The 72089-nt window shown below is 42.8% G+C and overlaps 3 protein-coding genes across 5 annotated transcripts; all 3 read right to left on the bottom strand.

The window, feature by feature from the left end:
• Positions 1-16818: 16818 nt before the first annotated feature.
• On the bottom strand, positions 16819-17634 carry LOC111971376 (urocortin-3-like). The gene has a single exon (XM_023998163.2). The coding sequence runs from the start codon at positions 17626-17628 to the stop codon at positions 17251-17253; it is 378 nt and encodes a 125-aa protein (XP_023853931.1). The 5' UTR covers positions 17629-17634; the 3' UTR covers positions 16819-17250.
• Positions 17635-29110: 11476 nt separating this feature from the next.
• Positions 29111-40408, bottom strand: LOC111968667 (cytochrome b-c1 complex subunit 1, mitochondrial). The gene is made up of 12 exons (XM_023994442.2): positions 40299-40408; positions 32873-33013; positions 32626-32712; positions 32360-32489; positions 31864-32062; positions 31620-31699; positions 31356-31471; positions 30908-31212; positions 30678-30763; positions 30484-30572; positions 29828-29903; positions 29111-29651 (listed from the first exon to the last, which is right to left on the bottom strand). Exons 1-12 carry the CDS (start codon positions 40359-40361, stop codon positions 29587-29589), a joined length of 1437 nt encoding a protein of 478 aa, XP_023850210.1. The 5' UTR covers positions 40362-40408; the 3' UTR covers positions 29111-29586.
• A 2681-nt stretch (positions 40409-43089) lies between these two features.
• Positions 43090-55109, bottom strand: LOC111968676 (tubulin monoglycylase TTLL3). 3 transcript variants are annotated; one of them, XM_023994455.1, is made up of 15 exons: positions 54828-55109; positions 53909-54121; positions 52231-52344; positions 51925-52028; positions 51668-51827; positions 51515-51564; positions 51299-51427; positions 51033-51147; positions 50700-50813; positions 50411-50603; positions 50154-50302; positions 49751-49994; positions 49367-49626; positions 43941-44116; positions 43090-43831 (listed from the first exon to the last, which is right to left on the bottom strand). In XM_023994455.1, exons 2-15 carry the CDS (start codon positions 54003-54005, stop codon positions 43208-43210), a joined length of 2529 nt encoding a protein of 842 aa, XP_023850223.1. In that variant the 5' UTR covers positions 54006-54121; positions 54828-55109; the 3' UTR covers positions 43090-43207. The 3 variants fall into 3 exon arrangements, with proteins under 3 accessions (XP_023850223.1, XP_023850232.1, XP_023850241.1); XM_023994464.3 differs by lacking the exon at positions 54828-55109 and adding an exon at positions 54583-54762; XM_023994473.2 differs by lacking the exon at positions 53909-54121.
• Positions 55110-72089: the final 16980 nt, after the last annotated feature.

Consider the following 72089-nt stretch of genomic DNA (forward strand, 5'->3'; position numbering starts at 1 on the left):
TTTTTGCTCTTTTGCACCCCAGTATCTCTACTTGCACATCATCATCTGCACATCTATCACTCCAGTGTCAATGCTAAATTGTAATTATTTTGCAAATATGGCCTATTTATTGCCTTACCTCCCATATCTTACTACATTTGCACACACTGTATATAGATTTTTCTATTGTGTTATTGACTGTACGTTTGTTTATCCCATGTGTAACTCTGTGTTGTTTGTGTCGCACAACTTTGCTTTATCTTGGCCAGGTCGCAGTTGTAAATGATAACTTGCTCTCAACTGGCCTAACTTGTTCTCAACTGGCCTACCTGGTTAAATAAAGGTGAATTYTTTTAAACAAAAAATAAACATTGACACTCCCACACACATTCACTACAGACGCACGAGCATACTGACAAAACATTACACACACACACACACACACACACTTTTATTTGCTGCCGCTACTCTGTTCTTTATTTGACTACTATTATTCATCCTGATGCCTAGTCACTTTACCCTGCCTTCATATACACATCTACCTCAGATACCTTGTACCTCTACACATTGACCTGGTATTAGTACTCCCTGTATAGATCTCCATTCTTGGGTATTTTATTTTATTCCTTGTGTCACTTTATTTTAAAACTTTGCATTGTTGGGAAGGGCTCGTAAGCAAGCATTTCACGGTAATGTCTACACCAGTTGTATTCGGTGAATGTGACAAATAAAATGTGATGATAATACACAGAAGTGAGGCCTCTTCACCCTTCTACCTGGGTGACCCGGTGTAATGGCACCACCTAGTGGACTCTGTGGGAAGAAGGCTCAGAGGTTATATATACTGTACAGTGTCTTTGGAAAGTATTCAGACCTTCACTTTTTTCACATTTTCTTAGGTTACAGCCATATTCTAATAATTGATTACATTGTTATCTTCCCTCAATAATCTACACACAATGTAGAAAATAGTAAAAATAAAGCACAGAGAGATCCTTGATGAAAACCTGCTCCAGAGCACTCAGGACCTCAGACTGGTGCGAAGGTTCACCTTCCAACAGGACAACAACCCTAAGCACACACTCAAGGCAATGCAGGAGTGGCTTCAGGACAAGTCTCTGAATGTCCTTGAGTGTCCCAGCCGGAGCCCAGACTTGAACATCTCTGGAGAGACCTGAAAAGCTGCGCAGCGACGCTCCCCATCCAACCTGACAGAGCTTGAGGATCTGCAGAGAATGGGAGAAATTCCCCAAATACAGGTCTGCCAAGCTTGTAGCGTCATACCCAAGAGGAATCAAGGCTGTAATCGCTGCTAAATGTGCTTCAACAAAGTACTGAGTAAAGGGTCTGAATTTTTTACATTTGCAAACATTTCTACAAACTTGTTTTTGCTTTGTTATTATGGGGTATTGTGTCAGATGCCTCAGGACATTCAAGGCCATCTTACATAAAATCTAGTACTGTACATAAAAACTATTTCATTTAGGCCTATTATTTACCCCCCCACCCCCAAAAAAGTGTAAAAAAACTAAACATTGAACTTCAATCAATTTCGAAATACTACTGTGTAGGCTAGGCTACACTGTGTAGGCTACTCACCATTAGCTAGCCAAGACTCAATAGCCAAAAATAAGTCCAATTGCCATTTTCAAGAGACTGTGCATAAAAGAGGATGTTAGCGTATTTGCCAAGTTAAATGATATCAGTGATTTTCACTGATTGCATTGATCTAATGGAAGGCCTTAAAGACAGTTTCAATACATGCAGAGACAAATACAGCGTTGTAGCGCTGATCATTATTTTAACACTTTTTGAAATCATGAAACATGCTTCTCCACTCAACTCGCACTCTCTTCCCACTCCGCTGAGACATGACCATCAGTCAGGTGAAATTGCAACAACTGACCTATTACCAGTGTCATCATATAGCAACTGACCTATTACCAGTGTCATCATATAGCAACTGACCTATTACCAGTGTCATCATATAACAACTGACCTATTACCAGTGTCATCATATAGCAACTGACCTATTACCAGTGTCATCATATAGCAACTGACCTATTACCGATGTCATCATATAACAACTGACCTATTACCAGTGTCATCATATAACAATGACCTATTACCAGTGTCATCATATAGCAACTGACCTATTACCAGTGTCATCATATAACAACTGACCTATTACCAGTGTCATCATATAAACTGACCTATTACCAGTGTCATCATATAGCAACGACCTATTACCAGTGTCACATATACAACTGACCTATTACCAGTGTCATCATATAACAACTGACCTATTACCAGTGTCATCAGAGTAGCCTAGCTTGAGACTCAAGATTTGATTCCATGACATTTATAATAAGAGGTAGGCCTACAAAGAGAAAATCAGACCTCTCTGCATGAAACAATATTTCCAGTCAATGTAAATTGCCTATCACACTTGATCTCCCGCGACAGACTGGCAATTGCACCTCACTTTCATTTTGACTCAAAGTGATCTCGACTAAGTAAAGGTTGGTGACCACTGTTCTAATCTATATAGGCTATGGCTGCCTATTGTGATTATTACTGTTATAGCAGGGCATTATGTTCTAGTCCCATAGTCTATTAACTATAGGCCTATGGTTTATTATGTGTAGGTCTATATAAGTCGCATGTTAACTGCAAGAGTCATTGATTTACAAGACTATTTGGTCTGTAATGTGAAATCACGTTAGATGGTTTGTTGTGTTCGATCGATTACATTAGTGTATAGGGTAGGTTTTTATGATAATTGAATGATGATTTGAGTGCCCAAATTTTTGCCACACCTACATTTTTGCTGGCCCTGCCATCAGCGGATTTCTGCCTACACCACTGGCATGTACTGCAGCATACAAGCCTATGAGGGAAACTGCCAGTTCTCTGCTTCCCTTTGGAAGTCTCTGACTCACCCATCCTTTCAGTCCTCCATTCTTTTAACCATCTGAGTCACATTGTTCCGTGGCTTAAATTTATGATGAAGAGGTGACTGACTCTTTCCTTCTCCTCCCTTACTGTCCATCACTCATAAACCACTCTTCTCTCTTATTAAACGTGTACTCGTTCTCAAGCACCCTCTTCCTTCTCTTTCATCCCTTMCACATTTCCACCTTTGTTCTCCTTACCTTGTTGAGTAGGTCTCGTAGCCCGTTAGCCATGATTCCCTTTTAACGTTGCGGTCAGCGCTGGTGACCTGGAAGGGCTTATGCCGACGAGACCTGACAAGGAGCTGCTGGGTCATGGAGGCACTGGCTGACACACTGGCTGTCTCACACCTGGTGGAGACACATGCAAGCACACAGAGTCAAAAACTATCAAATGTATTGGACAATTATGCTGATCTTGACTCTAAATGTGGTCCTCTGTAGCTCAGTTGGTAAAGCATGGCGCTTGCTACACCAGGATAGTGCACTCTTACAAAAAAACTGTTCCAAAAGGGTTCTTCTGCTGTCTCCTTAGGAGAAGGAGAACCCTTTTGGTTCCAGATAGCGCCGACAGAGATGGTCGCCTCGCTTCGCGTTCTTAGGAAACTATGCCCTATTTAGTTGATGTATTATTTCTTACATTGTTACCCCAGGAAATCTTAAGTCTTATTACATACAGCCGGGAAGAACAGTTGGATATAAGAGCAACGTCAACTTACCAACATTATGACCAGGAATACGACTTTCCCGAAGCGGATCCTCTGTTTGGACCACCACCCAGGACAATGGATCGGATCCCAGTAGGCGACCCAAAACAACTGCGCCGCAGAAGGGGCAGACGGAGCGGTCTTCTGGTCAGTCTCCGTAGACGGGCACATCGCTCACGAGTATACTACTCGCCAATGTCCAGTCTCTTGACAACAAGGTAGACGAAATTCGAGCAAGGGTTGCCTTCCAGAGAAACATCAGAGGCTGTAACATGGCTCTCTCTCTCTCTCTCTGTTTCACAGAAACATGGCTCTCTCGGGATATGTTGTCGGAATCGGTCCAGCTACCGGGCTTCTCCATGCATCGTGACGACAGAGATAAACACCTCTCTGCGAAGAGGAAGGGCGGGTGTGTATGCTTTATGATTAACAACTCATGGTGCGATCATAACAACACACAGGAACTCAAGTCCTTCTGCTCACCCGACCTAGAATTCCTCACAATCAAATGCCGGCCATTCTACCTACAAAGAGAATTCTCGTCAGCTGTGTACATCCCCCCTCAAGCAAACACCAAGAACTTCACTCGACTTTATGTAAACTGGAAACTATATACCCCGAGGCTGCATTTATTGTAGCTGGGGATTTTAACAAAGCAAATTTGAGATCAATGTTACCTCAATGTTATCAGCATATTGATTGTGCGACACGTAGGGAAAATACTCTCGACCACTGCTACTCTAACTTCCGCGATGCATACAAAGCCCTCCCCCGCTCTCCCTTCGGCAAATCCGACCACAACGCTCATGCCAGCTTATAGGCAGAAACTCAAACAGGATGTACCAGTGACGAGAACCATTCAACGCTGGACTGACCAATCGGAAGCCACGCTCCAAGATTGTTCTGATCATGCGGACTGGAATATGTTCCAGTCAGCTTCAGAGAATGATATTGATCTTTACGTTGACTCGGTGAGTGCGTTTATAAATAAGTGCATTGGAGATGTTGTAACCACTGTGACTATTAAAATCTACCCTAACCAGAAACCGTGGATGGATGTCGCCATTCGCAAAAAAAATGAAAGCGGGATCCTCCGCATTTAACCATGGGAAGAGGTCTGGCTATATGGCTGAATATAAACAGTGTACTTATACCCTCCGCAAGGCAATCAAACAAGCGAAATGCCGGTACAGGGACAAGGTGGAGTCGCAATTCAACGGCTCAGACACGAGAAGTATGTGGCAGGGTCTAAAGGAAATCCCGGACTACAAAAACAGCCACATCACGGATGCCGACGTCACGCTTCCAGACAAACTAAACACCTTCTTTGCACACTTTGAGGATAATACAGTGCCACTGTCGCGGCTCGCTAACAAAGTCTGCGCCCCCCCCCCCTCTCCTTCTCAGTGGCTGACGTGAGTAAAACATTTAAACATGTTAACCCTCGCAAGGCTGCTGGCCCAGACGGCATCCTTAGCCGCCTCATCAGAGCATGTGCAGACCAGCTGGCTGGTGTGTTTACGGACATATTTAAATCGCTCCCTATCGCAGTCTGTTGTCCTCAGATGCTTCAAGATGGCTACCATTGTTCCTGTACCCAAGAAGGCAAAGATAACTGAACTAAATGACTACCGCCCTGTAGCCCTCACTTCCGTCATCATGGTGCTTTGAGAGGCTAGTCAAAGATCATATCACCGCCACCTTACCGGCCACCCTAGACCCACTTCAGTTTGCATACCACCCCAACAGGTCCACAGATGATGCAATCGCCATCACACTGCACTATCCCATCTGGACAAAAATAATACCCATGTAAGAATACTGTTCATTGACTACAGCTCAGCATTCAACACCATAGTACCCTCCAGTACCCTCAGCCGTGGAGAAGATGGAGAGTTTTAAGTTCCTGGGCGTACACATCACAGACAAACTGAAATGGTCCACCCACATATACAGTGTGGTGAAGAAGGCGCAACAGCGCCTCTTCAACCTCAGGAGGCTGAAGAAATTTGGCTTGTCACACAGAACCCTGACAAACTTTTACAGATGCACAATCAAGAGCATCCTGTCAGGCTGTATCACAGCCTGGTATTGCAACTGCACCGCCCTCAACCGCAAGGCTCTCAAGAGGGTGGTGCGGCCTGCTCAACGCACCACCGGGGGCAAACTACCTGCCATCCATAACACATACAGCACCCGATGTCACAGGAAGGCCAAAAAKATCATCAAGGACAACAAACACCCGAGCCACTGCCTGTCACACCTCTATCATCCAGAAGGCGAGGTCAGTAGAGGAGCATCAAAGCTGGGACAGAGAGATTGAGAAACAGCTTCTATCTCAAGGCCATCAGACTGCTAAACAGCAATCACTAACTCAGAGAGGCTGCTGCCCACATTGAGACCCGATCACTGGACACTTTAATAAATGGATCACTAGTCACTTTAAACAATGCCACTCGAAATAATGCCACTTTAATAACGTCTACATATCTTACATTACTCATATCACATGTATATACTGTATTAAGACCCAATCACTGGACACTTTAATAAATGGATCACTAGTCACTTTAAACAATGCCACTTAAAATAATTCCACTTTAATAATTTTTACATATCTTACATTACTCATATCACATGTATATACTGTATTTTATATAATCTACTGCACCTTGCCTATGCCGCTCGGCCATCGCTCATCCATATATTTATATGTAAATATTCTCATTCACCCCTTTAGATTTGTGTGTATTAGGTAGTTGTTGGGAATTGTTAGATTATTTGTTAGATATTACTGCACTGTTGGAACTAGAAACACAAGCATTTCGCTACACTCACATTAATATCTGCTAACCATGTGTATGTGACCAATACAATTTGATTTGAGGTAGAACCCCTTTTGGTTCCAGTTAGAACCCTCTGTGGAAAGGGTTCTACATGGAACCTAAAAGGGTTTTTTCTACCTGGAACTAAAAAGGGTTCTTCAAAGGGTTCTCTAACAGCAACAGCTGAAGAACCCTTTAGGTTCTAGATAGCACCTTTTTTTTCTTAGAGCGTGGGTTTGATTCCCAGGACTTCCCATACTTAAAATGTATGCACGCATGACTAAGTCCCTTTGGATAAAAGTGTCTGCTTAATGGCATATATTTTATATTAAAATAAACTAACAGAGCTGCCGGTGGAGCACATCCCCCTCAGTGCTGCGGCATCAGGCACTTACTTGGAGAGAAAAGCAGAAGACAGACGACTAAGGGACTTCATGGCATAATTCATCCTTTGGATCCACTGCTACCAGAATCCACCGCTAACAGCACCTGGGGATGAACAGGGAACAATTCACCAATGTAGTCTTTACACTGCAGTTACAACAACATCACCAGCAGGGAAGGCGACCACCACACTGACTGAACACAGTACTGGGGATCTTTTTACAAATATTTAAAACATTTGTATGAGAGAAACATGACTGACAAAGACAAGCAAGCCATAATTACAGCTCCAAACAGCAATATTTCTGGATAGAAAAGGTAACCCTTGACAGCCCACTAACAGACAGAATACGTCTTGTCACATACAATACACACTTGAAATGTCATTGTCCTAATGTAGCCGACCACAGACAACACTTCATGATAATAGTCTCGTGACTATCTGTCTAAAAGGAATAMATTTTTACAAAAATAATGTATGGTAATTATTCACTATATACACACAAAAAAATGGTGCTAATGAAATCCACTTAACATTCATACATTCACAGCTATAATTGACAGAAAACAGAGATGACAGTTCTGTCACTAAATCTCCTGTCTACAGTCGTGGCCAAAAGTTTTGAGAATGACACAAATATTAATTTTCACAAAGTCTGCTGCCTCAGTTTGTATGATGGCAATTTGCATATACTGCAGAAATGATATGAAAGAGTGATCAGATGAATTGCAATTAATTGCAAAGTCCCTCTTTGCCAATGCAAATGAAACTGAATCCCCCAAAAACATTTCCACTGCATTTTAGCCCTGCCACAAAAGGACCAGCTGACATCATGTCAGTGATTCTCTCGTTAACACAGGTGTGAGTGTTGACGAGGACAAGGCTGGAGATCACTCTGTCATGCTGATTGAGTTCGAATAACAGATGGAAGCTTCAAAAGGAGGGTGGTGCTTGGAATCATTGTTCTTCCTCTGTCAACCAATGGTTACCTGCAAGGAAACACGTGCCATCATCATTGCTTTGCCACAAAAAATTGCTTCACAGGCAAGGATATTGCTGGAGTAAGATGTGCCACTAAATCAACCATTTATCGGATCATCAAGAACTTCAAGGAGAGCGGTTCAATTGTTGTGAAGAAGGCTTCAGGGCCCAAGAAAGTCTAGCAAGCACCAGGACCATCTCCTAAAGTTGATTCAGCTGCGGATCGGGCACCCCAGTACAAGACTTGCTCAGAATGGCAGCAGGCAGGTGTGAGTGCATCTGCATGCACAGTGAGGCGAAGACTTTTGGAGGATGGCCTGGTGTCAAGAAGGGCAGCAAACGAAGCCAAACTTCTCTCCAGAAAAACATCAGGGACAGCACTATATTCTGCAAAAGGGTATTAGGGATTGGACTGCTGAGGAACTGCGAAAAAAAGTATTTTCTCCTTGATGATCCCTATCCGATGTTTGGGGCATCCGGAAAAAAGCTTGTCCGGAGAAGACAAGGTGAGCGCTACCATCAGTTCCTGTGTCATGCCAACAGTAAAGCATCCTGAGACCATTCATGTGTGGGTTGCTTCTCAGCAAGGAGTGGGCTCACTCACAATTTTGCCTAGAACACAGCCATGAATAAAGAATGGTACCAACACATCTCGAGAAGCAACTTTCTCAACCATCCAGAACAGTTGTGGTGACGAACATGCCTTTTCCAGCATGATGGAGCACCTTGCCAAACTAAACTCAAAATATTTGGGTCCATGGCCAGGAAAACTCCCCAGACTTAATCCCATTGAGAACTTGTGGTCAATCCCAAGAGGCGGAGTGGACAAACAAAACCACAAATTCTGAACAAACTCCAAGCATTGATTTAGCAAAGAATGGGCTGACATCAAGTCAGATGTGGCCCATAAGTTAAATTTGAAAGCATACCCAGGGTGGATTACAGAAGGTCTTGAAAAAGAAGGCTCAACACTGCAAATATTGACTCTTTGCATCAACTTCATGTAATTGTCAATAAAAGCCTTTGACACTTATGAAATCCTTGTAATTATACTTCAGTATTCCATAGTAACATCTGACAAAAATATCTAAAGACACTGATGCAGGAAACTTTGTGGAAATTAATATTTGTGTCATTCTCAAAACATTTGGCCACGACTGTATATTGAGCTTTGGTTACCTTTTTTGCCACGCTTCTCCGTCTCTGTGAAACACAGGTCCAATTTCTGATAATTAAAAAATCGACGGATCCTTGATTTCACTGTCTCTTTTTTTGCTCCCTCTCTTTCCTACATCACTGGTTATTTTACTTTTGTTCTAATCTGTCGACTGTATACAGTCAGTTATATTCAGCAACTCTCTCAAGCTACCAAAAATAAAATGTAACAAATCCCAGTGCTGAATCAATAGATGGCAATAGTAGTGGGCCTACTGATGTCAGTCCAACCGTGGTGTTGTTATCTGACCGATGTCTCATACACATCACTTTAATAACACATCATAGAGTGGGGGTGCCCTGCCTTTTAACTTCTATCAGACGATCCACGTTGCACAACCAGGTTCGATTTAGTAATTAGATTAATGTGTTTAGATTCTATGACTTACATAATGTGGGTCAGAATTTAACTGTAGTAAATCAAACGAGACACATAGTATCAGACTATCAAAATCCAAAAGTGCTTGTATAGGCAGGATGCATCTGATTAGTAGCCGAGGTGTGACACAAAACAAAACCATCAATTCAACCACAGATTATATTCACACCCCTGATCATTGATCTGACCAGGCCTGAGCAAAAAATGTATCATCTTCAACTGAGAATAGCAGCACACTAGACACACCCACCTTGAACAAATACATTTCACAGAGCACAGTGTCAAAACCTCCTGCAGTCCTTTAGTTTGGTGAGAAATTACTCTTTCACAATTTATTCTCTGTTGCCAGTTATTTCACACACTGTTTGTGACCCTCTAGCTTTTCCAGGGAGAGGGGTGTTGCCTGTGCAGGAAGAGTAAATGTGTAGGCCTGGAGGTCCAGGGAGTAAGCTAGACTCTCAGCCCCAGGGAGAGGGCAGGCAGACAGGGCAGGGAGTGTAGGGCCTGGAGGTCTGGACTTAGTTTGTGGAACTCTAGAGTAAGGAGTGGAGCTGCAGAAAGGGTGAGGCAGCAGTGAGGGCCAGACATGGGTGGCTTGACTGGGGGAATAGATTACCTGGTCAGTGGGGGACTGTCTGGTCCTCCAGAGAGGACCAAGGAGGGTGAGGCAGGAGTGAGGCCCAGACAGTGGTGCCTCGAGTCACAGAGAGGTCACCCGGTCAGTGGGGGCCTGACTGGAGGTCAGGTAGGCCCCAAGGAGAAGGCTCATTTGAGAAGGTGTTATGAGTGACACTGTCCTTCCGGGCAGCCTGTGGAGGTTTGTGGCTCTGTGCTCCTTTTTTTTAATCTACTGGGCCTCTGGTGTGTGGAGGTAGCCTGGCAACTCATTAAATTATTCCGCTGCTTGGTCATTCGCTACTTACTTTAGTCTGAGACTGCCATCATTGAAGTCAGTTGTGGTGACGTGGGGCATGAGGGATGTTGTACAAAACAAAGTCATCAGCGATTGGATAATCTCTAACCAATTAGAGTTTCAAAGCCAATGACATTTTCAGAGTATAGATTTACCCATGTGTGTTCTGGCTCTGGCCCAACCCATCAGTTCCTGGACCAATCAGACGGCCTTGAATGTGTTCGCATTCAGTGAAGGGTCAGGGAGATACTCCGATCCAGACTCATTGCGGAGAAAAAAATGAAYGTCCTTGGGCATGGCATAGCGTTTGGCCGGAGCAAGGAGTCTGGGTAGCCAGGCAAGTGTGAAAGGGCTGGCTGAGGCCTACGGTAGGTGACGGACACCGTCCTTCTCGGGTGCAGAGCAGGGTTCCTTGGGTGGTCCCCCAGTGCTCCCTGGCCCTTTCCCTGGGGCAGGGAGCTGGCTGGAATAGTGACCCTGGCATCCTTGGCTGTGAGTCGCCCCCTCCCCTCCCTGGGTGGCCCCAGCACTCCCTGGCTCTCTCAATTTTTTTCATGTAAATTCAATTAAAATTCATTTTTTWAAATTGACAAAGTAAAAAAACACTCAAGTAATTGCCGTTGATTAGCGATATAGTCCCTGAACCAATAAAAGTTGGTTGTATCCATGAAAGTATTATGGGGTTTAAGCTATTGAAGTTAAGTAAGTATTTTTCCTATTTAAAGTCAATTAAAATGATTGTCGTTGATTGAAGTGGACAGGTCCTTGAACTTATTAAAGTTGGTTTGAGAGTTCTGTCATGTGATTTCAAAACTGTTGAAATTTCAGTTGACAGTGGGTTCAAATTGCACCTTTAAGATGGTCTCTAAACTGCTGTACAAGGAGAATCTGCCTTTGAAATTACTTTGAAGGTCACTTTTTGTAAACGGAACTGGACAATCGGTGTAGCTTCTTCGCTATCGTCAGCCGATTCAAAATGTAATTTATACCATCCTGGCATGTTCTGTTGAAGAGGTATTGATGAGCAAAGTCTGAATCTTTAATCAAATCAAATCAAATGTATTTATATAGCCCTTCGTACATCAGCTGATATCTCAAAGTGCTGTACAGAAACCCAGCCTAAAACCCCAAACAGCAAGCAATGCAGGTGTAGAAGCACAGTGGCTAGGAAAAACTCCCTAGAAAGGCCAAAACCTAGGAAGAAACCTAGAGAGGACCCTCTATAAAGGTAACTTTACCATAGTGATTTACTGGGCAAACCAGGTCCCATCTCCATTAGGCCTACTACTTAGAAATCTTCAATGAATGTCAGGGGCAAACGTAAATCCACCAATTTACAATGAAACAAACTTACTTGTTGGTATACCTTTGAGTCAAAAAGTCTCTCCTTATGGCTGTCTGCTGAGTGTCATCCACCAAGCCATCATTGGCAGCACCTTTTTAAATCACGTAATAAAACATAATTAGGCCCACTGTTCTGAACACTATAAATGCTGAAATTCACTAAATGTCTTCTTAGTATTTTTGACTGGAGTAACCATGAAAATAATCATGGTATTTTTGCATGGTTTATAAATTGCTTCAAYGCTTCATCCAACTTTATGTGAATAACGACATCATTGGAAAAATTATGAATGACCTTGCAACACCCGTGAGGCTGCTGTCGTTCGGGCACTGCAACATCTGGGCAACGAATGAATCCCGCGGCGATCGAAGCTATCAGATGTGATCTCAAGTATGACCTGTCAAAGCACAGAAATTGCTCAATTCACTACTGCTCTGATGCACCTCAGACCGCTTTGGGGTAGTATACAAATGGTAGACCACATGATAAGCTGTCAACTGCGGCTTCGGTTATGCAGGAAAGTGCCAAAGAATTTGGCCCCAGGGTTCAGTGATTCATCTGTATTTTCTTTTCAAATATACATTTCTATTTCTTAAAATAGCTGTTAACTAACTTATGTTGTCTATGTTGGTAGTGTAGTAGTAGTAGACTACACATGACAACAGAAGCCAAATGGGGGAGTGAGACCTTAAACAGTTGGCTCATTAAAGGCATTTATTTTATTCTTCAGAAATGTATGATATGGGCCTGGCCTATAGTAATCATACAGMTTGTGCTGACACTATTTCTATGGTAGGCTATTATATAAATAAATAAATATATATATATATACACATATATACACTACCGTTCAAAAGTTTGGGGTCACTTAGAAATATCCTTGTTTTTCATATAATTTGTTTTATTTTGTCCATTAAAATAACATCAAATTGATCAGAAATACAGTGTAGACATTGTTAATGTTGTAAATGACCATTGTAGCTGGAAATGGCWGATTTTTAATGGAATATCTACAGAGGCGTACAGAGGCCCATTATCAGCAACCATCACTTCTGTGTTCCAATGTCACGTTGTGTTAGCATATCCAAGTTTATAATTTTAAAAGGCTAATTGATCATTAGAAAACACTTTTCCAATTATGTTAGCACAGCTGAAAACTGTTTTTCTAATTAAAGAAGCAATAAAACTGGCCTTATTTAGACTAGTTGAGTATCTGGAGCATCAGTATTTGTGGGTTCGATTACAGGCTCAAAATGGCCAAAAACAAATACCTTTCTTCTGAAACTCATCAGTCTATTCTTGTTCTGAGAAATGAAGGCATGCAAGAAATTGCCAAGAAACTGAAGATCTCATACAACGTTGTGTACTACCCCCTTCACAGAACAGCACAAACTGTCTCTAACCAGAATAGAAAGAGGAGTGGGAGGCCCCGGTGCAAAACTGAGCAAGAGGACAAGTACATTAAAGTGTCTAGTTTGAGAAACAGACGCCTCACAAGTCCTCAACTGGCAGCTTCATTAAATAGTGAACAGGCCACTCCGGGATGCTGGCCTTCTAGGCCAGTGTCTGTGTTCTTTTGCCCATCTTAATCTTTTCTTTTTATTGGCCAGTCTGAGATATGGCTTTTTCTTCGCAACTCTGCTAAGAGTTGCAAAGGTTAGAGTCAGTTTGAGCTGTTCTGTGAAGGGAGTAGTACACAGCGTTGTACGAGATCTTAAGTTTCTTGGCAATTTCTCACATGGAATACCCACATCTGACTCACATCAGAAAAATAATAGACAATTTGATGTTATTTTAATGGACAAATGTGCTTTTCTTTCAACAACAAGGACATATCTAAGTGGCACCAAACTTTTGAACGGTTGTGTGTGTGTGTTGTTGGATTCGGGCTAAACTTTGAACCTCTTTGGGCTAGGGGGCAGTATGGTGACGTCTGGATGAAAAGCGTGCCCAAAGTAAACTGTCTGTTACTCAGGCCCAGAAGCTAGGATATGCATATGCATATAATAATATTTGGATAGAAAACACTCTAAAGTTTCTAAAACTGTTAAAATAATGTCTGTGAGTATAACAGAACTGATATGTCAGGCGAAACCCCGAGGACAAACCATCCCCCCMMAAAAAATTCAGCCTACCACTGTTTCCAATGGCTGTCATGTTTATTATGAGGCGAAATCCTCCCAGATTGCAGTTCCTAGGGCTTCCACTAGATGTCAACAGTCTTTAGAAAGAGTTTCAGGCTTGCTTCTGGGAAAATGAGCTAGAATTTGTAGTTTTTTAAGTGGCTCCCATTTTGGCTGTAGTGTTTTCATGCGTGTGGATGAGAGCTCGTTCTTTGTTGTTTATCTCCGGTAAAGACAATAACGATTCTCCGTCTTAAATTTTATCATTTATTTACGTATTAGGGTACCTGAGTTTTGATTATAAACATTGTTTGACATGTTTGAAGAAGTTTATTGGTAACGTTTGGGATTAATTTTGTATGCATTTTGAGGAGGGAAACCGGTGGATTATTGAATGAAGCGCGCCAGCTAAACTGAGTTTTTGAGGACTTTATTGAACAAAAGGACCATTTGTGATGTAGCTGGTACCTTTTGGAGTGCCAACAGAAGAAGATCTTCAAAGGTAAGGCTTTTATTATATCGCTATTTCTGACTTTCGTGGCGCACCTGCCTGGTTGAAAAATGTTTTTCACGCTTTTTCACGCTGTCCTCAGATAATTGCATGGTGTGCTTTCGCCGTAAAGCCTTTTTGAAATCTGACACAGCGACTGGATTAACAAGAAGTTAATATTTATTTTGATGTATGACACTTGTATTTTCATGAATGTTAAATATTTGAATTTCTGTCATTTGAATTTCGCGCTCTGCAATTTCACCGGATGTTGTCGAGGTGGGTCGCTAGCGGAACGCCTGCGCCAGAAAGGTTAAAGACATGATAGATCAGATGAATAGTATATAAAGGAGAGATCTGTAGAAAGACAGAGTGGCTGTGGAATGTGCTGTGTGGACGGGAGAACATCTGTGGATTAGGCGAAGGAGGGGTTGAGGTCAGGAGGTCAGGTCAGATCCCCTGAAGGGAGAAATAATGGTTATATTATTTGGAACCATAAGATGTAAGGATTGGAGAGAAGGAGGAGTGTCCAAAGTGGGGCATACAGTTGATGTTGGAAGTTTATATACACCTTAGCCAAATACATTTAAACTCTTTTTTCACAATTCCTGACATTTAATCCAAGTAAAAATTCCCTCTTTTTAGGTCAGTTAGGATCACCACCTTGTTTTAAGAATGTGAAATGTCAGAATAATAGTAGAGAGAATGATTTATTTCAGCTTTTATTTCTTTCATCACATTCCCAGTGGGTCAGAAGTTTACATACACTCAATTAGTATTTGGTGACATTGCCTTTAAATTGTTTAACTTGAGTGAAACTTTTCAGGTAGCCTTCCACAAGCTTCCCACAATAAGTTGGGTGAATTTTGGCCCATTCCTCATGACAGAGCTGGTGTAACTGAGTCAGGTTTGTAGGCCTCCTTGCTCGCACACTTTTTCAGTTCTGCCCACAAATTTTCTATAGGATTGACTTTGACTTTGTAGGATTGACCTTGACTTTGGTGTCCTTATTAAGCCATTTTGCCACAACTTTGGAAGTATGCTTGGGGTCATTGTCCATTTGGAAGACCCATTTGCGACCAAGCTTTAACTTCCTGACTGATGTCTCATCAGACCAGAGGACATTTCTCCAATAAGTACGATATTTGTCCCCATGTGCAGTTGCGGTTTTGGAGCAGTGGCTTCTGTTCTGGGATTGATTTGCACTTTTTGCACCAAAGTACGTTCATCTCTAGAAGACAGAACGCGTCTCCTTCCTGAGCGGTATGACGGCTGCATGGTCCCATGGTGTTTATACTTGCATACTATTGTTTGTACAGATGAACGTGGTACCTTCAGGCATTTGGAAATTGCTCCCAAGGATGAACCAGACTTGTGGAGCTCTACAAATATTTTTTCGGAGGTCTTGGCTGATTTATTTTGATTTTCCCATGATGTCAAGCAAAGAGGCACTGAGTTTGAAGGTAGGCCTTGAAATACATCCACAGGTACACCTCCAGTTTACTCAAATTATGTCAATTAGCCTATCAGAAGCTTCTAAAGCCTTGATATCATTTTCTGGAATTTTCCAAGCTGTTTAAAGGCACAGCCAATTTAGTGTATGTAAACTTCTGACCCACTGGAATTGTGATACAGTGAATTATAATTTAAATAATCTGTCTGTAAACAATTGTTGGAAAAAATACTTGTCATGCAAAATACTTGTCATGCACAAAGTAGATGTCCTAACCAACTTGAAAAACTACAGTTTGTTAACAAGAAATTTGTGGAGTGGTTGAAAAATGAGTTTCATGACTCCAACCTAAGTGTATGTAAACTTCCGACTTCAACTGTATATACTTGTGATGGTGAGAACATGTTATGTCTGAATTACAGCTGTAACGACCCTTTGGGAAGAATTAATCTTGGTTTAGCTTCTCTGTGAGTTATTTACTCTGAAAAATAAGAACCTAACAGTGTGTATATATATATATATATATATATATATATATATATGTATACCTTTATTGAACAATTGATACAGGCTATATTTCCTTCATAAACATATTCTTTGATGAACATGAATGTGTTGTTTTTGTACCATCATTTTAGGCGTTTTGTAGGCCATATTACCTCACAAACTGTATCACCTGCACACCATCCAGTACTTCCAGGAGTCCAGACGAATGTTTATTTGTAATTTGCTTATGTATCTATCTGAGTTAAGTAATGGTCTGTGCTGTGACTAAAAATTACTCTCAGCATTGCTGCTTTAATTATCCAATTGACTTGGGATCAAGCATTAATCAACTAGATGGATGATCTCTAACAGGGACCTCTGTCTCTGAGGTCAATTTCCTCCCTGTGCCATGGTCCGGTTATCAGTCTTCTTGTTGGGAATGACGCAGGGTGATATTACTTATTCGTTAGTGCTTTATTGGTTACTGATGCTTGTAATTAATAAACGCCTCTGACGTCAATGCAGAAGAAGCAAGCGATACACACAGAAATTAGGTTACATTATCTGATTTTATTTTCCAACCTTTCCTTAGTTTGTTACACATTCAAATAAAAACAATAAACAGACTCCAAATGGTTCCCTGCCTATTACTATTTCAGAAGATTATCTGCCCACAAATTAYACATTTTGCCCACTGTAGCGGAGACAAAAGACCAGCTTCATCTTATATTTGATAAGTGACATTTAATTAGCACAATTTGTTCTATCATTCTTTTTATATAATGTTTCTGTACAGGCAGACAGTGGATCTGTTTGGCATAAAATGAGGTAAGAATTATGCAATAGAAATATAAAACAGATAAAGGGCTAAACTAGTTAAAGACTTCAAGATGTCTTTTCCTCTAATAACAACCCTTCCTTCCCATAACCTATCCATCCCATAACCTGATTTTGAAAACCCACCCTGGTGAGTTGAGAATTGCCCCCCTTAGCTTTGCCCATACAACCCCAGCCCTTATTTCCTTTTCCCAATGCGTGCCATCAGCTCTGCATTGGCAGCAGCCTTGGCTCTCATGTCGTGGTTCTTGGCAAGGTCTATGAGGACACTGAGGATGCTGGTGGGGACATCCAGGGACAGGGTGAAGCGGGACCCTTGCCGGGCTCTCTTGGAGACCTGGGAGGCCGGACGTGGGGCTCTGGTCTGCCGGGGTGTTGGATGGAACTCTGGGGGGAGCAGAGGGCCCAGGATGCCACTGCGGTTTATGAGTTTGACAGCCAACAGGTCTCCTGTGTCTTCTTTTCCCAGCTTGGCAYTGGCAGAGCCCGTTCTCTGGCACTGGTTGCACCATGGCAGCAGCAGAGCCAGACACAGACTTAGATGCATGCCTCGCATGGTAAGCACAGTTGATCTGAGGGAGGAAAGGCAGAGAGGAAACTGTTTATAGTGAAAATCATACAATTTTGAAGAAGATTTGTTCATTTGCTCTAAATATAGCATGGTTCCCTCATGGTCCTTGTAATGATGGCATGGCACACCATTATTGTTTCCTCAACGGTATGTAATTGCCATGACTAATGGTTACCCACTGTGATATATTTACATATCAGTGGTTCTAACAGATTACTTAACTCCCGAACATTCTTGACATAGTACAGCAGTGTACACTACTGGTCCAAAGTTTTAGAACACCTACTCATTCAAGGGTTTTTCTWGATTTTTTACTATTTTCTACATTGTAGAATAATAGTGAAGACTTCAAAACTATGAATAACACATATGGAATCATGTAGTAACCAAATAAGTGTTAAACAAATCAAAATATATTTTACCTTAATTTAACTAGGCAAGTCAATTAAGAACAAATTCTTATTTTCAATGACAGCCTAGGAACAGTGGGTTAACTGCCTTGTTCAGGGGCAGAATGACAGATGTTTACCTTGTCAGCTCGGGGATTCAATCTTGCAACCTTTTGGTTACTAGTCCAACGCTCTAACCACTAGGCTACCTGCCGCCCCCAGATTCTTCAAATAGCCACCCTTTGCCTTGATGACAGCTTTGCACACTCTTGGCATTCTCTCAACCAGCTTCATGAGGTAGTCCCTTGGAATGCATTTCAATTAACTTAACAGGTGTGCCTTCTTAAAAGTTAATTCTGGGGAATTTCTTTCCATCTTAATGCGTTTGAGCCAATCAGTTGTGTTGTGATAAGGGGGGGGGGGGGGGGGAGATACAGAAGATAGCCCTATTTGGGAAAAGACCAAGTCCATATTATGGCAAGAAGAGCTCAAATAAGCAAAGGGAAATGACAGTCTATCATTACTTGAAGACATGAAGGTCAGTCAATACAGAACATTTCAAGAACTTTTAAAGTTTCTTCAAGTGCAGTCGCAAAAACCATCAAGCGCTATGATGAAAATGGCTTTCATTAGGACCGCCACAGGAATGGAATACCCAGAGTTATCTAAGTTCATTAGAGTTACCAGCCTCAGAGATTTCAGCCCAAATATAAGCTTCACAGAGTTCAAGTAACAGACACATCTCAACACCAACTGTTCAGAGGGGACTGTGTGAATCAGGCCTTCATGGTTGAATTGCTGCAAAGAAACCACTACTAAAGGACATCAATAAGAAGAAGAGGGCCAAGAAACACGAGCAATGGACATTAGACCGGTGGAAATTTGTCCTTTGGTCTGGAGTCCAAATTTGAGATTTTTGGTTCCAACCACCGTGTCTTTGTGAGATGGGGTGAGGGTGAACGGATGATCTCTGCATGTGTATTTCCCCCCATAAAGCATGGAGGAGGGAGTGTAATGGTGTGGGGGTGCTTTGCTGGTGACACTGTCTGTGATTTATATAGAATTTAAGGCACACAACCAGCATGGCTACCACAGCATTCTGCAGCGATACGCCATCCCATCTGGTTTGGCCTTAGTCCCACTATAATTTGTTTTTCCGACAGGACAATGACCCAACACATCTCCAGGCGGTGTAAGGGCAATTTGACCAAGAGGGAGAGTGATGGAGTSCTGCATCAGATGACCTGGCCTCCACAATCCCCCGACCTCAACCAAATTGAGATGGTTTGGGATGGTTGGAACGCAGAGTGAAGGAAAAGCAGCCAACAAGTGCTCAGCATATGTGGGACCTCCTTCAAGACTGTTGGAAAAGCATTCCAGGTGAAGCTGGTTGAGAGCATGCCAAGCATGTGCAAAGCTGGCATCAAGGCAAAGGATGGGTATTTGAAGAATCTCAAATATAAAGTATATTTTGATTTGTTTAACACTTTTTTCGTTACTACATGATTCCATTGTGTTATTTCAAAGCTTTGATGTCTTCACTATTATTCTACAATGTAGAAAATAGTAAAAACAAAGAAAACCCTTGAATGGGTAGGTGGTATAAAACTTTTGACAAATAGTGTATAAATGTTGCTTGGGTCTTCAAACTCTATTTCTGGCGTACATCTGACCATTCAACATTTGTCCAATTGATAATTAAAGACATTATGGTTCCTTAAAGTTCCTTTTACAATCACATTTACTATGAAAGTTGTGGATCATCCTTGGAAAATATAAAACATGTAATCATCAGTAATAAGGCCTTACCCAATGTCACAACTTAGGAGTGGTAAGGTCCCCAAGATGCAGATGTTCCTCTTAGATGCAGGGTGGTGGCAAAGTATTTTTCTTCTGGTTCTCTCTGTATCTCTCAGTCAGTCTTTGCCTATCAAGTAGAGAAGTGACCACTGTAATGCACCCACAGATGTTCAACTGGACTGCTCTCTCGTTACGCAAGACTCTTATCGTCCTCCCTCTCTATCGTCCGAGTGTTACTGCACCGTCACATGCAGCTCTCCCCTACTCTCTGTTTATCTTGTACATCTCTCCATCCCTTGCCCTCCCCTCTCATCTTGTCTCATTTCCCTTTCTGTCATTGTTTGCTATCACCCTCTTTGTATAAAAATAACATGATGGTAAGTGCAATTTTGTCTCTGTCTAGATTGGATATTACCCCCATCTTCACTCACAAAGAGATAATAAATACATATTTTCCCATGCTTTCGACATGCTAGATTATTCACATGTATTTTGAGTTTTCTTGATCAGTATGAGAAAAACACAATGCAAAAAAAATTAGGTCCACCTGTATCAAGTAACAACACTATGGTTGTGGTTGTGACATCTGGTTCAAATTGGTGTGCAGATCCCTATATCTGATTTTGAAGTTATCATGATTAACTTTTTGCCTATGTGATTGTCTAATTTTCAGAGTGGAAGAAGTGAAAATGTAATTTATTTTACTCAGATCAGATTGACTTCACATGAAGGGCCATTCACCTGTCACAGCACTTTGCCTGCCACTCATGATCATGGTGTTGTTGAGTGCTGTGACCGCAAAGCCGTTCTAATGACAGATTCCGTCTGTCAGTCCTGCCAAAAGTAAACTGGAGGGTGTATGCAACTAGGGTTTCACTGTAGCTTAGTTAATCAATTCATCAATGAGATCAACTGATCAATTACCAATGTCTTGGGTGTGTGTTCAGGACGTGTTGACCCATTTATCATCCTTGTCTTGAACAGCACCAGTACCGATAACACGTGAAGAAGAAAGAGGAGAAACAAAAAGCCAGTGGCTGTGAATACGAAGTTTTCACATTGTATTGGAGCAAAAATAATCTGTTTTATGTGATGAGTCAGTCTAATCTTTGTAGTTGCTACCATAGCGTAGCCATTAGCCAGAGTTGCTGAAAAATAACATTATTACTTTGACTGCCTGTCTGCCTCCTGCTTAGCCATTGTGACGACTAGATAATAACATGAAATGGATAATTAGACTGTGTCTTTGTCTTGTTTGTGTGTGATATGCTGCATGTAACTCCCCACTTGAGGTTTGTATTGGGGTACGAACATGTTGATCATGTCTTTTGTGCACAACATATAAAATACAGGTAACTGCCAAAATAATGGAAACACTTGAGTAAATGAGGGATAAAAAGTATATAGAAAGCAGGTGCTTCCACACTGAGTTAATGAGTTCCTGAGTTAATGAAGCAATTAGCATCTCCTCATGCTTAGGGCCATGTATAAAAATGCTGGGYAGGCCATTATTTTGGCTCCACAGCTAAGCCCCCATAGGATGACAATGCCCCCATCCACAGGGCAGGAGTGGTCACTGAATGGTTTGAGGAGCATTAAAACGATGTAAAACATATACTATGGCTATCTCAGTCACCAGATCTCAACCCAATTGAAGACTTATGGGAGATTCTGGAGTGGCGCCTGAGACAGTATCTTCCACGGCGTCACCACCATCGACAAAACACCAAATTGTCGAATTTCTCGTGGAAGAATGGTATCACATCCCTCCAACAGAGTTCCAGATGTGTACAATCTTTGGCAAGGTGCATTAAAAAAAGAAAAAAAGAACAATTGTGCTTATGCTTAATAGCCTACTGAGGTATAGAATGCAATAGTTCGAACCTATCGTCCATGTCCTTTGTGCACAGCATGAAGTTTGTAGGCTACACCAGACAAAGACATTCATCGGCGAAGCAGCAGCAGCACCTGCATGCGCACATGAGCAGAAATCTATCTTTAGCCACGGCAAGTAGGTTTCCAGAAAGTCCGGAACCGCAGCCACTCCAAACAAAAAAATAGGGATAGAGAGAAGAGCCGCTGGAGAGAAAGTCCTCAGGAAGAGGGAAATTAGCTGTCCACCTCGGAAGGAAGAGAGGAAGACAAGCCTCTCTCGTTTCCTTTGTGACSTCTAGCCCATCAAGACATTATCCTCATCTGACTAATGATAACCATGGTCTTACTTACACAAGGGACTGGACCCTGAGGGCCACAGAGACAAGGCCCCGCCTCAGTCAGTGACCCCTGTATGGGGGTCATGTACACATCATACACTGTAGTCAGATGAGTGGAGGCGATACATAAGCTAGCCCCTAGTCTCTGTACCTACAGAAAGGGACAGCCTGAAATAGAGACGACTTGAATCTAATTCTAACACCCAGAAAGAATATCTTGAGTTCCACCAGCAGACCTAGTCATAGATCAGCGGTTCCCAACCTAAATGTAGTCAATTTTATCAGTGACTATAACAGATTAAAGGTGTTTTATTATTATTATTATTATAATAATAAACTATAGTATTTGCATTGTGAAAAGGAAGGTAAAATTGCTTACACCGTTAATACTAATACTCCCAAATGTTATTGTTTGAAGAAAAAGTGAGAGGGGCACTTCAGTATACATAGCAATTGACAAGGACTACTGGAGACCATGGGAATGGAAGTTCAACACAGGCATGAGAAACTAATTCACCAAAAGGAAACAGGAGCTTTACAACTATATACATTAACACTCACTCAACCTCTGTGGAACTAGAAGGGCTTATAAGAACCCAACCCATTGTACACACTATTGAATTGTCATATCACCTTATAAACAGTCTCCATGCCTTATTCCTGCCTCATTGAAGTGTCTGCTATGCTGGGTAGGTGGTCTGGTTGGCTCACCTTTTGGCAGGTCTTTGGCCAGGGTCTTCATGTAGTAGGCAGTGTGCTCCGGGGAAGTGTATGCACTCAGGTGAGCCTTATTTCTATTATTTAACTTTAATATAGTATATTGGATGACTGTCATTCATATTCCATTCACCCAGCTCAATGTAACATCAATAGATTTAGGCTATTACATGACATTAAAAATGTTCCTACACCCATCATGAGGCTGCTACTGTACAACCTAGCCTACAAATGAAAGTTTACAGGTTTGAGGAGAAAATGTGAGTGAATCACAGGTGACACGACCCAAGGTGAAACACTTCAATACCGCCTTGCACCCTTACCGCCTTGCTGTTAGGGTGTAATCATTTGTCCAACAGTTGGAAACAAGAGTTTCTATTGGACAAATTCAGGTATGTTTATCCCCGTTTTGTTCCGTTTGCTTCTGCTTTAAGAAAAGTTTTTCAACAGAATCGGCAAAATTATTACACCCGTAATTACCGCAAACACAGTTCACTTTCATAGCAGCCACATCAATGCGACCCGTCATTCAGGGCACCTGTTTGAGCCCCACAAAAAAATCAAAAAAAATAATAATATATATATATATTATATATATATATATATATATATATATATATATTATATATTGAATTTTTTTTGGGGGGTCTTGCCTGTTTTGCATGTTATTTTGTCATTAATACGTGTCACATATCAGTTTGCAAACAATATTTAAAAAAAATATATTCATTGGACAGTTAAATAAGCGCCAGCGATACTAAAGCAGGCACCTCCAAAATGCAGGTGTTTCAGCCGAGCTCAGTGCTTTCTGTGGTGGTGTGACAGGCCGGCAGAAAATAGGAGCATTGCTCCGTGATTGGCTCAGCATTTCACCGTGATTGGTTCAATATTGCACCAACATCTTGAGATGTTGCTTCAATATATCCACAGAATTTACCTCCCTCATGATGCCATCTATTTTGTGAAGTGCACCAGTCTCTCCTGCAGCAAAGCACCCCCACAACATGATGCTGCCCACACCCGTGCATCACGGTTAGGATGGTGTTCTTCAGCTTGCAAGCCACCCCCTTTTTCCTCCAAACATAACGACGGTCATTATGGCCAAACAGTTACATTTTTGTTTCATCAGACCATTGGACTGTGGATATAGATACTTTTGTACCTGTTTCCTCCAGCATCTTCACAAGGTCCTTTTCTGTTGTTCTGGGATTGATTTGCACTTTTCGCACCAAAGTACATTAATCTCTAAGAGACAGAACGCGTCTCCTTCCTGAGCGGTATGACGGCTGCGTGGTCCCATGGTGTTTATATTTGCATACTATTGTTTGTACAGATGAACGTGGTACCTTCAGGCATTTGGAAATTGCTCCCAAGGATGAACCAGATTTGTAGACGTCTACAATTTATTTTCTGAGGTCTTGGCTGATCTCTTTTGATTTTCCCATGATGTCAAGCAAAGAGGTACTGAGTTTGAAGGTAGGCCTTGAAATACATCCACAGGCACACCTCCAATTTACTCAAATTATGTCAATTAGTCAATCAGAAGCTTCTAAAGCCATGACATAATTTTCTGGAATTTTCCAAGCTGTTTAAAAGCAGTCAACTTAGTGTATGTAAACTTCTGACCCGCTGGAATTGTGATACAGTGAATTATAAGTGAAATAATATRTATGTAAACAATTGTTGGAAAAAATACTTGTGTCATGCACAAAGTAGAAGTGCTAACCGAGTTGCCAAAACTATAGTTTGTTCACAAGACATTTGTGGAGTGGTTGAAAAACAAGTTTTAATGACTCCAACCTAACTGTATGTAAACTGCCAACAAGTTTGGACACACCTACTCATTCAAAGGTTTTTCTTTATTTGTATTATTTTCTACATTATAGAATAATACTGAAGACATCAAAACTATGAAATAACACATATGGAATCATGTTGTAACCAAAAAAGTGTTAAACAAAACAAAATATACTTTAGATTCTTCAAAGTAGCCACCCTTTGCCTTGATGACAGCTTTGCACACTCTTGGCATTCTCTCACCCAGCTTTATGAGKTAGTCACCTGCAATGCATTTCAATTAACAGGTGTGCCTTGTTAAAAGTTCATTTGTGGAATTTATTTTCTTCTTAATGTTTGAGCCAATCGATCAATGGACATTGGTGGAAATCTGTCCTTCGGACTGATGAGTTCAAATTTGAGATTTTTGGGTCCAACMGCTCTGTCTTTGTGAGACGCAGAGTAGGTGAACAGATGAACTCTGCATGTGTGGTTTACACGGTGAAGCATGGAGGAGGAGGCATGATGGTGTGGGCGTGCTTTGCTGGTGACACCGTCTGTGATGTATTTAGAATTCAAGGCACACTTAACCAGCATTTCTACCGCAGCAATATGCCATCCCATCTGGTTTGCGCTTAGGGGGACTATCATTTGTTTTTCAACAAGACAATGACCAAAAACACACCTCCAGGCAGTGTAAGGGCTATTTGACCAAAGACAGTGATGGAGTGCTGCATGAGATGACCTGGCCTCCACAATCACCCAACCTCAACCTAATTGAGATGGTTTGGGATGAGTTGGACCGCAGAGTGAAGGAAAATCAGCCAACAAGTGCTCAGCATATGTGGGAACTCCTTCAAGTCTGTTGGAAAAAKAATTCTTCGTGAAGCTGGTTGAGAGAATGCCAAGAGTATGCAAAGCTGTCATCAAGGCAAAGGGTGGCTACTTTGAAGAATCTAAAATATATTTTGATATGTTTAACACTTCTTTGGTTACTACATTATTGCATATGTGTTATTTCATAGTTTTGATGTCTTCACTATTATTCTACAATGTAGAAAATAGTAAAAATATAGAAAAACCTTGGAATGAGTAGATATGTCMAAATTTTTGACCAGCACTGTATATATATGTATAATTTTTATATTTTTTATTATATATCTCTCGCTTCTCCATTTTTTTGCCTCTAGACCAACTGTAAGTGCTGTTATTTTTAAGTGGAAACGTCTAGGTGCAACAACTGCTCAGCAGCGAAGTTGTAGGCCACACAAGTTCAATGAACTGGACCACCGAGTGCTGAAGCGCATACCACGTAAAAATCGTCTGTCCTATGTTGCAACACTCACTACCGAGTTCCAAACTGCCTCTGGAAGCAACATCAGGACAAGAACTGTTCGTCGGGAGCTTCATGAAATAGGTTTTCATGGCCGAGCAGCCGCACAGAAGCCTAAGATCACCATGCACAATGCCAAGCGTTGGCTGGAATGGTGTAAATCTCGCCTCCATGTTACTCTGGAGCAGTAAGAACATGTTCTCTGGAGTGATGAATCACGCTTCACCATCTTGCAGTCCGACGGACGAATCTGGGTTTAGCGGATGCCAGGAGAATGTTACCTGTCCTAATTCATAGTGCTAACTGTAAAGTTTGGTGGAGAAGGAGTAATGGTCTGGGGCTGTTTTTCATGGTTCGGGCTAGGCCCCTTAGTTCCAGTGAATGGGAAATCTTAATGCTACAGCATACAATGACATTCTAGACGATTCTGTGCTAACACCTTTGGGATGAATTGGAACGTCAACTGCGAGCCAGGCCTAATCACCCAACATCAGTGCCCGATCTCACTAATGTTCTTGTGGCTGAATGGAAGCAAGTCCCTGCAGGACTTGSYTGTTATAGCAGCAAAGAGAGGGACCAACTCCATATGCCCATGATTTTGGAATGAGATGTTCAATGAGCAGGTGTCCACATATGCATTTTGTAAAATGTTGTAATATAATAAAAACTGAAATCACATTTACATAAGTATTCAGACCCTTTACTCAGTACTTTGTTGAAGCACCTTTGGCAGCGATTACAGCCTTGAGTCTTCTTGGGTATAACGCTACAAGCTTGGCACATCTGTATTTGGGGAGTTTCTCCCATTCTTTTCTGCAGATCTTCTCAAGCTCTGGCAGTTTGGATGGGGAGTGTCGCTGCACAGCTATTTTCAGGTCTCTCCAGAGATGTTAGATCGGGTTCAAGTCCAGGCTCTGGMTRGGGCACTCGGACATTCRGAGACTTGTCCCGAAGCCACTCCTGCGGTGCCAGGTTTCCTCCAGATGTCACTCTTGKCATTCAGGCCAAAGAGTTCAATCTTGGTTTCATCAGACCAGAGGAGCTTGTTTCTCATGATCTGAGAGCCCTTTAGGTGCCTTTTGGCAATCTCCAAACGGGCTGTCATGTGCCTTTWACTGAGGAGTGGCTTCCGTCTGGCCACTCTACCATAAAGGCCTGATTGGTGGAGTGCTGCAGAGGTGGTTGTCCTTCTGGTAGATTCTCCCATCTCCGCAGAGGAACTCTGGAGCTCTGTCAGAGTGACCATCAGGTTCTTGGTCAATTTAATACATTCTAGAATAAGGCTGTAACGTAACAAAATGTGAAAAAGGCAAAGGGTCTGAATACTTTCCTAAGGCACTGTATGGAGGTAGTTTTGTACCTACCCACAAAAAAGAGGTTAAATGTGTGTAAATATATAAACTCAGCAAAAAAAAACATCCCTTTATTAGGACCCGGTCTTTCAAAGATAATTTGTAAAAATCCAAATAACTTCACAGATCTTCATTGTAAAGGGTTTAAACACTGTTCCCCATGCCTGTCCAATGAACCATAAACAATTAATGAACATGCACCTGTGGAACGGTCGTTAAGACACTAACAGCTACAGACGGTAGACAATTAAGGTCACAGTTATGAAAACTTAGGACACTAAAGAGGCCTTTCTACGGACTCTGAAAAACACCAAAAGAAAGATGCTCAGGGTCCCTGCTCATCTGTGTGAACRTGCCTTAGGCATGCTGCAAGGAGGCATGAGGACTGCAGATGTGGCCAGGGCAATAAATTGCAATGTCCGTACTGTGWGACACCTAAGACAGCGCTACAGGAAGACAGGATGGACAGCTGATCGTCCTCGCCGTGGCAGACCACGTGTAACACCTGCACAGGATCGGTACATCCAAACATCATACCTGCGGGAGACAAGAATAAGGGATGGCAACTAATAACTGCCCGGTTTACACCAGGAACGCACAATCCCTCCATCAGTGCTCAGACTGTCGCAATAGGCTGAGAGAGGCTGGACTGAGGGCTTGTAAGCCTTTGTAAGGCAGGTCCTCACCAGACATCACGGCAACGACGTCGCCAATGGGCACAAACCCACCGTGCTGGAAGCGACAGGACTGGCAAAAAGTGCTCTTCACTAACGAGTTGTAGTTTTGTCCACCAGGGATGATGGTCGGATTTGCGTTTATCGTCGAAGGAATGAGAGTTACGCCGAGGTCTGTACTCTAGAGGGGGATCGATTTGGAAGTGGAGGGTCCGTCATGGTCGGGGGCGGTGTGTCACAGCATCATCGGACTGAGCTTGTTGTCATTGCAGGCAATCTCAACGCTGTGCGTTACAGGGAAGACATCCTCCTCCCTCATGTGGTACCCTTCCTGCAGGCTCATCCTGACATGACCTCCAGCATGACAATGCACCAGCCATACTGCTCGTTCTATGTGTGATTTCCTGCAAGACAGGAATGTCAGTGTTCTGCCATGGCCAGCGAAGAACTCGGATCTCAATCCCATTGAGCACGTCTGGGACCTGTTGGATCGGAGGGTCAGGGCTAGGACCATTCCCCCCAGAAATGTCCGGGAACTTGCAGGTGCCTTGATAGAAGAGTGGGGTAACATCTCACAGCAAGAACTGGCAAATCAGGTGCAGTCCATGAGGAGATGCACAGCAGTACTTAATGCAGCTGGTGGCCACACCAGATAGATATTTTTGATTTTGATCCCTCCCCCTTTGTTCAGGGACACATTTCAATTATTTTAGTCACATGTCTGTGGAACTTGTTCAGTTTGTTTCTCAGTTGTTGAATCTTATGTTCATACAAATATGTACATGTTAAGTTTGCTGAAAATAAACACAGTTGAGGATTTTGTTTTTGCTGAGTTTATATTTCCTGAGCTTTCTTATATCAGTCACTTAAACCTTAGTCAAAAAATAAATAGTATTTTCTTTGCAATTCATAAATGTTATTCAATGCGTTTCTGTGGGATTTGKTACAAAAGGCCAATTTCAATATTGTATCAAATGTTTTATATCTTTTTTACACCAAAAGGGGTCCTAAAATTGAAAATCAAATAGCTAAATGATGCATGGTTTGACAATCTGAAAGCAATTCTGTCAGTTTATAACCCCTTCCCCCCTTTAAATGTAATGTTCCAAAGTGGGGCATTGGTGGCTTGTAGGCCTGGAGACAAGGATAGATCATAACATATTAAGTCTTACTAATCTAATTCTGTGTGTGGGACAATGACTCAAAAACAAAGTGTTTTACAATGTTTTATTTTAATTTGTCGGAATGAGAGCTTCTGTTATGTACAATAGGACAGAAACAAAATACTACATCAATTCATAAATACTTTTGCTCTACATTAACTGGTTGTACAGTGCCCTGATTTTACTGTATATGTATTTATCACTGAATGTCTTCAGGTGTTCCCCTCTCTTCCCCAGAACAGTACCAGGTGCATGAAAAGGCTCAGTGACATTAACAAAAWTCTTCAGTATTACAATCTTTCTCGAGAGGTAATTATTGATAATTACAGGGAAACAGAACACTCAGAACTTATTCACCCCCTCAACAGTGGTTCTCTCCCTCATAACCAACTAAAACTAACATAGCAGGAATAGAGCGAGAGATGGAGGAGAGGGACCTTTGATGGAGCCGATGCAGATCTGTGCTGATGAGCTGAGGCAGTCCTCAGAGTGAAAGGAACACGCAGAGAGCAACACTATTGGGTTCTTAGAAGCGGAGCCAGTACATGGCACTGCGCATTCTGTTGTAGTCAGGCAGCTGCTCAACGGGGCCTGTGGAACAGAGAGAAAGACAGTAAGACGAGATGAGAGAAGGATTGAGGAATCAGAACATTACCAAGCTAGGTAGCCACTAGCTGGACTTTTAGACTATGTGCTATCTTTATCCTGGACAAGAGGACTAAGGTGCAAAGGCTGCTTGGAAGGAATACTGATGTGTGGTAACTTACCAACAGCAGACACAGCGGGACACTTGTCATAGATATATTTGGAGCAGACGTCACGCACCATCCTGGGCGTCACAGCCTGAGGTGAGAAATGTGGGGTGAATGCAGTAAGGGGTGGGGGGGRAAACTCAGAGTGAGATCAGAAAGAGACACAGAAAGAGCACCCTCTAGATCAGTGGTATTCAAAGTCGGGTCTGGGGGAACTGTCTGTAATAAAGCCCTTTTTTGGGGGGAAAACGTATTCTTATTGGCTGTGCCTGGCTCCCCAGTGGCTGCGCCMCTGTCCAGTCATGTGAAATCCATAGATTAGGGCCTAATTTTTTCTTCTTCAATTGATTGATTTCCTTCTATGAACTGTAACTCAGTAAAATCTTTGAAATTGTTGCATATATATTTTTGTTCAGAATATATGTTTTAATATAAAAATTAACAGTACAGATTATTGTATGGGACAATATACAAACGTTGAGAAAGATGATTAGAAAAATTGCATTTTACTGAATAAGTATTTATTCGTAAAAAAAAAAATGTAAGAGATGAAAATGTAATKAATTAAAGGTTAATTGTTGTTAATTGGGGGGGTTGAATACCTCTGCTCTAGGTGGTAGAGGAGGGTGTAACAGCTGTATGTGTGGTGCATGGAAGGCGGTTGTACTCACATCGATGCGGGCGTCCCACTCAGCCAGGGGGATACGGCGGCCATAGTTCAGGACATGCCTSCCGATGTCATCACATATCGGTGTCGTTCCTACACAAGAGCAGTACGGCAGTGTTAGTGTTGAACAGGGAGAGGTATTTGTGTGTGTGTGTGTGTTTAAGTGTCTGACAGGCTACATGAGGAGAGAGCTCTTACCGTCGAGCTGTCCCACCAGGCTGGCCTTGAGGGCGTTTTTGGCTCTGGCAACATCACTCTCTGTCACTGTGGTGCACAAGTTCATCCTTCAGGGAGAGAGAAAGAAAAACGAGGGAGGTCAATACTATCAAATGAAATATGTAAAATTACACAGGCTGAGGATAAGTGTTGGGACTAGGTGTGTCCATGTTTTGTGTTTGTGAGTGTATATATTGGAAATCACAACTAACCATGCGTTCTGTGACCAGTGCATCATGTCATCGATGTGGTGTTTGTCAGTGACAAAGTAGATGCCCAGCAGACCAGTGTCGCTGTAGGATGAGTGGAAGGCCTGAAAGCTGTGGCACAGACTCTCCTCTGAGGCTAGACGAGCCAGRCGGCTGCTCAGGTGCTTTCCACCACCAAAAGTGATGTCATAGCTGCCAATGATGGAGTTGGCCACCATTAGAGGCACAATGTCTGGGCTGGCGGCACTGGCCCCCTCCACTGCGATAGCAATATGTGCAAGGGGCATATCATCATCACGCATGCGGATCTACAAAGGGCGAGAGGAGGAGACAACACAGGGTTAACCATATTAACATTCCAAATAAAAAGAAGAAAAGCTCTGATGGGATACCTGTGCCCTTGTTCAAACATCTGTCAATTCGGACACACACAAACAGRGGTGCTCCTCACCTCGCTGCCAGAGAAGCGGCAGGGGGACAGAACAGGCACGGCATCATCCTCGTACTCAAAGGAAATCCCGCTAAAGTGCTGTTTGGCCAACCCAACCAGTTCCTCATGAGTCACACCTACACAGGAAACAGGCAGTGAGYCATTACAAACAGACAACCATTACACTCAAATAAAATAAAAAAACAATCAGGGCCAGTTGGTATTGGCATGTAATACCTCTATATACAGCCTAAACATGCCAGTGTTAATGTATGGGAGACATACCTCCAGCAGCTGCCAGCACCATGCGGGGGGCCTTGTAGTGGCTCCTGATGAAATCTACCAGATCCTGTCGACTCAAAGTCCTGAAGGGAAGAGACAGACCTTTACTGCTCAACTAACTGGGAGTGCTGTGAAATGTAACAGGATTCTATAACATGTGCGAGTTTCCCTGGTGTTTTGGTTTGGCCTAGCATGCTCTGACCCAATAGGATTCCCTGGTAGGCTCTGTGTGTGTGTGTGTGTGTACCTGGCGTTTTGGGACGGTCCCAGCACACTGTGTCCCAGGGGGGTACCCTGAAAAGCTGTGGCATGCAGCAGGTCCAAACAGACGTCCTGTAGACTGCCCTCCACCTCCTCCAGCTCTCTCAGCACCACACTCCTCTGCTGCTCTATGTCAGCCTCGTTCAGGGCATTGCTCTGCACTACCTCTGACAACAGCTCCACCGCTGGAGAGCGTGAGAGGGGCACTTCAGTATACATAGCAATTGACAAGGACTACTGGAGACCATGGGAATGGAAGTTCAACACAGGCATGAGAAACTAATTCACCAAAAGGAAACAGGAGCTTTACAACTATATACATTAACACTCACTCAACCTCTGTGGAACTAGAAGGGCTTATAAGAACCCAACCCATTGTACACACTATTGAATTGTCATATCACCTTATAAACAGTCTCCATGCCTTATTCCTGCCTCATTGAAGTGTCTGCTATGCTGGGTAGGTGGTCTGGTTGGCTCACCTTTTGGCAGGTCTTTGGCCAGGGTCTTCATGTAGTAGGCAGTGTGCTCCCGGGAAGTGTATGCACTCAGGTGAGCACCCATGGACTCCACCTGCTGCTCCAGGGCCATCTGGGTGTGCTTCTTTGTCCCCTGGGGAAAAGAAACATGGGAAAAAAGGGGGGGAAAGAGAAACCATGTTGGGCCAGTCTGGTGCAGTAGTAAAGTAAGTGTGAAGTCCCTTATGAGACGGAAGGTAGGTTGCATAGATGTCGGGGCTGTTGTGTACCTTGAAAGCCATGTGCTCCAGGAAGAACCCAGCTCCATTGTTCTTCTCAGTCTCATAGCGACTTCCACAGCCGATCCACAGCCCAACCTGAGAGACAGAGGTGGAACGTAGCTAGATACCATGACGCGCCAACAAATAGTCAGGATCATCTGAAATGTGACTAAGTGAATGTCTGCACTAGGCAATGTTTCCCAAATCCATCAAGATGACTGCTTGGATTGTATGATCAATGACAGCAGGTCCTTACAGTGCATGTGCTGTGTCCGGTCTCCTCCGATGCGATCCTCAGGCCATTGTCCAGGGCAGTGAGACGGGTATCAGGAGCTCCCAGAAGGCTCTGGGCGTAGGTCACCGTAGCCTGACCACGCCGCAGAGACAGCAGGATGGGCTGGAGAGAGAGGGAAAGGATAGTTAGCCTACAACACTGACTGTGACAAGAGATTTTATTATTTGACCATGCTGGTCATTTATGAACATTTGAACATCTTGGCCATGTTCTGTTATAATCTCCACCCGGCACAGCCAGAAGAGGACTGGCCACCCCTCATAGCCTGGTACCTCTCTAGGTTTCTTCCTAGGTTTTGGCCTTTCTAGGGAGTTTTTCCTAGCCACTGTGCTTCTACACCTGCATTGCTTGCTGTTTGGGGTTTTAGGCTGGGTTTCTGTACAGCACTTTGAGATATCAGCTATATAAATAAATTTGATTTGATATTCTTCAGCAAATAAACTCAGCAAAAAAAGAAACGTCCCTTTTTCAGGAGCCTGTCTTTTAAAGATAATTCGTAAAAATCCAAATAACTTCACAGATCTTCATTGTAAAGGGCTTAAACACTGTTTCCCACGCTTGGTCAATGAACCATAAACAATTAATGAACATGCAGCTGTGGAACAGCGTTAAAGACAGTAACAGCTTACAGACGGTAGGTAATTAAGGTCACAGTTATGAAAACTTAGGAAACTAAAGAGGCCTTTCTACTGGCTCTGAAAAACACCAAAAGAAAGATGCTCAGGGTYCCTGCTCATCTGCGTGAACGTGYCTTAGGCATGCTGCAAGGAGGCATGAGGACTGCAGATGTGGCCAGGGCAATAAATTGCAATGTCCGTACTGTGAGACAGAGCTACAGGGAGACAGGACGGACAGCTGATCGTCCTCGCTGTGGCAGACCTCGCCGTGGCAACAACACCTGCACAGGATCGGTACATCCAAACATCCCACCTGCGGGACAGATACAGGATGGTAACTAMAACTGCCCGAGTTACACTAGGAACGCACAATCCCTCCATCAGTGTACAGACTGTCCGCAATAGGCTGAGAGAGGCTGGACTGAGGGCTTGTAAGCCTGTTGTAAGGCAGGTCATCACCAGACAACACCGGCAACAACGTCGCCAATGGGCACAAACCCACCATCGCTGGACCAGACAGGACTGGCAAAAAGTGCTCTTCACTGACGAGTAGCGGTTTTGTCTCACCACGGGTGATAGTCGGATTTGCGTTTATCGTCGAAGGAGACAACACAGGGTGTTGAGCGTTACACCGAGGCCTGTACTCTAGAGGGGSATCGATTTGGAGGTGGAGGGTCCGTCATGGTCTGGGGCGGTGTGTCACTGAATYMTCGGACTGAGCTTGTTGTCATTGCAGGCAATCTCAACGCTGTGTGTTACAGGGAAGACATCCTCCTCCCTCATGTGGTACCCTTCCTGCAGGTTCATCCTGACATGACCCTCCAGCATGACAATGCCACCAGCCATACTGCTCGTTCTGTGTGTGTTTTCCTGCAAGACAGGAATGTCAGTGTTTTGCCATGGCCAGCGAAGAGCCCGGATCTCAATCCCATTGAGCACGTCTGGGACCTGTTGGATCAGAGGGTGAGGGCTAGGGCCATTCCCCCCAGAAATGTCCGGGAACTTGCAGGTGCCTTGGTGGAAGAGTCGGGTAACATCTCACAGCAAGAACTGGCAAATCTGGTGCAGTCCATGAGGAGGAGATGACTGCAGTACTTAATGCAGCTTGTGGCCACACCAGATACTGACTGTTACTTTAGATTTTGACCCCCCCTTTGTTCAGGGACTCATTATTCCATTTCTGTTAGTCRCATGTCTGTGGAACTTGTTCAGTTTATGTCTGTTGTTGAATCTTATGTTCATACAAATATTTACACGTGTTAAGTTTGCTGAAAATAAACGTAGTTGACAGTGAGAGGACGTTTCTTTTTCCCCCTGAGTTTAGTTGATTTTGTTGTGTTGATAGTACTGGTGTAAGGATATGTATGAAATTGCTAAAATAATCTGTAGTGATGGAATGAAGAGACAATTAGCAAAATATTATGCATTTTAGAAATGTATGATCGCCTCAATGTCATTGTTAGGAGCTAGTAACATAAGCATTTCACTGCATCCACTATATCATCTGTTAAACTGTGTATKTGGAAGCGAAAGAAAAGCACACCCGTKTAGACGAGGTGCTGGCTAGCAGAGTAAAATACTTCAAAAAGAAAAAGGAGAGCCGCACACTAGGAGCTCAGATACATTAATTTAATAACCTCATAACCAACGTTTTGACAGACAAGCTGTCTTCATCAGGGTATAATGACAAACACTGCGGGTCACTAGTTTATATACTGTCAAAGGACACACACAGGTGTCTATAATCATGGCCAGGTGTGGCCTGATATCATTGGTTTTAATTATCAGATATAAACAGAACACACAAAAAAACATGAATGGATAGCATATCATCATAGATACAATTTGGCTACATAGGTCTACAAACATCATGAGTGGTGCAGCCGTCCAAGGCACTGCGTCGCAGAGCTAGTGTCGTCACTACAGACCCGGGTTCGAACCCGGGCTGTATCACAACCGGCCATGATCGGGAGTCCCATAGGAGWGYGCACAATTGGGCCAGCATCGTCCGGTTTAGGCCGTCATTGTAAATAGGAATTTGTTCTTAACTGACTTGCCTAGTTAWATAAAAACATTTACAATTAATGGCAAATCACAATAATCACAAGAATGGTTTCAGATCAGTCTACGTTGAGACCGAAGGGAGCAAGGGTCTTTAAATTAAAGATCCAGGCAGCCTCTGGCAGCCTCTCRTTTTAACAATAAATTGTCGAGGTCACCTCCTCTCCTAGGGAGGGTGACGTGTTTGATGCCGACGAAATCAAGTGGTTCGCAACTGGGTAAGCCGAGTTTTTGCACCGTTTTTGCACCGAGGTTCGTACTTTTAGTTTGAGCTTTGTTTTACCCACAATTTKTACCACAAGGACAAGTTATAAGATAAATAACTGCCTTAGTGGAGCATGTGATAACACCTTTGAATGGGAACTGTTTCCCTGTTTGGGGTGTTTGAAGGATCTACATTTGTAAGTGCCATTGCATTGATTGTAGCCATGCGAGAGGCTTGAACATTGACTGTCCATGTAACCCACATACAAATTAGCATAGTTTGGAGCCAAAGGGGATCCCATAGCAGTACCCTTCGTCTGAATAAAGAAATAATTCAAAAACATGAAGTAGTTGTGTGTGAGTACTATTTTAGCCAAGGTTATAATGCATGAACTGGAAGGTAGTTCATTGGGGTCACGATGCAGAAGAAAATGTTCCATGGCCTCAATTCAGCACTTGTGAGGAATATTTGTGTACAACAACTCAACATCAAAAGTAACTAACAAAGTATTATCAAATCAAATCTTATTAGTCAAATGCTCCGAATACAACAGGTGTAGTAGACCTTACAGTGAAATGCTTACTTACAAGCCCCTAACCAACAATGCAGTTAAAAAAATCAGAAAAAGAATAAGAAATAAAAGGAACAAGTAATTAAAGAGCAGCTGTAAAATAACAATAGCGAGGTTATATACAGAGGGTACAGGTACAGAGTCAATGTGCGGGGGCACCGGTTAGTCGAGATAATATGTACATGTAGGTAGAGTTATTAAAGTGACTACACATAGATAATAACAGAGAGTAGCAGAAGCGTAGAAGAGGGTGGGTGGGCAATGCAAATAGTCTGGGTAGCCATTTGATTAGATGTTCAGCAGTCTTATGGCTTGGTGGTAGAAGCTGTTTAGAAGCCTCTTGGACCTAGACTTGGCGCTCCGGTACCGCTTGCCGTGCGGTAGCAGAGAGAACAGTCTATGACTAGGGTGGCTGGAGTCTTTGACCATTTTTAGGACCTTCCTCTGACACCGCCTGGTATAGAGGTCCTGGATGGGAGGAAGTTTGGCCCCAGTGATGTACTTGGACACTGTGCCAACAAACCTACAAACGAGCTTCAATGCCATTCAACACTCATTCCAAGGCCTCCAACTGCTTTTAAATGCAAGTAAAACTAAYTGCATGCTCTTCAACCGATTGCTGCCCGCACCCTCCCGCCCGACTAGCATCACTACTCTGGACGGTTCTGACTTAAAATATGTGGACAACTACAAATACCTAGGTGTCTGGTTAGACTGTAAACTCTCCATCCAGACTCACATTACGCATCTCCAATCCAAATTTAAATCTAGAAACGGGTTCCAAATTTCACAACAAAATCTCCTTCACTCATGCTGCCAAACATACCCTCGTAAAACTGACCATCCTACCGATCCTCGACGTCGGTGATGTCATCTATAAAATAGCCTCCAACACTCTACTCAGCAAACTGGATGCAGTCTATCACAGTGCCATCCGTTTTGTCACCAAAGCCCCATACACTACCCACCATTGCGACCTGTACGCTCTCGTTGGTTGGCCCTCGCTTCATACTCGTCGCCAAACCCACTGGCTACAGGTTATCTACAAGTCTCTGCTAGGTAAAGCCCCGCCTTATCTCAGCTCACTGGTCACCATAGCAGCACCCACTCATAGCACGCGCTTCAGCAGGTATATCTCACTGGTCACCCCCAAAGCCAATTCCTCCTTTGGTCATCTTTCCTTCCAGTTCTCTGCTGCCAAAGACTGGAACGAACTGCAAAAGTCTCTGAAGCTGGAAACACGTATCTCCCTCACTAGCTTTAAGCACCAGCTGTCAGAGCAGCTCACAGATCACTGCACCTGTACAWAGCCCATCTATAATTTAGCCCAAACAACTACCTCTTCYCCTACTGTATTTATTTATTTTGCTCCTTTGCACCCCATTATTTCTATTTTGCACATTCTTCCACTGCAAATCTACATTTAAAGTGTTTTACTTGCTTTATTGTATTTACCTCGCCACCATGGCCTATTTACCCCCCATCTCACCTCATTTGCTCACATTGTATATAGACTTATTTTTCTACTGTATTATTTATGTTTTGTTTATTCCATGTGTTACTCTGTGTTGTTGTATGTGTCGAATTGCTATGCTTTATCTTGGCCAGGTCGCAGTTGCAAATGAGAACTTGTTCTCAACTAGCCTACCTGGTTAAATAAAGGTGAAATAAATAAAATAAATAAAATCCAGCTTAAGCCAGGCCCATCTCCAGCTACACTTGATCCCTGAATCCACTTGTTTAACAAGCAACGCCTCATTTTAATTTAATTATCTCATTCTGAAAACGAACCACATACTGTAGAGGGAAAACATTAGTTAACATTTAGTGGTGAGTTCGTTAGCAAGTTAACATTTCACACAGATTGCAGTAAGCAACTAACGCGTTATAATTTGCGGAACGGTGCTGTGCCGAACCCCCCCCCCCTGCCAGAATTCTCCCACCGTTCTAATTTCCTTAATTTTGTGGCTAGAGTCAAATACTTTCTGTGGCACACATCAGAGTCAAATAATTTCTATAGAACAAACTTCACGTCAGGATAGGAAACCGAAATTAATAATTAAGGTATGCGTGTAGATTTATGTATAGACTAATACAAATCAGTATCAGGTTTAGGTACGGGCGACATGGGCAGCATCTTTCCCGGGGCGGACGCGGGCGTTGCAGGGGGGGTGTTTGAATGTTAAATGACCCATAACAGGGGGGTTCGCACAGGGCGCCATATTGAAATAAATAGCCAAAACGAAAACTGCAGACAAAAATGCTTTCTGCTACTAAGATCAGTGAAATGTCGGCTAAACTTACAACGGAGTGAAGAGCAGAAATCTCAACCTTCAAGCAMGTCGCAGCAATGAAGAACGCGAATATGGGGAGAATTCTGACAGGGGGGAGATTTGGAGTCGTATAATAGCGAATTGGTTAGGTTACTAATGTTTGCTCATCTGGTGTTGTAACGTTAGCTAGCTAATGTTAGCTGTCTGACTATTAGCAAGCTAATCTTCACACCATAAACTAAATGATTTGATCAGATAAGTTGGCTAATGTTGCTCAGCATTTCTCTGGCTAGCTACGGAGAATTCGATCCAKCTAGCAAGACAGTTAATGCTAATAACGTTACTTGTTCAACCACACTTTCWCCCTCACCTCAAACTTTCCGAATGCCACTAGTTTTTCGTTTACAGCTCATGAAGTACGGTTCATCACCTTCTCACCCCTGTCTCCGTGGTCAGGATTCTCACCTAACGTTACCTCCTCGTTATCATTCGGGGACGCGCTGCCGTAACTGGCAAGTTGCCTTTCCAGAGCGCGCACTGAGGCTGTAACTAGTAAATTGGTTGTCTCTTCTCTCTTCAGTCGCGTGCTGCACTGCATTCTGTTTTGTAAACGATTGGCTGAGCCTTGGATACAGCAGCCAGCATTGCTCCAAACGCGTATCACTCGTTTGTTTACAGCCAGTAGTGATCCAAACCCCCCGCCTCCCTCCCAAACTTTTTTCATCGGATCTACACGAATCACGTAGGATTCAAAAACGGCGAATTTCGCCGAAAGGTGACTAGTTTGCATCCCTGCACTGGGAGAGGTTCAGGGAGAGGATCAAGAGATTCAATAATAGAGATCACACTGCTGATGTCCTTTACAAAACTGTGTATGTGACCAATAAACTTTGATTTGATGTCATCATGGCCAAGAAAAGGAGAGAAAGTGGTAGTGGGGTGATCTGCTGACTGTTGATCCCACACAACAACAGTGGCAGCCACCAATTCACTCATACCACCAGTCGACCTTAGCTAGCTAATAAGTTGGAGGTAAGGAGGGGCTATTTTTATCTTTACTGAGGGTCCATCAACAACACTTCACCAGCTAGCCAAGCAGCCCAACAACTCAAAGGAAACACACTTTCAAGTTAACTGAGGTCACACAATTAATGACTAACTATGTAGCGAGTTCAATTTAACATAGCTACGCATCCAGTTGGACAAGACAGAGGTAGGTAGTTCTAGCTAGGTAACTGGTTAACGTTAGGGCAAATAGGACAACGCGGAAGTATGGTCAAAATTACCGTGTCAGTTTTTAAAAATCGAATAAGGCAACGCAGATATAGGTTGACTAAAGTGTTAAACATGGATGTCAAAATGCCCACTCATGTCACGGTTTTTACAGTGAGACATTGAACCTTTGCTGAGAGTGAGTTGACCTTGCGCTAACTCCAAGCTAACGCTAACCGCCTAGCCATCACTGTGCTCTGGTTACATAACGTAACCAATGTTAGCTACATACCAATAAGATAGCTAACACTACTAGCTAACAAGCTACAGAGGCCTACTTTTCGGTAAAAGTTGCCGACGTGAAGGAAATGTAGATCCCAACCAACAACGAAATTATTCTTACATCCTTACACACCCCTTAAATACCAATATATTCCTGAATACTTACGCTACGGGATTTGGCGAGGGCTTGACCCACAGCGCTCCCGACTCGGCACAGGGACGCTGCCATCTTTTCCTGTCGAATACAGAAAACTCAGCTGCGCGCACGTTCCCCAACGTGGACGCCCAAGACTTGCATAAAAATGTGACGTCAGCGCATGCCGCCCTTCACTCATGCAGCAGTACCAACAAGTTCAGCCTGGTCTCATAGACTAGACGTAACATAGTAAAACCAGGACACTCAAATTAGTATGGTGTGTTATGTTTGGTATATTACATAAGACAGATGGTTACTTAAGGCAAGTATGAAAGTAGGGTGTTTGGTCGGGGTACAAAAATGAACATCTAGCAAGCCAAAGGTTGCCAGTCATCAAGGACAACTTTAGCATTTTAGCTACTTTGCAACAACTTAGCATTAGCTAACCCTAACCGTAACCCTTTAACCTAACTCCTAACCTGAAAAGAGGAGCGACCCAGGGATGTGTGTGCTTTGGGGACCTTTAACAGAATGTGACTGGCAGAATGGGTGTTGTATATGGAGGATGAGGGCTGCAGTAGGTATCTCAGATAGGGGGGAGTGAGGCCAAAGAGAGTTTTATAAATAAGCATCAACCAGTGGGTCTTGCAACGGGTATACAGAGATGACCAATTTACAGAGGAGTATAGAGTGCAGTGATGTGTCCTATAAGGAGCATTGGTGGCAAATCCGATGGCCGAATGGTAAAGAACATCTAGCCGCTTGAGAGCACCCTTACCTGCCGAGCTATAAATTATGTCTCCGTAATCTAGCATGGGTASGATGGTTATCTGAATCAGGGTTAGTTTGGCAGCTGGGGTGAAAGAGGAGCGATTACGATAGAGGAAACCAAGTCTAGATTTAACTTTATCCTACAGCTTTCATATGTGCTAAGAGAAGGACAGTGCACCGTCTAGCCATACTCACAAGTACTTGTATGAGATGACTACCTCAAGCTCTAAACCCTCAGAGGTAGTAATCACACCTGTGGGGAGAGGGGCATTCTTCTTACCAAACCACATGCCCTTTGTTTGGAGGTGTTCAGAACAAGGTTAAGGGTAGAGAAAGCTTGTTGGACACTAAGAAAGCTTTGTTGTAGAGCATTAACACAACATCCAGGGAGGGGCCAGCTGAGTATAAAATACTATCATCTGCATATAAATGGTTGAGAGAGCTTCCYCTCAGAGAGCTTCCTCTCTGTAAATTGAGAAGAGCGTGGGGCTTAGGATCGAGCCTTGGGGTACTCCTTTGGTGACAGGCAGTGGCTAAGACAGCAGATTTTCTGACTTTATACACTGCACTCTTTGAGAGAGGTAGTTAGCAAACCAGGCCAAAGACCCCTCAGAGACACTAATACTCCTTAGCCGGCTCACAAGAATGGAATGGTCTACATATCAATAGCTTTGGCAAAGTCAATAAAAATAGCATCACCACATTGCTTAGAATCAAGGGCAATGGTGACATCATTGAGGACCTTTAAGGTTTCAGTGACATCCATAATCTGAGCGGAAACCAGATTGCATAATATAGACATCAAGAAAGCCAGTCAGTTGACTATTGACAAATTTTTCCAACATATGCCTATAACAGTCAGGCTCAGCTCGATCTCCCCCTTTAAATAAAGGATGAATCGTGGCTGCCTTCCAAGCAATGGAAACCTCCCCAGAGAGGAGAGACAGGCTTGGCGATGATAGGGGCCAGCAACCTTAAAGAAGAAAGGGTCTAAACCATCTGTCCCAGATGTTTTTTTGGGGTCAAGTTTAAGGAGCTCCTTTAGCACCTCGGACTCAGTGACTGCCTGCAGGGAGAAACTTTGTAGCGGGGCAGGGGAAAAAGAGGGAGAAGCATCGGGGATAGTCGCATGAGAAGGGGTGGGAGATGAGGAAATGTTGGACGGGTAAGGAGGCATGGATAGGTCAAATAGGAATCCTGACTTRATAAAGTGGTGATTAAAGAGCTCAGCCATGTGCTTCTTGTCAGTAACAACCACATCATCAACATTAAGGGACATGGGCAGCTGTGAGGTTTTATTCTCCAGGTCTTTAACCATTTCCCAGAACTTCTTGGGGTTAGACCCACAGAGAGAGAACTGCTCCTTAAAGTAACTAACTCTGGCCTTCCGGATAGCCTGAGTGCACTTATTTCTCATTTGCCTGAACGAGAGCCAGTCAACCTGAGTATGCGTGTGCCGAGCCTTTCGTCAAATGCAATTCTTGAGGTGGAGTAACTCTACAAGATCACGGTCGAACCAGGGGCTGAACCTGTTTTTAATTATCTTTTTCTTTATGGGTGCGTGTTTGTTAACAATATCACTGAAAATATAAAAAATAGACGGGCCAAGCGTCTTCAACAGAGGGGATCAAGCTGATTCTATACCATTTTACAGAGGCCAGTTCATGAAGGAAGGCTTGCTCATTAAAGTTTTTTTTAAAGCGTCTATGACAAATCAGGACAGGTCGTTTAAATGAGCAGCCATTACGAACACAGGCTGTAAAATAGTGATCACTAAGGTCATTACAGAAAACACCAGACTGATACCTATCAGGATTATTTGTGAGGATAACATCGAGGAGTAGCCTTTTCTGGGTGTTTGGAGTCATACCTTGTGGAATTGGTAATAATCTGAGAAATATTATGCATACAATATGATAACCATCTCAGATTTCCGTACAGAATAATACAAAATGCTCTGAGACCAGGTTGCCAAGTCGAACAAAAAGACTACAGTACACAGTTATCTAAATAAATCAGTATAAAGGGAAAAACATACCAAGACTGAAAATCTAAGTGGATACAATACTGACTTTATTATGATGAGGTAGGCCTACAATGGCTGAGTGCAAAARGACAGCTTTCAAAATCAGGCAGCAGTCAGTGAATGGTTCAATAACCGATCCATTTCACGAGCTCTTGTGAGTTCCTCTCCCTRCACATGTGGTCCTGATCACCCTACGGTGGAGGTTCTGTTGCCTGAAAAACTTCTGGAACCTGAACTCAGCGTGGGGGACCAGAGGAGTGGGCACAAGCAGGGCACTGGGCTCCCTGTCTGGGTCTTGAAGGCTGATGACCTCCAGGGGAAGGACAGGGCCTTTGTAAATATCAGGGGTAGCAAAGGGGCGTGCTCGCCCTGACCAGGGCACAATAACCTGGGGTCTCCGCCAGCAGTCCATGGAGCGGGACTGGGCCCTGGGGGGCAGCTGGAGGGAGTCAACCAGGCCCAGACGCTGCAGCCTCCAGGACTCCCMGGCCAGGGGCCTCTCAGTAGAAAGTGGGGTCTGGACTCTGAAGCCAGAGAAGGTAAGGTGTCGTACCTCAGACTTCAGACCCTTCTTAGAGGGGGCAGGCTTGGGTTTCTCTGCCACAGCCTCGTACTCCTTGCTTTGAGGAGGGCGTCTGGGCGCTGGTTGGTTGGTACGACACTTAGAGGGTTTGGAGACTTTTTGAGGAGGAGGGCGGGGCCGTCTGATCTGGGAGCCCTCAACAAGCAGGTTGACCCCTACATACTGAGGCACCTCCACTGCTACCTATAGACAGAGACAGAGAGAACGAGAGATGACATCTGTACAACCTCTTATTCAGGGGTACATTAAACTTCCCTTTCCTAACTAAAAGGCATACACAAACACACCTCACCTGTTTGTATATAAGCTGAAAGCCCCCAGTGTGTGCCCCTCGGTCCAACCGACGGTCCAGGACCACCCGTAGAGTGTCCTCCTGCACGGCTGCACACAGGCGTGTTGTCACTGCTGTAGAGGGGGCCATGGTAGGGCTGGCATTGATCTCTATCAGCCATGGCCTCAGGTCACGACCTTTGGAACAGAAGATGTCCCACCATATTAGTATCTACCTATTTATCCTGCTACTGGTCACTATTACTCCTGTTTACATGTACAGTGCCTTGTATTGCTTCACATTTTATTGTTACAAAGCAGGATTAAAATTGATTTGTCATTTTTTTTGTCAACAACAAAATACTTAAATGTCAAAGTGGAAGAAAAATCTGTTTTTGTAAAAATATATATTTTTAATGAATAACTAAATATTTTCAAGCAGATTAACTCAGCCACACAAGAACATTCACTGTCTTCTTTGTAAGCAACTCCTGTGTAGATTTGTGCTTTAAGTTATTGTCCTGCTGAAAGATGAATTCATCTCCCAGTGTCTGGTGGAAAGCAGACTGAACCAAGTTTTCCTCTAGTATTTTGCCAGTGCTCATCCCCATCCCATTCATTTTTTATTCTGAAAAATTCCCCAATCCTTAACGATTACAAGCATAACCATAACATGATGCAGCCACCACTATGCTTGAAAATATGGAGACTGGTACTCAGTAATGTGTTGTATTGGACTTGCCCCAAAGATAACACTTTGCATTGCCACATTTGTTGCAGTATTACTTTAGTGCCTTGTTGCAATGTTTTAGAATATTTGTTATTCTGTACAGGCTTCCTTCTTTTCACTCTGTCAATTAGTTTAGTAATGTGGAGTAACTACAATGTTGTTGATCCAACTCTAACTGTTTTAAAGTCACCATTGGCCTCATGGTGAAATCCCTGAGCGGTCCTTCCTCTCCGGCAACTGGAGTTAGGAAAGACGCTTGTATCTTTGTAGTGACTGGGTGTACTGATACACCATCCAAAGTGGAATTAAAAACTTCTCTATGCTCAAAAGGGATATTTTTTTTTTACCCATATACAAATAGGTGTTCTTCTTTGCGAGGCATTGGAAAACCTCTCTGGTCTTTGTGGTTGAATCTGTGTTTGAAATTCGCTGCTTGACTGAGGGACCTTACAGATAATTGTATGTGTGGGGTACAGAGATGAGGTAGTCATTCAAAAATCAATGTTAAACACCATTATTGCACACAGAGTGAGTACATGCAACTTATGTGACTTGTTAAGCAAATTTGTAGTGAACTTATTTAGGCTTGCCATAACAAAGAGGCTGAATATTTATCACTCAAGACATTTCAGCTTTTCATTTTTAATTAATACATACATATCTACCTCAAATACTCCAGTATCCCTGTAAATTGTAAATGTGGTATTGGCACTGACCCTGTATATAGCTTCCTCTCTTATTTATGTTTTCTTTACCTTTAGAAACTTTTCGCACCCATTGACATTTTCCACATTTTATTGTGTTACAGCCTGAATTTAAAATGGATTAAATAGTGATTTTTTTTGTCACTGGCCTACACAATACCCCATAATGCCAAATTGGAATGATTTTTTTCAATTTTTTTACAAATTCATTAAAATTGAAAAGCTGAAATAACTTCAGCCAATAAGTATTCAACCCCTTTGTTTGCGTTTTAGTTTGTTTTTCCAATGCCTCGCAAAGAAGGGCACCTATTGTTAGATGGGTCAAAAACAACAACCAGACGTTGAATATCCCTTTGAGCATGGTGAAGTTATTAATTACACACTTTGGATGGTGTATCAACACAACCCAGTCACTACAAAGATACAGGCGTCCTTCCTAACTCAGTTGCCGGAGAGGAAGGAAACCGTTCAGGGATTTCACCATGAGGCCAATGGTGACTTTAAAACAGTTACAGAGTTTAATGACTGTGATAGGAGAAAACTGAGAATGGATCAACAACATTGTCAATTAGGTTACTATTGTGGAGTAACTACAGAGTGAAGAGAAACATGCATCCTGTTTGCAACAAGACACTAAAGTAATACTGCATAAAAAATTGGCAAAGCAATTCATGTTTTGTCCTGAATTCAAAGTGGTACAGTGCATTCGGAAAGTATTCAGACTCCTTGTCTTTTTCCACATTTTGTTACGTTATGGCATTATTCAAAAATTGTTAAACATTTTTTTTTTTTTACTCATCGATCTACACACAATACCCCATAATGACAAAGGGAACAGGTTTTTTGACATTTTTGCTGTTTCCATTGATCATCCTTGAGATGTTTCTACAAATTGATTGGAGTCCATCTGTGGTAAATTCAATTGAATGGACATTATTTGGAAAGGCACACACCTGTCTATATAAGGTCAGACAGTTGGCAGTGCATGTCAGAGCAAAATCAAGTCATGAGGTTGAAGGAATTGTCTGTAGAGCTTTGAGACAGGATTGTGTCGAAGCACATATCTGGGGAAGCACTCCACCAGTCAGGCCTTTATGGTGGTGTTGCCAGACGGAAGCCACTCCTCAGTAAAAAGCAAATGACAGCCTGCTTGGAGCTGGCCAGCAGGCACCTAAAGGACTCTGACCATGAGAAACAAGATTCTCTGGTCTGATGAAACCAAGATTAAACTCTTTGGCATGAATGTCAAGTGTCACGTCTGGAGTAAACCTGGCACCATCCCATCGGTGAAGCATGGTGGTGGCAGCATTATGCTGTGGGGATGTTTTTCAGCGGCAGCGACTGGGAGACAAGTCACAATTGAGAGAAAGATGAACGGAGCAAAGTACAGAGAGATCCTTGATGAAAACCTGTACCAGAGCGCTCAGGACCTCAGACTGGGAACAATGCAGGAGTGGCTTCGGGAAAAGTCTCTGAATGTCCTTGAGTGGCCCAGCCAGCGCCCGGACTTGAACCCAATCGAAAATCTCCGGAGAGATCTGAAAATAGCTGTGCAGCAACACTCCCCATCCAACCTGACAGAGCTTGAGAGGATCTGCCAAGAAGAATGGAATAAACTCCCCAAATACAGGTTTGTCAAGCTTGTAGTGTCATACCCAAGAACATTTTAGGCTGTATTCGCTGACAAAGGTGCTTCAACTAAGTACTGAGTAAAAGGTCTGAATACTTACAGTTGAAGTCGGAAGTTTACAAACACTTAGGTTGGAGTCATTAAAACTCATTTTTGACCACTCCACAAATGTCCTGTTAACAAACTATAGTTTTGGCAATTCGGTTAGGACATCTACTTTGTGCATGACACAAGTAATTTTTCCAAAAATTGTTTGCGATTATTTCACTTATAATCCACTGTATCACAATTCCAGTGGGTCAGAAGTGTACATACACTTAGCTGACTGTGCCTTTAAACAGCTTGGAAAATTCCAGAAAATTATGTCATGACTTTAAAAGCTTCTGATAGACTAATTGACATAATTTGAGTCGTTTTGGAGGTGTACCTGTGGATGTATTTCAAGGTCTACCTTCAAACTCTGTGCCTCTTTGCTTGAAGGTACCATGTTCATCTGTACAAACAATAGTACGCAAGTATAAACACCATGGGACCACGCAGCCGTCATACTGCTCAGGAAGGAGACGTGTTCTGTCTCCTAGAGATGAACGTACTTTGGTGCGAAAAGTGCAAAATCAATCCCAGAACAACAGCAAAGGACCCTGTGAAGATGCTGGAGGAAACCAGTACAAAAGTATCTATATCCACAGTAAAACGAGTCCTATATCGCCATAACCTGAAAGGTTGGTCGCAAATGGGTCTTCCAAATGGACAATGACCCCAAGCATACATCCAAAGTTGTGGAAAAATGGCTTAAGGACAACAAAGTCAAGGTATTGGAGTGGCCAACACAAAGCCCTGACCTCAATCCTATAGAAAATGTCTGGGCAGAACTGAACAATTGTGTGCGAGCAAGTAGGCCTACAAACCTGACTCAGTTACACCAGCTCTGTCAGAAGGAATGGGCCAAAATTCACCCAACTTATTGTGGGAAGCTTGTGGAAGGCTACCCGAAACGTTTGACCCAAGTTCAACAATTTAAAGGCAATGCTACCAAATATTAATTGAGTGTATGTATACTTCTAACCCACTGGGAATGTGATGAAAGAAATAAAAGCTGAAATAAATTACTCTCTACTATTATTCTGACATTTCACATTCTTAAAAGAAAGTGGTGATCCTAACTGACCTAAAACAGGGAATTTTGAATAGGATTAAATGTCAGGAATTGTGAAAAACTGAGTTTAAATGTATTTGGCTCAGGTGTATGTAAACTTCAACTCTATGTAAATGTGATATTTCAGTTTTTATTTTAAATAAATTAGCAAACATTTCTAAAAACCCGTTTTTGCTTTGTCATTATGGGGTATTGTGTGAAGTTTGATGAGGGGGAAAAAACTATTTCATCCATTTTAGAGGCTGTAATGTAACAAAATGTGGAAAAAGTAAAGGGTCTGAATACTTTCAGAATGCACCGTATGTTTGAGGCAAATCCAATACAACACATTACTGAGTACCACTCTCCATATTTTCAAGCATAGTGGTGGCTGCATCATGTTATGGGTATGCTTGTAATCGTTAAGGACTGAGGTATTTTTCATGATAAAAAAGAAACGGAATGGAGATAAAGCACAGGCAAAATCCTAGTGGAAAACCAGGTTCAGTCTGCTTTCCACCAGACACTGGGAAATTAATTCACCTTTCAGCAGGACAATTATCTAAAACACAAGGCCAAATCTACACTGGAGTTGCTTACCTAGAAGACAGTGAATGTTCCTGAGTGGCCAAGTTACAGTTTTGACTTAAATCTACGACAAGACCTGGAAATGGTTGTTTAATAATGATCAACAACCAATTTGCCAGAAGAGCTTGAAGAATTCTTAAAAGAATAATGGGGAAATGTTGCACAATGTGTGGAGACTTACCCAGAGAGACTCACAGCTGTAATCACAGCCAAAAAATAAAGTATTCGACTCAGGGGTGTGAATACTTATGTAAATTAGATATTTTTGTATTTCATTTTCAATAAATTTGCTAACATTTTGAAAAACATGTTTTCACTGCCATTATGGGGTATTATGAGTAGATGGGTGAGATTAAAAAAAATATTTAATCCATTTTGAATTCAGGCTGTCACACAACAAAATGTGCAATAAGTCAATGGGTATGAATACTTTCTGAAGGCACCATATATATATATATATATATATATATATATGTATATTTTTGAATTTTGAATTTGTATTTTTTTTAAATTAGTTATACTATTTTGATATTCATTGATTACTGCACTGTTGGGTAGAGCTTGCAAGTTAAGCATTTCACTGTACTTGTGCATGTGACAATAAAACTTGAACTTCACTGCCAATAACAACAAATATTGATGCCACTGACATCATTCACACCTAGCATGAAGTCGGCTCCGTAGAGTTCAAAGCTCCCTCGGCGTGACTCCACCAGGTCTTGGGCAGTCTGCAGGGCGTGGACCACAGCCTTCTTCATCCCTGGGACCACCACAGACCCCCACTCTGCTGCTCGGCCCTGTCCAGACAGGAAGGCCCGGAACTGGTCACATGACCACATGTTGTCCTCAGGCACCTCTGGGTGACGCTGCTGGGAGGGCTGAAAGTGCTTCTGTATGGAGTTGTTACACAGGTGGACAGAACTGGAAGAAGGGGGATATAGAGGGGAACAGGGGAGATGAGACCATAGGAAATTAGCAACAAGGTGAAATGTGGAATCAACATGGTAAAATGCCAATAACAACAGGGTAAAAATGTCCCCCTTACCTGTCCAGTGTCTCAACTGAGTAGGGCTGGGTGGAGAAGCGTAGGTAGCACTTCTTATAAAACCAGACAGTGAGAGGGTTCCAGTCAGTCACCAGGAACCACTGGCGGAGGTCGAACTTGGTGCCGTGGACCAGCAGGGGGCGCTCCAGGTACTTCTGCACCACCCACTTACTATCCTTGATCAGGGCTGGGTCACTGTCCACCAGCCTCAGGATGTCATCCAGCCGCTTGGCACACATGATGCCTGCACAGGTGGAGGGACATGGAAGGGACACAAAAACAAAGTTACTGTAGGCCTACACTATAAGCAGCATTAAATAAATATCATAGGTAAATACAGCATGAGGATACAGTTAAATAAAGTACTACTACACTTGTCTCTTCTTCCCCACTTGGAACTCACCTCTGCCCCGGGACTTGGCCCCAGGTTTGACTATCCAGATGTTGTGGATACCGTCTGTGTCTAGCTGTGGATTGACATCACGAAGCTTCCGCAACATAGCCTGACAGCTGTTCACATAGTGAAAACTCTCCTCTATCTCTACACCATCACTGAGAGGGAGAGAGAGAGTAAGAAGTGCCACTGAGATACACTGACAAAGAGATGCGTGTACTGACATGACAGAGACACATAATGATCCTACTATATGGAGTACTCACTGGACAACCAGGTAGTAATTGTGGATGAACTCCAGCCACTCTTGTTCTGTTAGGGATGGTGGTGTTTCCAAGGCAATGTCTATGTCATTGTGTTCCAAGCTGTCCAGGAAGTCCTGGCAAACTTTTAGTGCACTGTCAATCATTCTGGAGGCCACCAATGACATGGCTCGAMGCTTGCATGCTTTTTTCTGACCTAAGGGATTGGACAAGACAATGAAGCCTGTAGCTCCGTTTGACCTAAATTGGGGGGATTGAGGGGGTATGCCTCTTTTTGTGAGGAATACCTTACTTTGACATGATTGGTCAGTTGATCCAGCTGTACCACCTCCCTCTCCTCGCTCACCCCGAATCCTCTCCACAACACACTGTATAAGGCTGGTGCATGCTGTCCTCCTGTAGTCCTCTATAGAGAGAGACAGATAGGGAGAAATAGAGCAAGTCAGATAGAGGTTGCCACAGGAAGGTTGCCCCCCCACGCCTAAAAGTATGGAAAATGAAAGGGAAGGAGAGGCAGTACTGTAAATCCCCCTAAGACTATAGAAGTGAGGCATTTYGATAGAGAGGGGGGGAAATAGGCAGATCAGAACGCGGGGTGTGGAAAGAGACCGGTGAGGATTCTGACCGATAAAGGCATGTTTCTCATCTTCTGCCCCCAGCCTATAGCAGCGTGGGAAGAAGGAGTCAAGGTCTGCAGCATCAAACCAACGCAGGTTCCTCAGGTTCACACACAACCCAACCTGAGACAGAGAGAGAAATGGAGAGAGAGAGAGAGAGATGGAGAGAAGACAGGCATAGCCTACATAGGTGTGGTGAGTATAAAAATTATCAAAGACTGAAAAGGTAAAGAGTTTGTTCATTTCAGGGTCTCCCATGTGAAAGCCATCAAACCTTGGTGGTGAAGGTGCCTGCTTTGGCATAGTGATTGGTCATCTGTTCCTTTCGCAATGAGCGGTTGTCCACTGTCTCTCTACGCGTCGTCCAATAGAAATATGACGTTTCGTTCCTCACCATGCGAGACTGTAAGATAGATGGGCAGGGGAAAGACATAAAAAATGTGTGCCCCCCCCCCCCCCCCAACACACACACACACTTCCGTTCTATTACCATTAGGTCATACATGTCATCTGGGTCTTCCTCTCTGTCGTCTGGGCTGTCTAAGCAGAGCATAGAGGGAGATTACAATCTAGGATTTAGGCTAATGGTCAATGATAGTTAGAATCAATTACTACAAGATTTGCAGTGGCCTTCCTGTCTCACCATCGTCATCATCAATGTCATCAGCATCATTCCCATCATCTCCACGGCACCGGCTCCAGTGCTGGTTTGGACGCGGCAGGCGGCGCTCTACCCAACCCCTCGCCTTCAGGGCAGCCCGAACCACAGGGTATGGACCCTGTATGGAGAACACCATACGCATCTGAGAGAAAAAGACACACAGAGAGAGATATATAAATAGTATCTACATGACCTTAAGTATCACATATATAGCGGGTTGTCCTATTTTAGATTCTTACCTTTACAGCTTTGTCGACCAGTACTTTTGCTGTCCGCAGTCTCTCTGGGTTGATGATGGGCAGGTTGAGCAAGCTGCGCCTCACTCTTCCCTCACCTGGTGGCGCTGATATACACACATACATAAACATACAACTCAGATACAGCAGCGGTAATAACCACTTTATAAGCTACGCATTCAAGTCAAACTGTATTCTCATCTACTGTTAGTTGATGGTACTGTTATAAGTGGTACCTAAGACAAGTCCATGTTTAGTATGACTGGTTAGTCAGTGTTAAGTGTCTGAATGTTTTGTGTCTAGGCTTACATGGTATTTGCTGTAGGCCCTTCTCTGTGGTGAGGTTCAGGAACATTTGAGTGTGTTGCTGGCACAGGGCTTTGCTCTGCTGGTCTTTACTGGGGTCTCTCTCTCCTAGAGGTTCTGAATATGAGGAGCGAAAACACAACTCCATCCATCTACATGGGGTTTGGTTGGTGTTCTAGCAAAGGTGAGCAATGTTCTGTATTCAGTCACACCAATACACGTTGCTGTGACAATGACGTTGATCAGTTAGCAGAATCTACTAACAAGTAAGTAACATGACATGCTAGACGCTCTTTAAGGGAAAAACATAAGAACATCATTACATCCCCATGTAGGCCTAATGTGCACAGCAGATAAATATGCCATGAAGTTCACAAACCCTTGGGGTGTAATTGAAGCCTATACCTTGACCTCTTCAGCCCAGCATCGAAAGAGCAAACACACTGCATTTTAATACCTGGCCTCTGTATTCAAACATTTGACAATCTGACATTTTAGAGTGGGACCTTATGACTTATTCAACACTCTTCATACATACACTACCGTTCAAAAATTTGGGGTCACTTAAAAATGTTATTGTTTTTGAAAGAAAAGCCATTTTTTTGTCTATTAAAATAACATCAAATTGATCAGAAATACAGTGTGGACATTGCTAATGTTGTAAATGACTATTGTAGCTGGAAACCGCTWGTTTTTTCTGGAATATCTACATAGGCTTACAGAGGCCCATTATCAGCAACCATCACTCCTGTGTTCCAATGGCATGTTGTGTTAGCTAATCCAAGTTTATAATTTTAAAAGGCTAATTGATCATTAGAAAACCCTTTTGCAATTATGTTAGCACAGCTGAAAACTGTTGTTCTGGTTAAATAAGCAATAAAACTGGCCTATTCCATGGCTATGAAGGCTATTCCATGCTAGTAATTGCCAAGAAACTGAAGAGCTCGTACAACGCTGTGTACTACTCGCTTCACAGAACAGCGCAAACTGACTCTAACCAGAATAGAAAGAGGAGTGGGAGGCCCCGGTGCACAACTGAGCAAGAGGACAAGTACATTAGAGTGTCTAGTTTGAGAATCAGACGCCTCACAAGTCCTCAACTGGCAGCTTCATTAAATAGTACCCGCAAAACACCAGTCTCAACATCAACAGTAAAGAGGTGATTCCGGGGTGCAAGGCAGAGTTGCAAAGAAAAAGCCATTTTGAGCCTGTAATCGAACCTACAAATGCTGATGCTCCAGACACGCAACCAGTCTAAAGAAGGCCAGTTTTATTGCTTCTTTAATCAGAAAAACAGTTTTCAGCTGTGCTAACATAATTGCAAAAGGGTTTTCTAATGATCAATTAGCCTTTTAAAATGATAAACTTGGATTAGCTAACACAACGTGCCATTGGAACACATGAGTGATGGTTGCTGATAATGGGCCTCTGTACGCCTATATAGATATTCCATTTTTTTTTTTTTATCTGCTGTTTCCAGCTACAATGGTCATTTACAACATTACAATGTCTACACTGTATTTCTGATCAATGTTATGTTAATGGACACATTTGCTTGTCTTTAAAAAACAAGGATATTTCTAAGTGACCCCAAACTTTTGAACGGTAGTGTACATACATACTGTATATACATTTGTTCCTCGTCTTTGGCAGACAGATGATTACAGCTGGCTTCCCTCACCACTGTCAATGCACGGTGTTGGGCTTCCATCAGCTCCCCGATCTCCCTCCTCCCTCTGCCCCGGCTGGACACACTTTGGGGGCTTGGGGGCCTCCATAGAGACACTGGCCTTCACTGGCCAAGGGACCCCTGATCTCTACTCCCTATATCATGTCTCTAGCTGTGCTCTTCTTTAAGTTGTTGCTGTTTGGCTTGATCAGTTTGCCATAGTAACTGTAAAAATAATTCACAAGTTATTGTGAGGTTTCAATTAAGGATAACTATAATATCCAATGCATGAATACAAGCACATGTCATATCTGTGCAAATGTTTACATTCACTGTTTATCTAATGCTAGACAGTTTATTGTAGCATGCACTGTGTGTGTCCTGTTAGTGCTGTGGGTTGTTATTAGATGCAGTGAACTATAAAGTGGATCAAATTGCTGAGCAGAGATAACTTGGCTACACCTGTCACGTTTCTTACACCCTGGACAGGGCAGTGTTACACCTAACCTGCTACCTTCTTCAGACAGTAGAGCACTGGCCCCGTTCTAAATAGCTTAGCTATAGGATATCTGTGACATTCACAGAACAACACAGCAGGAGGATACTTTAGCTAAGGGACTGACCAAAAATCCTCAATGACAAAAATTAACATTGTCATTGACCAGGCAAACACAAAAATAGACTACCTCTTTCTCATACCAACACTTCCGTATTCGTTATTTTGCTGCTCGTTTACAAGACACCCACGCTTCTAGAGACACCTGTATCGACTGCTCTGACTGTGACGCCACAATGATCAAAGTGATTGCACGACTGCGCGTAACATTTTCCCAGGAATACATTTCGCAATTCCTCGCACGTTCTCTGCTTATGGGGTGGGGGGACTATTTGTCATAAGGCGATTTTTAGGGTATAGGTCTACTTCACTCACCTCATCGGATGTGGTGGGTTCTTCAGTTTGCAGGGTCGCACCTGCGCAATCTTCACATTGCCATTTCTCTCTGCTGCCTGTTTAGTGTCTCCATACCAACGGTGAATAAGACCAAGACATGTGAAGAGTTTTGACTAGAAGGGATACATTTTATGTCAGAATTGACCAGAATTGACTTTTAGTTGCAGGTTAGGAGAATTTACGCAGCAGGCTAGGAGAATTAAGTTTAGGAAAATGATTAGGGTTAGCTAAAACGAACAAAAATGCAACTGTAGACGTCAATTTGACATAAACTGTATCCCTTCTAGCTATGGCCCACGCGAAGGCAGTGAGAGGGCTAGATTACATAGGCAAACGTTTTGCTCAAAGCAAAATAAATGCAATGTATTTTGGATATTTCATTCATTCAGATGAAATTACCTCAATACATCATTCAATTTAATTTACTGCACGACCCTGCTTGTCTCATCATGAGTGGTTAATTAATCTATGGAAATCTAGAAAGTAAGAACTGATATTTGTGATGCGTAGCATTCTGCTCTTGAAAGGTTGTTGGATTGTCTACAGTGAACAAAAAATCGCTGTCTTGTTACAATGTTGCAATATTTTAAGCTGTAGAAAAACGTGTCAGACTTTGATGTATGCTTATGGCCACTAGGTGGCGGTCAATACCCGCTTATGAAAAAAAGCGCAACCGAATAGAATCTGGTTCAAAGAAACAAGAACTACAAACATGTACAATTTCTGTTTTTTTGTACGACCATGCATTGATATCTATCCATATCTCAACCATGTTTAACGGATATTTAMATAGAAAATCAGGAGAATCCCACTCCCACGGCCAATTGCTCCATGTGGGATATGTCATATGACTGTGCAAGGTCGTGGTTCTCATCCTATGGATCCAGGGATATGTCAGAGCCTAACTCCCATAATGCAGCTGGTGAAGTAGTGAAAATCTCTTACTTTTTTATTTAGATTTTTACCATAACATGAGATACTGCATAATACAAGCTATTTAAAATACAGCATTGGCAGTAGACCTACTGTATCTACTGGTATAAGAGCCAACTCTCATGGTAGCCTACCTGGAGACCAGGAGGGTAGAGAAACTCAAATCTAGCCTTATGGTCTCTATTACCTAACCACCATCATGTAAAGCTTGTAAAGCTGCTATCTGGGTAGTCCCGTGTTCTGTAAGAAAATGCAAAATGCTAACGACCATCATGTAAGCTTTAAAAACAGATTGAGTCATTGAATCCTATTCATCGAATCAGATGGCTTTTTCATCACAAAACCATTTGATGTTGTAGGTGAATGAGAGGCTGAATAGATATTGGAGGCCCTAAGCACAGAGTTTCTAAACCTAGAGGGGCAAACCCAGAGCCACGACACTTCCGGGAATGCTTGCGAAACAGACCAAACAGACCAGGCCTGGGTTTGTGGTTTGAGAAGTCAATGAGAGAAGTTAAAAATTCTTTATTAGTTCTCTAAATCTAAAGGCACAACTTGGATTCAAGCAATTTCCTGAAGTAGTTGAACCTGTTAATACTTCAACCTCGTGAAAGTGCCAAACTGACATGTTTTGATTTTCCTCAAAAACAACTTTATATCGAAGGAGTGCCTTTGATTTGACGGACTGCACATGCGCAGTTCAGCACGAGAGACGACCGTTGGACCCGATAATGTGTTTCTACGCATGAACTTAGCTAGCCAACGTCACCATGACATCACCTACGGGGATTTCTATTGGAGAAGCAGTTTAACCTATGTTCATACTGTAGTCTTTGCCCTAAGCCTGGGTGGATTGTACCATAGAAATAGAATGAATAGGAAGGGGATCTCCATTCAATTCAATGATGGCATAATGGATAGACTGGCAGCCATTTTGAGTGTAAAAACTGGTTGAATTGTTTCCACGTCATTTCAACAACAAAAAAATAAATGTTGAATCAATGTGGAAAACTGATTGGATTTGAAAAAATGTATCAACGTAAGGGAATTTTGTCTTTTTTTCACCCAACTTTTAACCTAAATCCAATGACATGGTGACATTTTTTGTTGATTTCACCATTAGTTGACAACTCAACCAACTGTAAATCAAAACTAGACGTTGTACTGATATCTGTGCCCAGTGGGTTTCAATCTGTGCTGTGATTTGTTGAGTCAACCAAAATACACACTTTGAAAAAAGGGTTCCAAAAGGGTTCTTCGGCTGTCCCCATAGGATAACCCTTTTTGGTTCCAGGTAGAACCCTTTTTGGTTCCAAGTCAAACCCTTTTGGGTTCCATGTAGAACCTTCTGTGGAAAGGGTTTTACATGGAACCCAAAAGGGTTCTATCTGTAACCAAAAAGGGTTCTTCAAAGGGTTCTCCTATGGGAAAGCCGAAGAACCCGTTTAGGTTCTAGTTAGTACCTTTGTGTGTACCATGGAAATTATTGCACCACAATACCAGGCAGCCATTGTGAGTGTACCCATGAGTTTATCAGTCAGGGTTAGAGCTTCCAAGCCCGTTCTATTCATTCTATTTCTATGGATTGTACTGTGTGCTTTTGTCCTGTTTTTTCTCATTAAACATGAACAGAAGGGCAGGTGGGCTTTGTGTTGATTCAGATCTCAACTCATACACATTTAATGATGCACATGCACTGTTTGCACAATCACTTATTGAGTTGCTTTAAATGCCGGTCAAACTCATTTTACTACACAGGTGGTTGTACCATGTCATGAATCTTCATGGCCATAAGTTCACCGTCCCTCACACCAGAACAGATATCCCTTATTCTTCTCAATGTGTTTGTGAAATTCAGATTAGTAGTGAGTGTATCCTCTCCTCTCTGTTATGGCCAGTAAACCTTTATGGGTGTTTGAAGAGGATGGCACTCCATTTGGAGGGTAGAGTAAACACAGATCAGCTCCAGAGGTTTATATGGCAAGGAAGGGAAGAAAGCAAACAGTGGGTACAGTGTGTGAGGGTATGGGGTCGTTGAAAATAGGATGAATAGATTATTGTACTGTGTGTGGTGTGTGTGTGTGTGTGTGTGGTGTGTGTTGTGTGTGTGGTGTGTGTGTGTGTGTGTGTGTGTGTGGGTGTGTGTGTGTTTGTCAACATGTGTATGCATGCATGTGTGTGGTTGCCTGCATGTGTCTCTATAGAGAGAGGGGCTCTCTGTCCATTGGGCCATTGTCTTTCAGTCTGTGCAAGCCATCTCTTTCTCTCGGCGTCTCTCCTACTCCACCTCCATCTCTGCGTCAGAATTTGTGGCAAACAGAGAGAGGGAGTGGGGCGAAAGGCAGTGAGACACACAGCGGTTCAGACAGCTGCTGTGGTCCTTCCATGTGAGGAGCCTCTGTCCAGCTAGGCCACGCCCCGCTTCTCTGCCTCACAGAGCTCCATTGTCCCACCATGACTGCCTCTACTATTGTGATGTCATAGTTTATCATTCCCATAGCAGTGCGGCTGCTTGCTAGGGTAAACTGCAATTCACATTCTATTCGGGAGAGAATAATCACTATTACAACATGTTGACACGACCAACACACACACACACACACACACACCACACACACACACACACACACGACACACACACACACACACACACCACACACACACACACACACACACACACACACACACACACACACACACACACACACACACACACACACACACACACACACACACACACACACACAACACACACACATCACACCACACACACACTTGTTTTCTTGTTTTCTTTCTAACCAAGAGGAGATCCAGGTTCTTGCATATCAACTAGTACTCTCTGGTTCAGTAATATTTTCATGTGGATGAATCTGTGGACTCATGTATGTTCATGGCAGACATACAAAAGTAGTCTTTTCTGTACCTCACCCTTTGACTCCACACTTTATCTTCATTTGATCCATTTGCATGGCAGTTGTTGGTGTCCCTATGTTACCGCTGCTTGAGTTTGAGCAGCACATGAAATCAAACATTTTCTTTGCTCAATCAGCCCGGTGACTCTGGCTCATATTTTAAACCAGGGGTGTTAAAAATATGGTGGGGCAGGTAGGGCGGGGGTCCCCCCACTTCCCCTCATTGGGGGCCTAAAGCCATTAAGGGGGTCCTGGGGGCATTCTCCCCTTGCAAAAAAAATATGGAATTTCAACAGCTAAATGCATATACATTGAGAATTAGAACATTGAGAGATATTTTTTTCAAGGTAACTTCCACCTGCCACAGCAACACTGCCGAGTACTCAATACAGTTGCCACTGTTGGGTCTCTTACTCTGGAACACTCTCTACTCTGGAACACATCTACAAAGCATTGCCAAAAACAAACTCAACAACTCAAACATAGAGCTCTGACCTGTCCAATGCAGCCAAACTGATTAAGAGCACGAGTACCCATTACCCCCCCCCCCCCTCTCTCTCTCTCTCTTGCTCTCTCTCTGTCTCTGGGTCTGTTCTGTCTCTCTCTCTCACATACACACACGCACAAACACACACAGATACACACTCAATTTCTGTGCAACTTCTGGCACGCGTTTACCGTGAACACTGGGTCTGTACTCACTTTAAGTTACACTTTTAACAGTGGTCAAGTAGGCTACTGTGGCTAATTGATCATAATGTAGGCTACCAGATTGGCCTACCATCAAAACTGTTCCATAACTTATTTTTTTTAAATATTTTTATTTCACCTTTATTTAAAACAGGTAGGCCAGTTGAGAACAAGTTCTCATTTACAACTGCGACCTGGCCAAGATAAAGAAAAGCAGTGCAATACAAACAACACAGAGTTACACATGGGATAAACAAACACACAGTCAATAACACAATAGAAAAAATCTATATACAGTGTGCGCAAATGTAGTAAGATTAGGGAGGAAGGCAATAAATAGGCCATAGTGGCGAAATAATTACAATTTAGCAATTAAACACTGGAGTGATAGATGAGCAGAAGATGAATGTGCAAGTAGAGATACTGGGGTGCAAAGGAGCAAAAAAATAAATAACAATATGGGGATGAGGTAGTTGGGTGGTGTCACGCCCTGACCTTAGAGATCCTTATTTATTCTCTATGTTTGGTTAGGTCAGGGTGTGACTCGGGTGGGAAAATCTATGTTTTCTATTTCTTTGTTGTTTTGCCAAGTGTGGTTCCCAATCAGAGGCAGCTGTCTATCGTTGTCTCTGATTGGGGATCATATATAAGTTGTCATTTTCCGTTTGGGTTTTGTGGGGTGTTGTTTTCTGTTTAGGTTGTTTCCCTGAMAGAACTGTGCGCTTTCGTTTTCTCCTTTTGTCATTTTGTTTTTGTGAACATTAAATCATAACACTTTCCACGCTGCGCTTTGGTCTCATTCCGACGACGAACGTTACAGGTGGGCTATTTACAGATGGGCTGTGTACAGATGGGCTGTGTACAGGTGCAATGATCGGTAAGCTGCTCTGACAGCTGATGCTTAAAGTTAATGAGGGAGATATAAGACTCCAGCCTCAGTGATTTTTGCGATGGGTTCCAGTCATTGGCAGCAAAGAACTGGAAGGAAAGGTGGCCAAAAGAGGAGTTGGCTTTGGGGATGATCAGTGAAATATACCTGCTGGAGCGCGTGCTGTGGGTGGGTGCTGCTATGGCAGGGCTTTACCTAGTGAAGACTTATAGATTACCTGGAGCCAGTGGGTTTGGCGACGAATATGAAGCGAGGGCCAGCCAACGAGAGCATACAGCTCACAGTGGTGGGTAGTATATGGGGCTTTGGTGACAAATGGCACTGTGATAGACTACATCCAATTTGCYGAGTAGAGTGTTGGAGGCTATTTTGTAAATTACATCGAAGTCAAGGATCGGTAGGATAGTCAGTTCTACGAGGGTATGTTTGGCAGCATGAGCGAAGGATGCTTTATTGCAAAATAGGAAGCCGATTSTAGATTTAATTTTGGATTGGAGATGCTTAATGTGAGTCTTGTAGGAGAGTTTACAGTCTARCCAGACACCTAGGTATTTGTAGTTGTCCACATATTCTAAGTCAGAACCGTCGAGAGTGGTGATGCTAGTCGGGCGGGCGGGTGTGGGCAGCGATCGATTGAGGAGCATGCATTTAGCTTTACTTGCATTTAAGAGCARTTGGAGGCCACGGAAGGAGTGTTGTATGGTATTGAAGCTCGTCTGGAGGTTTGTTAACACAGTGTCCAAAGAAGGGCCAGAAGTATACAGAATGGTGTTGTCTGCGTAGAGGTGGATCAGAGAATCACCCGCAGCAAGAGCGACATCATTGATGTTTACAGAGAAAAGAGTCGGCCCGAGAATTGAACCCTGTGGCACCCCCCAGCCAGAGGTCCGGACAACAGGCCCTCCGATTTGTGATTGACAGAGTCGAAAGCCTTGGCCAGGTCGATGAAGACGGCTGCACAGTATTGTATTTTTATCAATGGCGGTTATGATATCGTTTAGGATCTTGAGTGTGGCTGAGGTGCACCCATGACCAGCTCGGAAACCAGATTGCATAGCGGAGAAGGTACGGTGGGATTCGAAATGGTCGGTGATCTGTTTGTTAACTTGGCTTTCGAAGAATTTAGAAAGGCAGGGTAGGATAGATATAGGTCTGTAACAGTTTGGGTCTAGAGTGTCTCCCCCTTTGAAGAGGGTGATGACCACGAAAGCTTTCCAATCTTTAGGGATTTCAGACGATGCGAAAGAGAGGTTGAACAGGCTAGTAATAGGGGTTGCAACAATTGTGGCGGATAATTTTATAAAGAGAGGGTCCAGATTGTCTAGCCCAGCTGATTTGTAGGGGTCCAGATTTTGCAGCTCTTTCAGAACATCAGCTATTCGGATTTGGGTGAAGGAGAAATGGGGGAGGCTTTGGCAAGTTGCTGTGGGGGTTTGCAGAGCTGTTGACCGTAGTAGCAGCCTACAGTAGCAGCCAATGTGTGGTGTTCAATGTAGGCCTACATTCCATGAGTCTTTTGAAATAAATATGCAGGATTTGACATTAACCTGTCTATACACTTGTCCGTCAGACAAGGAGGTGACTGAAAATGTTGTTGTTTGATGCAAGAAACCACTTTACAAAAAATTATGCTAACATCTGTCTATTGACTACTTAGCTTATTCACGACTGTCTCAAAATATAACACTGCCACTTCAAGAAATAAAAAAAGCTCTTTACCTGACTCGCTTTTCAAAGATGGCTAGAAATGCACACATGTTTTGCTCTTGTAGGAAGCAATCACTCCTCCATTGTTGTCTAGAAATTAGTTATAACTGGGCTAATAACTCACTAACTAGCAAAGAATATGAACAAATGTGCACAGGTGGCAACTTGCAGCTCTCGCTTTGATCTCAAAACAAGCCAACAACCCTTCATCCTGTAAACAAAGTCCAGTTCAAAGTTAATGTCACAGATCCAAATTTGGCAATGGCTATTTGCATATAGGTCTACTGCAGCTCTGATTGGTTATAGTGCACCGGTCTGTGTAGAGCAGGTATTCCCAAGCTGGGGTACGCGCAATGCCGTCGGGTGTATGCCAAATAAAAAAGTGATTCACATTTAAAGAATATATGTAAAAAAAWAWATATATATATATATAAAACAATTATAATAATCGTCACGTTTTCAAACAGTCAACGGGGCTATACATTTGGGTGAGTTTTTTTTCTCGCCTGAGTAGCCTCATTTCACTGCCAAAAATWAAAAATAAACCATCTAGTGTTCAGCGAAATAACAACACAATATCAAATACAGGTAGCCTAGTAAAATAATTAACATCCAATCACATTAACCGTTACTCTCTTGCGGGAATTCCACTAATGGACCATGTGTAGCTAAACGTAGCTGCTGCTCATTCCGTTTGCTCGAAAATGGATAAATGGTTAAAAAAAGTAAGGCTTGCGTCCATAGAGACACATACCAGCTCTACTGGTAATACTGCTAATACCAGCAGTACTACACCTGCATCTGTCGACGACCCAAGTTGTTCTGCTCCCACGAGCACATCCAATGCTAACATCAGTAATTCTACATTTGTTGTTAGCCCAGCTAGCATGGACACTGACAGTTGTAAATCTGATGCAGCCAAAGAGCTACTGCCCCCTTACCCGGGAAAGCACCGAACAACAGAAAGGGACGTTGTACCATCGAAGAGGCGCAAATATGATGAGAACTACATTGATTTGGGGTTCACTTATATTGGGAGTAGTGCTTTTCCTCAGCCACAGTACTATCTCACAACTCGATGAAACCTTCACTCTTGCACAGACATTTAGAAACAAATGACTAACATCAAGGCGGTGACCCGTTCCTGTAGGTTCATGCTCTACAACGTTCGCAGAGTACGACCCTGCCTCACACAGGAAGCGGCGCAGCGGTCCTAATCCAGCACTTGTCACTCACCGTCTGGTATTACTGCCAACTCGCACTGTATAGAGCCTGGGGCTCCCTGCCTGTGCCATTAAACCCCTACAACTATCCAGACGCCGCAGACCCGTCTGCTGTCTTGCAACCTTCCCAATTCTCTCACGTCACCCCGCTCCTCCGCTCTCTCCCTTGGCTTCCAGTTGAAAGCTTCGCAATCCGCTACAAGACGCATTGGTGCTTGCTCTTCGGAGCTGTGAGGGACGGCACCTCCGTACTTCAGGCTCATGATCAAGGCCCTACCCAAACCAAGGGAGCTGCGTTATCCACCTCTGGCTTCGCCTCCTACCTCTAGGAAGTACAGTTCCGTCAGCAGTCAAAACTTCGTTCTCTGGGATCATGGCCCAATGGTGGACAAAATCCCTCACGACGCAGGTAGCGGGAGTCAATCACCACCTTCCGGAGGACACCTGAAACCCACTCTTTAGGAATACCTAGGATAGGATAAAGTAATCCTTCTAACCCCCCCCCCCCTTTAAAAGAGTTAGATGCACTATTGTAAAGTGGTTGTTCCACTGGATATCATAAGGTGAATGCACCAATTTGTAAGTCGCTCTGGATAAGAGCGTCTGCTAAATGACTTAAATGTAAATGTAAATGTAAAACATGCCAATTTGAAAAATAAGCCACAGGAGTTTTTTGAGTGAGAATTAAGATGACTTTCGAGGAGTAAGACATGTATAAAAGCAACAGATACCATTAATAAGAAGGGGCTAGAAGTGTCTTATATGGTGAGCTACCGAGTGGCTAGGACAGGCAAGCCCCATACTATTGTGGAGGACTTAATTCTTCCTGCTGCTGAGGGTATGGCTGGGACAATTCTGGGGGAAAAGGCCCCCAAAAAATATACAGACAATGTCTTCATCAAACAACACTATTTCACGACGCATTGGTGACATGGCAGGAGATGTTTTGAAACAATTACTGCTTCGCATACAAGCCAGTGAATTCTATGCGTTACAGCTGGATGAGTCAACAGACGTGGAGGGCCTGGCACAGCTCCTGGTATATGTCCGTTACGTTTATGGGGGGTCAATTAAGGAAGACATCCTCTTCTGCAAAGCACTGGAAACCAGGACAGCAGGAGAGGATATTTTTAAAGTACTGGACAGCTTTGTGACATCAAATGGACTTTGGTGGTCAAGATGTGTTGGTATCTGTACTGATAGCGCAAAAGCCATGACATGGATACATAGTGGAGTGGTAACGCGCGTGCAAGGAGTTGCTCCCGACGCCACTTGGGTACACTGCAGCATCCACCAAGAGGCTCTTGCTGCCAAGGGAATGCCTGACAGCTTGAATGATGTTTTGGACACTACAGTGAAAATGGTTAACTTTGTTAAAGCAAGGCCCTTGAACTCTCGTGTATTTTCTGCACTATGCAATGATATGGGAAGCGACCATGTAACACTTTCACAAAATACAGAAGTGCGCTGGTTATCAAGGGGCAAAGTATTGACACATTGTTTTTAATTGAGAGACAAGCTTAAAGTTTTCTTTACTGACCATAATATTCACTTGTCTGACCGCTTGCATGGTGACGAGTTTCTCACACGACTGGCCTATCTGGGTGATGTTTTTTCTCCCCTGAATGATCTGAATCTAGAATTACAGGGACTCTCCGCAGCTATATTCAATGTGTGGGACAAAATTGAGGCTATGATTAAGAAGTTGGCGCTCTTCTCTGCCTGCATTAACAAGGACAACACACAGGTCTTTCCATCATCATAGCATGATTTGAACTCAATCTTACGGACAATGTCAAATGTGATATAGTGAAGCGCCTGAGTGAGTTGGGTGCGCAATTACACAGGTACTTTCCCGAAACGGATGACATAAACAACTGGATTAGTTAACCCTTTCATGCCCTGCCTCCAGTCCACTTACCGATATCTGAACAAGAGAGCCTCATCGAAATTGCAACAAGCGTTTCTATGAAAATTGAATTTGAATCGCGCTGTTAAGACACTGATGCCCTTTGCAACCATGCACCTATGTGAGAGTGGATTCTCAGCCCTTTCTAGCATGAAAACTAAATACAGGCACAGACTATGTGTGGAAAATTATTTAAGACTGAGACTCTCTCCAATACAACCCAACATTGCAGGGTTATGAGCATCCTTTCAAGCACACCCTTCTCATTAACCTGTGGTGAGTTATTCACAATTTTCTATGAACAAATAAGGTTTTATATGTAAGATGGTTAAATAAAGAGCAAAACTATTGATTAATATTATATTTTTATTTGTGCCCTGGCCCTATAAGAACTCTTTGTCACTTCTCATGAGCYGGGTTGTGACAAAAACTCACACTCATTCTTATGTTTATAAATGTATCGTATAGTGTGTGTGTGGCATGCTTACAATAATGGCGAAAACATTTGAGAGTATGCTGACCCATGTGCTAGAGGAGGTATGCAGCTGTTGTTTGAAGGGGTACAGGACTATAAAAGGTTTTTGAACCACTAGTGTAGAGTATGGGCCTGAGTTGTGCCTGTCAATGCAATAGAATCCAACTCCAATGTGCTCTGCCTACAAGAAAATCTCTTGCACAGTTAGTTTCGTTTCGGTATTTTACATTGAAAGTGACTAATATTACGTTGATTCGATCACAATTCCCACAGAGCAAAATGTTGATAGTGTTAACTAAAGGGGAAAACTCTAGAAAGTTGATTGATCATTTTTCTTCTGTGCGGCTGTCCAAGGGGGGCTGAGCACCCGCATGCCTGCAGCTTAGAGGGAACATTGCTCACCCATCCTCTGCCTCTCTCCATCTCTTTCTCTGTGTCATCTGTTGCTGACTCTTAGTATTCTATGTTGCTGTCAATTGTTTTAATAGTAATTTTACAGGATTTTTCACCTCAAATGCATATTCTTTGTAAAACATGTTTTACTTTATTACTGTCTGTATTTCATCTCTTATAATTTGTGCAAATAAATAAAACAAATTAGAATCTATAGAGCAGCTTGAAGTGATACAGTCTACTGTGTGTTCAACCCACCTCTGTTCTTCTCCATCTGCCCTCTTCTACATCACTTTCTCTGTGTCTTGTCTGTTGCTCTCTGTGTCTTGTCTGTTACTGTCTCAGGTTCTTGTTTGTTACTGTCTCCTTTGTCTATCCTCTTCTGTTATGGCCTGTCCTGTTCTTCCAGTGTCTCTCTCCATCATATCCTATTCTTCTGTTGCTGTCTCTGTGTTGTGTCTGGTGTGTCTCTCTCCATCATATCCTATTCTTCTGTTGCTGTCTCTGTGTTGTGTCTGGTGTGTCTCTCTCCATCATATCCTATTCTTCTGTTGCGGTCTCTGTGTCTTGTCTGGTGTGTCTCTCTCCATCATATCCTATTCTTCTGTTGCTGCCTATGTCTTGTCTTGTGTCTCTCTCTCTCTCTCTCTCTATCATATCCTAAATAATAGGTTACACTTGATTTAGGCTACATTATTGCATGCTAAATGTTTCTGATTAGTGAACGAATAAATGAGCTAGCACTTCCACTTGTCCAACCAGAGATCAATTAACCAAATACACAGACAGAGATTCAGTGAAACAAAATCAAATTGATTAATGATCAGACAAATCACAGGATTTTGGTCAGGAGTAGGCCAGGCTACTACGTGAGTGAAGAGCAAAATCCACTTGTATAACTAGCATGCCTGGATCATCTAAATCATCCTCTTCCCTACTATTTGCCCCTGGCTGCTGCGGTTCTAAGGTCTCCACTGGCCTGCTGTTCTCATCTGTCCTCCTCCTTGGCTCATCTGAAAGGTAGCAAGGTAGAGGTGCAACATGTTATTAGTGCAACGTTTCCCAAACGAAGGGTCGTGACCACATGTAGGGTCTCTTGAATTGAAAATAGGGTCGTGAGAGAAAAAAAAAAGTATAATAATAATCGCACTTGGTTCATAGAACCGGGGTTACGCCAGTTGTAATAAACAGAGCGGTTTCTCTTTTCTTCCTACAAATGTGTCTCTTTCTTTCAAACCGTTTAAGCGAAAAAATATTATGACACCATCACTGAAAGATAAGACTCTCAGGAACAYGTACGCTAGAGGTGTTACTTCAAATGGTGGGGCTTTACTTTACTTTACGTGGGGCTTTACTTGGTTCATTGCGCTCTAACGACACCCTGTGGTGGGCTGGGTGCCTGCAGGCTGACCCCGGTTACAATTTGAACGGTGTTACTTCCGACACATTGGTGCGGCTGGCTTCCGGGTTAAGCTGGCGCGGTTAGGCGCGTCATGTTTCGGAGGACGCATAACTCCACCTTCGCCTCTCCCGAGCCCATTAGGGAGMTGTAGCAATGAGACAAGATCGAGAAAAGGGGGTCAAATACAAAAAAAAGTATATAAAAAAATAAAACAGAGTGGACAAGACCAGGCACTAAATCAGACTGGGGGAAAAATAACATAAATTAGCTTCAGACGACTGGTGGGCGATCTGACTTAGACTTTGGATATAAGAAAAATTCAAGTGTCCGCATAACATCGCAACACAACTCCAAACATGACAGATAAGAAGCTACATAGCCCCTAGGCTATATGAATATAAAGAGACATGAGCCCATAAAATGTACAGTAGGGAGAACAAGTATTTGATACACTGCCGATTTTGCAGGTTTTCCTACTTACAAAGCATGTAGAGGTCTGTAAWTTTTATCATAGGTACACTTCAACTGTGAGAGACGGAATCTAAAACAAAAATCCTGAATATCACATTGTATGATTTTAAAGTAATTAATTAGCATTTTATTGCATGACATAAGTATTTGATCACCTACAACCAGTAAGAATTCCGGTCTCACAACCTGTTAGTTTTTCTTTAAAGCCTCCCTTGTTCCCACTCATTACCTGTATTAACTGCACCTGTTTGAACTTGTTACCTGTATAAAAGACACCTGTCCACACACTCAATCAAACAGACTCCAACTCTCCACAATGGCCAAGACCAGAGACTGTGTAAGGACATCAGGATAAAATTGTAGACCTGCACAAGGCTGGATGGGCTACAGGACAATAGGCAAGCAGCTTGGTGAGAAGGCAACAACTGTTGGCGCAATTATTAGAAAATGGAAGAAGTTCAAGATGACGGTCAATCACCCTCGGTCTGGGGCTCCATGCAAGATCTCACCTCGTGGGCATCAATGATCATGAGGAAGGTGAGGGATCAGCCCAGAACTACACGGCAGGACCTGGTCAATGACCGGAAGAGAGCTGGGACCACAGTCTCAAAGAAAACCATTAGTAACACACTACGCCGTCATGGTTAAAATCCTGCAGCGCACACAAGGTCCCCCTGCTCAAGCCAGCGCATGTCCAGCCCGTCTGAAGTTGCCAATGACCATCTGGATGATCAGAGGAGGAATGGAGAAGGTCATGTGGTCTGATGAGACAAAAATAGAGCTTTTTGGTTCTAAACTCCACTCGCCGTGTTGGAGGAAGAAGAAGGATGAGTACAACCCCAAGAACACCATCCCAAACCGTGAAGCACGGAGGTGGAAACATAATTCTTTGGGGATGCTTTCTGCAAAGGGGACAGGACGACTGCACCGTATTGAGGGGAGGATGGATGGGGCCATGTATCGTGAGACTTGGCCAACAACCTCCTTCCCTCAGTAAGAGCATTGAAGATGGGTCGTGGCTGGTCTTCCAGCATGACAACGACCCGAAACACACAGCCATGGCAACTAAGGAGTGGCTCCGTAAGAAGCATCTCAAGGTCCTGAAGTGGCCTAGCCAGTCTCCAGACCTGAACCCAATAGAACATTTTTGGAGGGAGCTGAAAGTCCGTATGCCCACGACAGCCCCAAACCTGAAGGATCTGGAGAAGGTCTGTATGGAGGAGTGGGCCAAAATCCCTGCTGCAGTGCGTGCAAACCTGGTCAAGAACTACAGGAAATGTATGATCTCTGTAATTGCCAACAAAAGTTTCTGTACTAAATATTAAGTTCTGCTTTCTGATGTATCAAATACTTATGTCATGCAATAAAATGCTAATTAATTACTTAAAAATCATACAATGTGATTTTCAGGATTTTTGTTTTAGATTCCGTCTCTCACAGTTGAAGTGTACCTATGATAAAAATTACAGACCTCTACATGCTTTGTAAGTAGGAAAACCTGCAAAATCGGCAGTGTATCAAATACTTGTTCTCCCCACTGTACATGTATAATGGAATAAGTTAGAAGAGCTTTATGATTAATTTAATTTCGTCAGTTCTACCAGCTAATGTGAGATTTTTAGATTACATAACATTTGAGGACACATAATTTAAGGGCTTATGTATTTTCTATGTTTTGTTCACCCACAATCTAACCACAAAGTTGGCCATATTTTCCCCTCTKTTTCYGGCTGCCCTCCCCCTTCCCTTCTAAGTTCAAGTTTGTTAATTTGTGATATGCACATGATATACAGTGCTGTGAAAAAGTATTTGCCCCTTTCTGACTTTCTCTATTTTTAAATAATTTTGATACTCAATGTTATCAGATCTTCAACCAAAACAGAATATTAGATAAAGAGAACCTGAGTTTACAAATAGCAAAACAAATATGGACATTTATTTTATTTAATTAACAAAGTTATGCAACACACCATTCCCCTGTGTGAAAAAGTAATTGCCCTCTTACAATCAATAACTGTTTGTGCCACCTTTAGCGGCAATGACTGCAACCAAATGATTCCTGTAGTTGTTAATCAGTCTCTCACATCGCTGTGGAGGAATTGTGGCCCACTCTTGCATGCAGAAATGCTTTAACTCAGCAACATTTGTGGGTTTTCAAGCATGAACTACTTGTTTCAAGTCCTGCCACAACATCTCAATAGGGTTTAGGTTTGGACTTTGACTAGGCCATTCCAAAACTTTAAATTTGTTGCTTTGTAACCATTTTCATGTAGACTTGATTGTGTGTTTTGGATCATTGTCTTGCTGTATGACCCAGCTGAGCTTCAGCTTCAGCTCAGACAGATGGCTTGACATTCTCCTGTAGAATTCTCTGATACAGAGCAGAATTCATGGTTCCTTCTATTAAAATCAAATCAAATTGTATTGGTCACATACACATATTTAGTAGATGTTATTGTGGGTGTAGCCGAAATGCTTGTGTTCCTAGCTCCCACAGTGCAGTAGTATCTAACAATTCACAAGAAGAGAGAATGATGGTCAACAAAAAAAAAAGKGAAAAAAAAAGTCAAAATAAAACATAATACAAATACATTTGAATGACATTAAGTGGCAGTGTTTTTACAACTAATGCCGGTTTGCCTGAGGCTGATGCCGTGTAGGTGTTTCTACACATGCATATACACACACTCTCATTCAAATAAACACATATAAGAACACACACATTCATGTAACAGTGCCAGACATGCACACAAACAATGTATTAAATGTATTATTATTATTATTTCTTTAAATCATTGTTGTTTGCTGTTTTCTTCTCTTTTCCTTTTTTCTCTTTAGTTCACTCTCTTGGTTGTTGGTGCATTGGGGGGTTCTTGGGGGTGGGGAATCGAACTAATTGTTTTTTTTTTTTTTGGGGGGGGGGGGGGGGGATCTTGGAGGGTTCGTGTTTCACAAGATTGTGATCATGAAAAGGAAACTATGACATATATTTTATATCACTATCATGCACACGCACCCTCACACATAAGGATGGCTCTGTTGCAGAAAGACATGTTTGATAGTGTCTTGATGCTGTATTGTTTGTCCTTCATGTTCTAATACTTTAATGTTACCCCTTCCTTGTGTTTTTTGTAATAAATAATTATAAAAATAAATAAATAAATAAAAAACTATTCACAACAATACACAAATCTAAAAAGTAAAATAATGGAATTAAGAAATATATAAATATTAGGACAGGCAATGTCGAAGTAGCATTGACTAAAGTACAGTAGAATATAATACAGTATATACATATGAGATGAGTAAAGCAGTATGTAAACATGATTAAAGTGACTAGTGTTCCTTTATTAAAGTGGCCAGTGATTCCATATCTATTTATATAGGGCAGTAGCCTCTAAGGTGCAGGGTTGAGTAACCGGGTGGTAGCCGGCYAGTRATGGCTATTTAACAGTCTGATGGCCTTGAGATAAAAGCTGTTTTTCAGTCTCTCGGTCCCAGCTTTGATGCATCTGTACTGACCTCGCCTTCTGGGTGATAGCGGGGTGAACAGGCCGTGGGAAGTCGTCCAGGTCCTGAGGCAGCAAAGCATCCCAAAACCATTACACTACCACCACCCTGTTTGACCGTTGGCATGAGGATCTTACTGTGGAATGCAGTGGTTGGTTTTTGCCAGATATAATGGGACCCATCTCGTCCAAAACGTTGACTCAAGTTTGCTAAAAAAGCACCTGGAAGCACCTGGATGATCATCAAGACTCCTGGAAAAATGTTCTATGGACAGATTAGTCAAAAGTATAACTTTTTGTACGACTGTAGGATGAGAATGTGCATATACGGCAGCATCAATTAAGCCGAGCTAGCTAACGTTAGCTAGCTTAACTATCTTCTCCTGGTATGAGGCAGTCAAGACAGGGGAAAGGGGGATACCTAGTCAGTTGTACAACTGAATGCATTCAATTGAAATGTGTCTTCCTCATTTAACACAACCCCTCTGAATCAGAGAGGTGCGTCATCGGTGCCCAGGGAACAGTGGGTTAAATGCCTTGCTCAGGGGCAGAACAACAGATTTTTACCTTGTCAGCTCAGGGATTCGATCCAGAAACCTTTTGGTTACAGGCCCAACGCTCCTACCCGCCAGGCTACCTGCCGCCCCAGGTACTACATAATCATGTTTGATGATAAATAACCTACACCACATGTCCAAARGTATGTGGACACTTGCTCGTTGAACATC

The sequence above is a fragment of the Salvelinus sp. IW2-2015 genome, linkage group LG1 (assembly GCF_002910315.2).
Source record: "Salvelinus sp. IW2-2015 linkage group LG1, ASM291031v2, whole genome shotgun sequence".
Taxonomy (NCBI): domain Eukaryota; kingdom Metazoa; phylum Chordata; class Actinopteri; order Salmoniformes; family Salmonidae; genus Salvelinus; species Salvelinus sp. IW2-2015.